Source organism: Sardina pilchardus, chromosome 8, assembly GCF_963854185.1.
Source record: "Sardina pilchardus chromosome 8, fSarPil1.1, whole genome shotgun sequence".
Taxonomy (NCBI): domain Eukaryota; kingdom Metazoa; phylum Chordata; class Actinopteri; order Clupeiformes; family Clupeidae; genus Sardina; species Sardina pilchardus.
In genome coordinates, this window is record NC_085001.1 from 31,812,563 (window position 1) to 31,884,651 (window position 72,089).

Below are 72,089 nucleotides of genomic sequence, written 5' to 3' on the forward strand. Positions count from 1 at the left end.
CCTGACTGACTCCTCTGCTACCCTGAAACTGAGAAAAAGGGCTCGTCAGGTCCACCTGTAGGGCAGGTGAAGAACATGTCGGCTGACACAGACTGTTGATAACTCTAATGTAACTCTTAGCTCTCTGTTGGGAAGTCATGGTGAAAAATGATACTGCTCTGACCAGGGGTGGTCTTAAAGGGATATTCCGCCATTTTTGGAAATACGCTCATTTTCCACCTCCCCTCGAGCAAAACAATCGATATTTACCTTGTTCCCGTTCATCCAGCCATTCTGTGAGTCTGGCGATACAACTTTTAGCTTCAGCCTAGCATAGATCATTGAATCGGATTAGACCATTAGCTTCTTGCCTGCTAGCTTCATGTTTAAAAGTGTCTAAGATTTCTGGTAATTTTCCCATTTAAAACGTGTCTCCTCTCAAGTTAGAAAGTGCAATAAGACCAACTGAAAATGAAACCTGGCGTTTTTCTATGCTGATTTGACATGGAACTACATTCTCATCTGGCGTAATAATCAAGGCAACTTGCAAACTACTGGCACTACTACTGCTTGTTGTCTATGGGGACTATTTTCAGATGCTGCGTACGATATCACTGCGCCTATGGTATGTTTGCAAGTTGCCTTGATTATTACGCCAGATGAGAGTGTAGTTCCATGTCAAATCAGCCTAGAAAAACGCTAGGTTTCATTTTCAGTTGGTCTTATTGCACTTTCTAACTTGAGAGGAGACATGTTTTAAATGGGAAAATTACCAGAAATCTTAGTCACTTTTAAAAATGAAGCTAGCAGGCGAGAAGCTAATGGTCTAATCTGATTCAATGATCTATGCTAGGCTGAAGCTAAAAGTTGTATCGCCAGACTCACAGAATGGCTGGATGAACGTGAATAAGGTAAATATCAATTGTTTTGCTCGAGGGGAGATGGAAAATGAGCGTATTTCCAAAAATGGCGGAATATCCCTTTAAGATGTACTTATCTTCCCTAATGCTTAAGAGCCTTTCTTTACATCTGTAGTGCATGGTGTTTGTTTTGGGTTGGCGCCACTCGTTCAACACGCGTGTCCTGCGGGTATCGGCAATGCTGTGGTGCAGACTTACTGCTGCCCACTGCCACCTATGGCATATTCTTCTATAGATGGTGTTCCTTTTGTAGAATTTTGGGTTGTTTTTCTCTTATTGAGTGCTCTGTGTGTACCTGTGTTCCTTGAATTTCCCCTTGGGGATCAAAGTATCTACCTCTGTGTTTCTTGTGTCCTGTCTGTCCTTCATCCCTAGGTACCAGGATGTTGGAAGATGTTTTCAGACTACAGGAGATCTCAAAATACCACAGGTATTTTCTTTTTTGTGTGTTTATATGGAGGTTTTTTTTTTTTTATAGCAAACCTCTTTTAGGGAAGGAGGTGTCTTTGTGCATGGGCGGCGTTGGACCTGGGGACATTAATGGTTAACTGGGTGCATCTGCAACCAGGTGCTGCTATAGGGTCTGTCCTCTCTTTCCCATAGGCACTTTTCTTCTTTCACACAGGCACCTATTTGGATTTTCACATGCAGTTTGTGAATATTCTATATCTCTCTATGTCTCTCTTTTCTTTGTGTACTTCTTTAGTCCCTGGTCATAACTAGCCTCTTCATTTCCTCTTAAATGGTTAGAACAGATTACATCTCATCATTCTCACAGTTGTACTGTAACATGGCCAAATGAATTTGAGTGTCCAGTCAGTAAAGAGGAACAGTCAGGGTCTTCTGGGAGAGCTAGGAAATCTTTAAACACCACTGTTCATTTATTTGTATTTTTTACCAAAACAATTCTCAGATCTGATCTATTGTGTGCCTTATCTTGACTTTTTTGAAAATAACCATGTCTCAATGAATGCTTGCTCTGAATGGGTTCTTCAGTGTTTATTCCTGACCAGCAGGTGGCACACGGAGCTTTGGATGGATAGCATGGCTTGAAAATATTCACTAAATAATTGTCCACAAAACCAGTAATACATTGTAAGGCTTTGGTGCTATTTTTACCATCTAGATTATCTATCTTTCTCTCTGACTTAATGATTTATTTCCTTTCATTTGTTATTGATTGATGGTAGACCTTTTTAGATTGTCACTATTGCTTTCATGTCATAAGAGTTTAGTCACTATAGTGATCTGCTACTGTATGTGAAATGGATGATTGATATCCTGATTGAAAATACCTCCGCGGTGCATCTTGGCAATGCTGATGTGAAACTAGCCACAGCAGGCAGGGAGTGGGAGCCAGAGGAGCGTGTGAGAGCGGGTGAGGTGAAGAGAGACAAAGGGGAAGAGGAGCAGAGAGGCAGAGACAGCGCTACAGAGGGAAAAGGAGAGTAAGAGAGGGGGACAGAAAGGAAGGGAAAGAGAGACAGACAGAGAGAAATAGAGTAGGAGAGAGAGGGAGAGAGACATAGAAAGAGAGAGGAGGGTAAAGTGAGCAAAGTGCCAGGTTCTGAGTGGCGCTCGCATAATTCTCTCTGGACGCATTAAACTTAATTAACTAAAACATCTTACACGCTCTGCTGAATGCCAAGGGCAGAACAATCAGAGACCAGTTGCCAAGCTACTGCTCCCAAACACACACATGCTCCCCTGCATGCAAGCCTTGTGCACAGAATTAAACTGAGCGACCTCCTGAGAACAGCCACTGAGCCCCTGTTACACTGAGGCCTGAGACTCCATGACAATCTCTCTATCCCAGAACAGACCTGGCCCTGATCTGGCGCGGCTCTGAATCAGAACCGACAGATACTATCTATGTGACAATTGGCCTCTGTCTTGTCTGTGTCGGAATCGGACGCTGTGTTGGCTATATTGTAAACGACCTTTCTTAGCCATTTGGGATAAGCCTGCTCATGGCTATCTGTGAGTCATAGCTGCTGGGTTTTGAAAGGATCTGGCTGCTCTGGTGTTCAGGCCCAGATCCTGCCCCGATCCTGGCCAGCTCAGTCCCATTCCATCACCTGCTATGCTGTGGCATTCAGACAGCAGGTGACTGCCACACAGGACGCTGGGAGACGCAGCAGTGAGAATGGAGATGTGTCGCCACAGAAATGGAGAATGGGGTGGAATGTTTCACCACTGCTGACCGTAGCAGAATTATTTTGCGCTGCAGGGGAGAGGTCGTTTTTTTAGCTGGGAGGTGGGGTAGCAGGGGTGGAGGGTTTTGGGTGTGTCACATAAACCAATATTCTACATCTGTCGGCTACTTTCCCAAAAAGACATTCTCCTTTACTGTCTTTGTGCCTCCTTGGCAAAAGCGCAGTTGTGTTTTTGCCAGGAGGCAAACAGCTGTTGTTTTCTGCTCAATTGCTCCTCGTCAGACTTCTTTGACCATCTTCTCTCTCACATTTCTCTCTCTCTTTCTCTCTCTCCTCTCTCTCTCCTATGCCTCTCTATCTCTCTCCTCGTTCTCCTCTCTCTCTCTCCTCTCTCTCTCTCTCCTCTCTCTCTCTCTCTCTCTCTCTCCTCGTTCTCCTCTCTCTCACTGCTAGGATAAGTGCTTACTCACAAACACTCTCAAGAGTTTGTCTTTGTGTGTTCTTCAGGACTTATTATGAGAAAACATGCCAAATCAGTGCTTTCGCTTCATCAATTTGTTTTTCATCTGAATTGAAAATTGAACTTCATTTTGAGAGAGATAATTCTTCTCCTGTGGCTTGCATGGATGAGTCATGTTGAGATGCCATGTCAAGTCTATCCACCAGGGGGAGAGCACAGTCTGAACATGTCTAGGGCTGAGGTGGAGGCCTGATCTCGGACTCCACCAGAGAACTACCAGCTACAGTGTTAAACCTGGTTGTCCAGGAGACAGAATGAAATAAAGATCATGGTCATTGCATGACAAGTGCAAGGAATTTGACCCCTCCCCTCTCTTTCTCTCTATCTTTGTTTCTCTCTATCACACACACACACACACACACACACACACACACACACTGGAATACACCTGACTTTGCATTAAGGAATTTACTTAATTGTGCAGAACTTGTGATCAGGCACGGAATAATTTGCGCTCATTGTCAGATCATTTACACAAACAACAAACAACAACACTGCAGTTGCAAAAACAAGTCATTGATCGCCTCACCACTTTACCACTAGAAACAGTATGAGTGGGAGAAAGAGAAACAGAGAGAACTTTAGTTTTTTAAAATAAAAATAAAAAACTTCTAAAGAGCGACAGGATCCGACTTTATTTCTCTTTCATCTGAGTTTAAGTAGGTGCAGAAAGGCACAAAGCTGAAGTATACAGCATAATTAATGAGCCAGATGTAGATTTAATTGCAGCAGATCCGCATCTGTTCACCTTAGAGTTTCCATAGCAGTCTTACAGTGGCTACCTGCCAATGCTGTCTCTCTCCATCTCCGTGAGGTTATGCATATGTGCTTGCAGTGTGTAATGAGGAGCGTCAGTCTCTGTTTAACCTCTGCTTGTACCTTTCGCTTTTTTTACATTTTCTGTTCATTTTTTCACTCGAAATTACAAGTTATATGCTTATGAGTCACATCGTAGCTGGTTAGCCTATAAGGCATGGTCTAAAACTCTTTATATCCGGATTTTTCCAGAAGTCAATGGGAGAAATGAATGAGAAATTTTCTTCCGGACAAGCACCTCTCTCGGAGGAGGAGCGGGACTGTGGAGCTCTATTGCGGTCAGTCAATCAGAGTTGCCGAACTATGGCAATGCAAGAGGACCAAAGTTTATTATCCTGAAAATAATAATATATACTGAAAGGGGAAAATAAGCATGATAAATGTCAAGTATGGCGTGTTGTGTGAGAATGGGTCAAATTGCGTGACTGTCATGCTCAAAGCGTGAGACTTGGCAGCCCTGCTTACTGTTTAGATTTTGAGCGCGCTCATTGACGAGGAAGGGCATTTTGCTGTACGGTCGGGAACACCCACTGGCGTGCTTCTTCTGGCCAACTTGGAGTTTTCACCTCTGTGTGTAAACGCAAATGTTTTTTGACCGGTATCGTTAAAGGTGTGAAAGCAGTGAAGACAAAAATGCCCTGCGTCGTCATGTAAACGGGGTGTTAGTCTGACTTTTTTCTAATTTGTAGTAAAACTACATTATTAAATGTTCTTTTTACCTATATGGAGCCAACACCGATGTTTTCAAGGTTCAAACTTCAAACTTGTCTTTTTTTACCTTTGAATTTTTTTTTTTTAAATAGTTGTTTACACTGAATTATAATAAAAAAGTCATTTCATTACATCCACCATACTCTCATATAATTATTGTGGAAGACCTCTAGAATATAACCATGTGCCACATTTGCATAGATGTTTTTAGTTAGATGGAAAAACTTAAAAATCTCAAGGTATAGCTGACTGCCTCAAAGTGCCTGTAAAGGCCCCAGCCCGGACCTCCAAGTGTTAAAAAGTATCCAAAAGGTCGTTTGAGCACAACTTGGCTTTTATGTTTTGGAAATCAAAAGTATAATCAATGAATTTATATGACTTGAGTAGAAGTTGAACATTGTGCTAATAAACCATACATCTAAATAATTTTTGCAAACAGATTTGATTGATTTCTGATATTAAATCATGAGTCGTATTGATTTGATGGCTTGCACTAGGCTACTCTCATTTTTGCTTTTGCTGAGACGCAAAAAGAGACAACTATAAGAGAATCTGAAAACTCAAATAGTGAGATGTGAGAGACAGAACCACGAATTCTCATCAAGACATAACTGAGATGGTGCTTTCAAGTAAGGATATCAAATTGAGACATATTTGAAAGCAGCACAATATGTCTCATTTTTCTCTTAGCTGAGATCAAGAACAGAGACAGCTGTGAGAGAATTTAGAGAACTCACACAATGCTCTCCTTGAACTCACACAATGCTCTCCTTGAGACTTATTTCTCAGGAGAGACATTTGAGAAGAATGAGAAAACCACTTTGGTCTTGATTGGTGCTCATTTATGTCTAGGAGATGTAAATGTGACATAAACGAGATCTCATCTTCAATTTTGCTTTGCTATGGGTTACACAAACTCATCTCATAAACGAGATGGTAGGCTAATCCTTTAGTTGTGCAAGCTAAGTCTGAAATATCAGTAAAGAAGCTAGTTGCTACTGCCATTAACGTCAATGATACCGTGCCTCTGCTCAGGTGAATACTGCAAATTGTGTCGCGACTACCACGCGCAAGTATACATGGTTACAACGTTCCCCGTGACGTCAACATGTCGCATGACAAGTCGGGTGCGTGAACTGTACCGGGGCCTTAAGTCTGCACCGATGCAGACTCACGGAAAGGGCTCGGTAAGTGTGTACTCAAACCCTCTCGCCCATTGTAATTCGACATTGGGACAGCCCTAAGCCCTTACGAATTTCGAGCACGTAAACCTGTGAGGTGCAACAGATTAGCAGAGAGCCAATCAACATGACTCTGATCAAAGATCCTCCGCTTTAACCCTCTCTGTCCCGACTGAGGAAGAGGGTATGAGTTCAGACACCACTCACAACTCTTCAACTACTGAAATTAGCCCTTTTCACGATGATGTCAGACGAAGCGTTGCTGGGTAGCCTATCCTCCGGCATGTCCAGCCGCCAAATACTACAGAAGAAGAAGAAGAAGTATTCATGGGTTTCATCAGGTCCCTTTCCACAGGTGTATACAATCAAGCACCTTGATTATCAATGCAGACTGCATGGTGCTTGATTAATACACCTGTGGAAAGGGACCTCAAGTTACCTGTAACTGGTGAGTGACCAGGATGACCGATTTGCCCTTCAGGGCCTTTTTAACACACTCCTTGAAGATGTGTTTGCCAACATGAGAGTCCAATGCTGACAATGGGTCATCCAGCAGGTAGATGTCCCGGTTTGAGTAGACCGCTCGGGCCAGACTGATCCGCTGCTTCTGACCGCCCGACAGGTTCAGTCCACGCTCACCAATCTGAGCAGAGATACATAAACACACACACACAGAGTGACAAAATATTTTGACCTCAAGGGAGTCTTAAAGGAGCCACACCACTTTTATGACAACGGCACATGAATGTGGTTCTTGATTACCTTCAATTTTGTTGCTGTGGAGGACAGACCAAAATATTCTGTCCAACATTGGTGGTAAGTTTAGAGAAAAAATCTGCGCATTTAAATCGTATCGCAATAATGCCGATAACGGTGATCATTTTGATTTCTATTATATAGGCTATATATACTATAAGAGCTTATACCAACATGGCTGAGGTGAATCATTACCTGCCTTCATTTTCTGAACTACATGCGCACCCTAGTGATGATGTCAAGCATTGCGCTACTATTACACAGAGTTAGGGCCTACAGCAAAAGGAAGTAGGCTGCTAGTCAGACACACATAACAGATCAGATGACAGAGTGCCTCCTTGGAGGTTTAAATATAATCAAGACCAACATGGATTTTTCTTTTTTTTTCTTTTTTAGGACCCATAGATAGCCCATTGATGCCAAAATGTAACGACACAACTGCACAAGAGCCAAGTGACTACCTTAGTGTTAACTCAACAGCCAAATGTTAACCAATTAAGGATAATACTGTACAGGACATGACATGCTGACTGTTTTGATCATAGAGTGGTATGGAGAGATTCAGGCTTTTTTTTTTTTTTTATCATTCTTGAGTAAACTGGGCTCGGTCTGATTCACCCCTACCCTTGCCCAAGTGTAGTCTATGACAAAAGGGTAGATTACAGTGACAGAGCTTAGTTTGTTCCTTACAGGCACCATCCAACACATCCAACATAAAGCAGTTGAGATGAAATGATATTTCAGAATCATGTATGTTGTAAAAATGAATTTCCAAGCCTGCATTATGGAAATATTAAGGAAAACTAGAAGTGCACGTATATGAAACTGGAGAAATTTGAGGTAGGCTTCTGGTACAAAACTAGTATTGACAGATATGCATACATTTATATCTATCAAGTCATCATTACTCTGATAACAAGTAAGTGCTGGTGCTACATTGACCTGTCTGGTTTGTTGTGGACTATGTTGGGGAGTATACGGTGTATAGTGACCCCATTTTGTAATTTTACTAAATTGATGTCTTTAGCTCCCTGAACGCTAAATAAGCGCTGTAAATCAAAACTAGCCAAACACACGCTGCACGTAATGCCTTTTTATTGAGCAAGTTAGGTCTTTCATTTATGTGTTCCTGTTATCAGCACCTGATAATTGGCTGGCACAGGGATTTCTGTTTAGTGACTAAATAAGCACTAAAGCACATGGTGATTTTACATGGTGGTGAACACTCTTGCTGTGTGTGTGTGTGTGTGTGTGTGTGTGTGTGTGTCCACTGGTTTAAGAGACATACTGTAAGAGTTGATTTTGACAAATAACACCTCAACTTGCCTGAGTTCAAAGAAAGAACCTTGTTGGTTGATAGCGTAGCATGTACACAGCTCAGAATTAGAGGCCCGTACACCATGAGGAGCAATAATCTGGCCTGAGTGGATCTGTGCATAAGGACATGCAACCAATTCAGTCAGTTGTTACAAGAGATAGGCTACGGGGACACTAATTTGAATCTGCAATGTGCACTATGTAAACAGTGGTGGCCTCAGAAAAGTTGAACAGGGTTGGCCAGCATTGCAGCCTTTACATACAGTATTTTTGGTGTGGCACCTCCTAGTATACTGAACAGTCAGTGTCCAATGTCAGTGTATAAAACAAGAAAAAAAGTCACACACACATCGGATATATGCAGTTCATACACACACACACACACACACACACACACCCCACATGTGAGTGTATTGCTGGATTACAAAATATTGCCACTTGCAGCTTTATTTCTGATCGATTGCCCACTGAAGTACAGTAAGTAGTGCAGTACAATTTTGAGCAAATGCCTTGAAATTGGTTTATGCAAGCTCACCATGTGGATTTATTGGTATACAGTAGCAGCCGGAGGACACATAATAAAACAGAAATACACAGTAGAGCGAAAGACCTCAATAAAATGTGTGCTTTTTAATTATAACCTCCCAGGTTTAAGGTTTTTTTTTCAGAATTCTTCAAAATAGCCCTGATGTGGTGTAATGTAACACCTAACTCTGTCATTTGTTTAAAGAGTCAAATATAGTCATAAGTGATACTCCAACTTTATAAATGTTATCAGTACATGGTGGCACTACTCTTTGAATTTCAGGACAGATCATCAAACAATTACTGCAGGCTGAAGCTCATGTAGCCTAATAATATATACGTGGTAACAACAGAACTGTGTGTGTGTTTATGTGTGTGTGTGTGTGTGTGTGTGTGTGTGTGTGTGTGTGTGTGTGTGTGTGTACTGTCTTTATTCTCTTTTGTATGGGGCTTCCCCCTTCAACGCAATGTACAACTGAGTTGCAAGTCACACAAACTAGGGCTCGACTGGACCAACACGGAACAAAGATCATTGTGGGTGTGACTGGCAGGTCTACACAAAAATGTTTGGTGAATGATATGATTGACTACACAGGAAAGTTGGACTGTGATCAATGTAGTAATACGGTAATGGTTCCGTGTTTTTTCTTGTCTTTTCAACCAGCCATCATGAAAATATGGATACTCCTCATCGATCTTTTTTTGCTGCATGGGGACATATATGTTGGTAAGAACATGTCTTTTGTGGAATGAAATTATGTATTGTCTGTGTGTTCTCTTATGTTATGTATATCCATGTGATGTATGTCATGTCATGTCATCTGAGTATTTCAATATTGTAATTGTCACATTTGATCATACACCCTGGGAAGAACATCTGCTGCTTTGCAAAAGGTAATAGGGATCTAAATAAAATCAAACAAAACAAACATCCATTAATATATCAGCATCCATTAAACAACCTATCAACATCCATTAAACAAACTGTCTATGAGTACCTACATTAAACTTAATCTACTGCATCTCTGTCTCAGGCTTTAAGCATAATCTGGCTCTCAGACAGATCCTTTCAACTCTCTCTGTCCACAACTGTTTCAAAATTAAAAAATCACTACAATAATTCATTATTAAATAATCTTAGTATTTAAGCTACTCAACTATCAACTAACTGTCAGTTGTCACTTGTCATCAACTATGACACCCGCCAATTGTTTCCTCTGCCCTAAATAAACGTTTGTTTTCACATTTTATGTTAATATATTTTTTGCATTTTCATGCACTGGTAGTTTCCCCGAAATTAACATTTTCTAGTTACTATCATTATCATTACACAAAAAATACCTTTGGTATGTTCAACACTGGATGCATTTTCTTCCTCAGGCTCTCACTCACTGTGGGTTTTCTCAACATTTATCATCGGAGACACGCCTTTCCCAGAGTTCAGTGCAGTGGTGAAGCTGGATGACATCCATCTGTTTTATTATGACTCAGATGTACAGAAATTAATGTACAAACAACATGAATCAGAAGATGAACATGACGACCAGGAAGATGTCGGCGCCATATTTAGAGACCAGCATAAAAACATGAAAGAAAGAGCATTCTTCTTCCAACAACGATACAGCAACACACTAATTGTGACTACCTTTAAAGTGTCATTTTCCTCTGTGCTTTTATTATATCAATTTGCTTAATTTCTAGATTTGGAACATAAATACAGCAGCACCACTAATCAACTCAAGTAACTCTGCTCAGACATAATAGGGTTGAAATAGGTTAAAGCATGGCATGACACCAGATGGCTATATACAAAACATAAGGAGGTTAACAATGGAATTACAGAAACTAGTTTTTGAGATGTAGTTCCGTTCATGTGAACTCATGCTGTCGATTAAGGCAGTTAAAATTCCCATGTGTCTCCAACTGGTAATGGACATTTCTTACTATTCGCAGTGCTCATTTGAAGAGAATGGTAATACTTATTAAACTATATTCTTTATCTCCCCCAAAGGAATACATGTCCAACAGAAATGGTCTGTTTGTGATCTACTTGATAACATTCCGGGTGTACTTCAGTCCCGGTATGCTTTCGATGGAGTGGATACTGGAGGGCTGAACTTCAGTATGCAGCGCAACACTATGCAGTATGACGGTGTATGGGCATCAGGATGGAATGATACAGAAAGAAATATTGTTAAGTTGCTGTGTGCAAAATACTACAGTCCGATCTGCTTTAAAATCCTAAAGAACAGCCTTCACATGAAGAAGTACATGTGAACATAAGTACCAAAGTGCACCAACCCATCAACCGCATTTAAAAAAAAAAATGTAACAGATGGGATTTGGATTTTCTGTTGTCTTTTTCACTTTTTGTTGACCTTGACAAAACAACAGAATCCAGCTGCATTTGTGGGCTACTACTTGTATGTTAGATTAGCCTGACGAGCCAGACCCACATCAAGATGTAGGGTCTGGACACTCACCGTAGACAGGGCTCAATCGGAGGGGTGGGATAAACAGTTGTCTTTCAAATTCCCTCCCCGCAATAGGATAACGCTAAACGAATCATCTTCTTGTTTTCAAGTAGCAGGATGCATAACCTTCCCTCTCCACGCAATAGGATAACGCTAAACGAATCATCTTCTTGTTTTCAAATAACAGGATGCGTTACCGTCGCAACTTCTGGTCGCATGTCAGTCACCATTATGTTAAGCCCACCCACTGACTCTATACACGCTGTGATTGGCCCGCTTTTATTTTCCATTTCTCAGCTCCTTAGCTCTACGGAGCATTGCTAGACTGCCCCGCCAGCCAAATTACATTTGCTGCCGCTAAGGGCGTCTAGATTTCTAGGCTAATGTTAGGTATGAGTGTCCTCTTCTCAAACATCAAAGCGACTTACTACATTTTATCCTGCAGTGACACCTGGAGTCTGGTTTCTCCAGAAGACACTTAGGGGGTATTCACACCTGCCTTGTTTAGTTCGATTAAAACGAACTCAAGTTCGTTTCTTGCTTGGTTCGGACCTTTTTGACTGGTGTGAATACAATCACTCGAACTCTAGTGCGGACCAAACAAGCGGACCGAGACCCAGCTGAGGAGGTGGTCTCGGAGCGGTTCCTATCGAACCCTGGTGCGGTTCGTTTATGGTGTGAAAGCAGACCGACCTCGATCCGACCCAGTTACAGAAATCTACCTTTTTTGGATTTGACGAGCTCCCGTAGTTTTTGCGCATTATGGGAAATGTAGGATAGCTCCGTGACGCACAACAGCTGTAAGCAGCAGTGGGCTAACGCTTTTTTGCCAACAATAATTTGATTTTGCATCTCCTACCCGTTCCGTCTTCCGTAGGCCTGCTGTTAGCATGTTGGACACACATGAGAGCTCTTCTCAGCTGTTTTGTTGCACGTCTTCGTCGTTGCAAAATTACGAGCATGATATAGTTAAACTTGCATCAAACGGTCTTGACGCTCAAGCACTTCTGCAAAGCTGTAACTGTATAAACTATATTGCTAGGATAATAACGAGTACAGTACGCAAACACAGTGTTTACGTGGGCCAACTTTGACTTTGGCTTCCTATTCTTCACCCCACCTACACGTTTACCAGCCAATGGTTGAACGACCTAAGCACATGTGCTTTTGTTTATAAATTCTGGTCCGGTTGCAATTAATCACGGTGTGAAAGCGAACCGCACTAAAAAAGAAAAAAAAGAAAAAAAAATTGGTCCGGACCAAATAAGTGAACTAACGGACCTTCCTGGTGTGAATACGCCCTTACACTCACCTGCTGGTGTTCTGTTGACTTGTATGGCCACTGGTTTCTATCCCCATCACATCATCCTGACCTTGCTCAGAAATGGCAAGCCTGTGTCTGACCACCAGATCACCGGGGGGGAGCTGCTACCTAATCTTCATGGAACCTACCAGATGAGGAAGAGCCTGGTGGTCAGACCAGAGGCACTACGTGAGAACAGGTTGACAATATGCATATATTAAACACTGCTGAGCTATTTTTGATGCAACAAAAATATTGGCATGGTTTGAGACTCTATCCATGAAGAGCTTACCACCATGCCTGGCGTGAGTAATTTCCTGCTTTTATTTTCTGAATTACATGCGCACCCTAGTGCTGATTTCGGGCATTGCGCTTCATGGCCATCCCTAACTCAAAGTGCAGTCCACTGAAAATTGGACTTTGGAAACAAATTGACAAGCGTGATTTATTTTTTGCAGAGAGAATGTTCAGGACTGAGCGGCAGTCATATTTACTGCTTTGCGATAAATCTAGTTATCATTATTCTTTTTTTTAACCACTTAATCCTCGGGTAGAATTTTGGGGTTTTTAAGGGTTTTTTGCACTCCGTCTACATTAAAAGGCACTGTTCCTTCATAGTTTGTCCTATTATCACATACTTGGACTCTTTGGAAAGCTGAAACCCTGTAGAATATGATCCAGTACTCAGAATAGCACTAAAATGTAAAACCAAAATAATACAGAGGCTACAATATTATTTTTTCTACCAGCCGGTTTCAAAATCTGTAAATACATTTCAGTCAAGTCCTCTGAATATCTTATTATCCCCTGGAAACCCAACTGACACTAGTATCAGGTCTTGGGAAGCTGTGTGTAAAATAACATCAAGAAAACATAAACTATACATTTTCTGCAATGTTTTATGTAATGGAATGTCCAGGCGTTTTTGCAAGAAAAAGATCAACAGCATAAACAATAACTAAAAAACTGAAGACAAAATAAATAACTTTTTATATGATCCCCTCCCTCCCCCTCCACACCAACAAACCTCCACACACACACACACACACACACACACACACACACACACACACACACACACACACACACACACACACTTGCACTTATACCTATTCTGAAAACACAAAAAAAACCTTTTCATTTGCACTAACATATAAATAACTATTTGCATGATCCCCTACCTCCCTCCACAACAACACCCAACCCAACCACACCCCAATATCTAACCACACACACACACACACACACACACACACACACACACACACACACACACACACACACACACACACACACACACACACACACACACACACACACACACACACTCTCAACAAAGCAGCTGTGGAGAAGCAGGTGACCGAGCTACCTATTGGGTGACACGCCCACCTTCTTGCACGTGATGTTGATATTTCACGTCTTGTTGACATACCGTCATGCCTTACATCGTGATACCAATTGGGTGAATCCCGTCCCGTGAATCTAGCGACAATAGTTGAATAATGTCCCTAAAATAGCGTTTTCTACAGAGAAAAACTTTAGCGTTTTTAGTTTAGCTTTAGCTTTAGCTTTGTTCAAGGTGGTCTGTAGGCCTACCCTACACCTGCACAACGTACCTATTTTGAATAAAATAATGTTGATATTATATTTCTTTGGAGTACACATAACTACAGAAATGGTGTCTGTAATGAACAATAATCTATGTACTTTTGAAATAACGTGCATATACTTACAATCCAGTTCCCCATTAGAAAGTCCACCAAAGACGCATCTCGTTATTCTCTTCTTACACGCATGGATTGTCTTTCACACGAATTCTCCTCATTGCTCGACCTAGGGTATTACCTTACTACTTCAATATTGTTGTTGTTATGTCAAATATGGGCATTTTCAAGGAGGCTTGTGAAGTCAAGCTTGCAACTCCTTCACATTTAGCTTCAAACCGAGGCAAACTCGCGCTGCGGGTAGCTAGCGAAAAATGACTGGTGGAAAGGTAATACGAAACCCACGTGATTCTGTGGGGATTACATAGGGATAGGCCTAGCAGACATGTAAACATCGTCAAACTCTTTCCTTCATTGGGTAATGAAATGTCTAGGTCCCACCTTTGATGATAGCCATAGACCAGAGTAGCCGTCAATCAAAGATCGCTTGGCCAATTCTGACAGGACATGCTCCAACCCCGTGCCTCGGTTGGAGGGCTCATAAATCAGGAAGTATCTATCGTACAAATACCATAGACAGTAAAAGATATGGACAGAGCTATCACGTAGACGGCAGCAGAGACCGAGGAAGCAAATTTCAACGGTTTTTTTAGGTCTTCTTATTTCGTCATAGGTCTCCTGCGCAGGCTCAGGTGTCGTACATGTGACGTAGGCACGTAGTCTGACCTATGGCGACGCTTTACTCTCGCTGGACGCATGCGCCTTTAACACTTTAGCATTGACTTTCGAAAAACGTTAATTACTCAGCCGATAAGACAGTTACGAGATTATTATGTCAATTTCACAATGTAGTATGTACCCCGACAATATGAAATGTTCATATAAAGGCTTAAAACGCTTCAGCTCTAACGTAATTTGATGTCAAAGTGGCGCTTACGCCCCATAGGATTCAATGGAATGGCCAGCTAGCCACGGTCTTCTCGTTAGCATGGCGGCCGCCATACTGTCTACACTCTCAGAACGTTCGCTGCCCCCTTGACAAATACATCTAAGGGCTCTACGTGACCGGAAGACCCTGACAGACTCAATGAATAGCGTGAATCTAGCGACAATAGTTGAATAGTATCCCTAAAATGGCGATTTCTACGGAGAAAAACTTAGCGTTTTGTTTTTTTCCAAGTACATTGCTTCGTATAAGTTGGTGTGTACACCTGCACAACGTATTTTGAATAAAATAATATTGATATTCTATTTCTTTGGACACTTGTGAACATTGTAAGACCCAACATGCAGCATTTTCTCATTTTGAAGGATAAGAGAAGACGTGAAAGTAAGACCTCACCAAGGGAGGGGGGCTAGTGGATTAGCCACTAGGTGGCTAATTTGATCGGTGACAGACAAGATGATTTCGATCATATAAAGGATTGTGCATATTTATTTCATAAATGGTCCACATATTTTGATTCCTGAGATAGAAAGCGTTTAAATGATATATGATATGACTATGTATGATAAACTTATGGTAACGGAAATTGATAAAATATCATAAAAATATGATGAAATATGAATTAGTGTTATGGAATGTTACGTAAGTGCTCCCACCGGCGGGATGCGATCACTAACTGGTTATTGACCAAAAAACATTTCCTAAACAGCTAGTTCTAGCTATTAGTTCTACAATCATTATGATGCAGTTATGTGTCATAATCCAACAATGCATAAAGTTCTATGGGTGTCATGGTGATCATGGTAACATTTAAAAGGGGATGCCAAGAGCTGCAGAGCTTCATTCTAAAGCAATCAGTCAAAAAGTACAGGTGATTACAGGTGAGTGTAATGTAACACTGTTTTGTTGTGTCAGTATCTTTGAACATATTCAAATAGCTTACATCAGATTATGTTCTTATTACATATGAAAAGATTTAATGATAAACAAAATTCTTAAAGAATGAGACTTTTCTCTCATTATTCTCTTTTTTATTCTCTTCGTTTTTATTCTTTTCTTTTTTTATACATTAATAAGCTGATACTGAATGCTTATGTACAAGCACGATACTCATATTTCAGTTGTTAATTGCATGCACTCTTAAAAGGAATTATGAGTAGTGCAATTCTTGTGCTCAACTTTAAAGAATAAATGAAAAGTAGTCATTAAAAAGGTATAATGTATGTGGGTATGGGGGAGTTTGGTGTGTGTGTGTGTGTGTGTGTGTGTGTGTGTGTGTGTGTGTGAGTTTGTGTTTCTTTGTGTGTGCTGGGGGGTGATGAAATGATGTGTGTGGAGTATTGGTGTGTCTGTGGGGGGGGGGGGTATATTGTGTGTTTAGGTGATGGTTATGATTATATTTGAAATTGTTCGGCATGTTTGTTGATTTATAATGTATGGGTTCACTCATTAACACAGTGTTTTTAAATCTACAGTATCTATCGGGAGACAGGGGAGACGGTGAAAACAATGGAGGAGGAAGACATTGAAACACGTTGAAAGAAAAAGGAAAGCGGAATGAAAGACGGATAAGGGAGATGGAAGGAGAAGGAGAAAAAGAATTCCAGAAAGTTGAGGCAGAAAACATGGTAGAATATACAGAGAAGGTAAAGACAATAGAGATGGAGGTGAAGGAAGAGGAAGAAGGGATGAGAATGCTGGAAGAGAGAGTGAAAGAGCAGCAGAAGATGAGGAGAGAAATGCAGAAAAAAACAAAGGAAGAAAAATTATTGAAGGAGATGGTAGAAGAAGCAATAGAACGGAAGAGAAAGCTGAGAGAGATGGAGAATAGAGCAAAGGAGATAGGAAGAGGACCGAAGAAGGTGGTAGAGAAAATGAGAGAACAGGAGCGAATGCACAGAGAAATGGGGGACACAGAAAGCCACACGTACACGGACTCGGATGATTCTTGGATGGAGGAGGATGAGGATAAGGAAGCATTCAAGAGACAAGAAGAAATAACAAAGCTTAAAGAGAAGATATCTCTGGAGGGCCAAAGGATAGCACAAATACAGAGAGAGGCAAAGGTGAGAGACGAGGAGAGAAAGAAGAGAGAAATTGAACAAAGAGCAAGAGAGGAGGAGAGAAAGAAGAGAGAGACTGAACGAAAAGAACAATTAAGAAATGCGGAAAGGGAAAAGAGAAGATGGGAAGAAGAGGAGCGGCTGAGAAATGAGAGCTGCTGGCGGATAGGAAGGGAAATGTTTGAGGATTTCTATACTTTTTGCGTAGAAACATATTTACTGCGAAGGACGATGAAGAGAGAAGAAAAAATGAGAAAGAAAGCGGAGAAGGAGGAAATATTGAGAGAAAAGGCAAGAGAGAAGAGATACCGTTGAGAGAGGCAGAATAAAAGCAACAGAGCAAGAGAGCAATGGAGGAAGAAAGAAAAGTGACAGACATGGAAGAGTGTTACTAAGAAAATAAAAATAAAATAAAAGTGTTAAAATGAAAACGTACAAAGGCCTGATTTAGTCCGTTTGTCAAAAACTGCATTTACAAATATTAAAGAAAAATGAATGCATGATTAAGATTATTTAAAAATAAAATACAGTACAGAGTACAAATAGTTAGATACAAATATAAAGTATCAATCAGTTTGAGGGTAAACTTTAACATTGCACCTCTTCCTTGGATTTTGTGTCTCCCAACTTGTTTGGTGTAATAATGCAAATTTAAATACGCCAATAAAGCCTTTAGACTTGAGATTTTTGACAGCCTCATCAGATGATCAGCTGCTTTGTTTTGGCACCATGGTCCAGAAATCTTGCAAGGAGATGTGTGACAGAGAGAAGGACCACACAAAGTTCATTGTGTGAAAAAAAAAATCACTTACCTGTTTGGTTATGTGTGCATACACACACACAGACGTAAATTTATTCTGCCACTGTAGTACAACCGCTAGCATAAGGTGTACCTCAGAGGTCAAAGGTTAAACACTAAGGCAGGGATCACATTTACCAGTGACAAGGGGGAAGCCCATTGTTTGCTATGGTTAGGCAGCAGAATAGTTGGAGCGGCATCGTAACACTAGCATTGAAATAGCATTGAACTTGGTTCAACTTTAAAAGCGTAAAATGAGCGATCAATTGTCAATATTGTCAACTTGGGGATCAATAAAGTATCTATCTATCTATCTATCTATCTATCAATAGGCTATAGAATTTAGACTGTTTTGTAACTTATATGGTCAGAGTGTTGCGTTCCGGGGCACATGGGCATGTAGCCCCACTAGACTTTTACAGAGAGAATTAGTTTGAAATGTTTATGGTACAGTGGTATGTTGTTGGTCTCAAAGGCCCGCATCAACCAACCAACTAACTCATAACCACTCATTTGTGAATTGCCCCCCCTTCGCCAGCAAAAAAACCCCAAAATGCAACAATATACTGCTTAAATTGTCCTTATTTACAGTTGAGCTCTTCTGCACCAAACACACACACACACACACACACACACACACACACACACACACATATACACACACACACAAACACACACACACAAACACACACACATATACACACACACACACACACACACACACACACACACACACACACACACACACACACACACACACACACATACATACATACATACACATGCATGTTTGCACAAATACAGTACATGCACGTTTGTACACACACACACATACATACACACACAGAAACACACACACCAAAGTTACAAGAGTAGGACATGGAGACAAATTAATTTTTGTGGAGAGAATGTGCAGGACTGAGTGGCGGTCATATTTTGTACTGCTATGAGGTACATCTAGTTTTGCTGACACTTTTGTCCTCAGTAACTAACACAACTGGGGAAAAAAGACAGACCAGCACTGTCTGAATTTTCTGTATACTATCAGGTGTAACAACTTTTGTATTTTAGGTGTAAAAGGCCCTCTCTTGGGGAGAAATGGGCTCCAAAGTACAATTCACCACCCCATCAACCGCTAAAAAAAAAAAAAAAAAAACCTGGGTAAACTGTAATAGACTGGATTCGCATTCTCTGTTCCCTTTTTGACTTTTTGTTGACCTTGATGGAACATGTCATGACATCAAGGAAATATGTTAAGAAGGACTTAGGAAATTGTGGTATTACAGTTTTACCCAATTTTGCAAACTAGACTGTTTTTATTTATTTATTCATTTATTTTATCAAAATTCACACACAATGCCCCAGCCGTGGCGTGACTGGCCGGGGCACCTGCACTGCACGCTGGCGACCCGGGTTCGATTACCGCACCGTGGTCCTTTCCCGATCCCAACTCAACTCTCTCTCCCACTCGCTTCCTGTCTCTCTCTCCACTGTCCTGTTCAATTAAAGGCATAAAAGCCCCAAAAATATACTTAAAAAAAATAATAAAATAAAAAATGCACACGCAATTCAGAAAGCCAAACACACACACTGCAAAATGCTTCATATATCCTGCAAGCACTGTGGTGACAAAACCTGTCAGCAGTTAAGCTTTGTCCAACCAGCTAACAAAAAGATAACCTGGGCTGGGCAGGCTGAACTTGCTGCGAATAGAGCTGCATGAATTGCAGAGATGCAGATATGTTTGGAAGCCATATTGGTGGGACCCTCTTTATACTGGCCTGCTTCACATAGGCCTAATTGTGAGTATAACAGCAGTATCCACCACTCAGCATGTGCCATATGGTTTGTCCATGATAAAGGCCTACAGTACCATTGGAATTCCTCCTCATGATAAGAATTACTCTTATTGCAACATTAATGATATAAACGAGCTGATGAAACGTTTACACTCACAATCAATGGCAGCTCACAGAACAAGAACAAGTAAGGCAGAAAACAAAAATTCAAACTGTAGGTGAGGAAAAAGAGTTGATTGTTTTACGATAAACAGGATTAGGACACTTTTTGATATGACTTGTGGATAAGGTGGAAAAAAAGTGAAATAGGTAATGTTATAGTCTAGTCACCAATCCCAAGCCATTACAGCGAAGCATACTAGATCTTGTATATATAATATGCATATATTAAACACTGCTGAGCTATGTTTGATGCAACAAAAATATTGGCATGGTTTGAGACTCTATCCATGAAGAGCTTACCAACATGCCTGGCGTGAGTAATTTCCTGTTATTATTTTCTGAATTACATGCGCACCCTACTGCTGATTTCGGGCATTGCGCTATTACACAGAGTTAGGGCCTACAGTTAATGGAAGCAGGCTGCTAGTCAGACACAGATGACGGTTGTTGAGATGGCACATCATGGCCATCCCTAACTCAAAGTGCAGTCCACTGAAAATTGGACTATGGAAACAAATTGACAAGCGAGATTTATTTTTTGCAGAGAGAATGTTCAGGACTGAGCGGCAGTCATATTATTATTATTATTTTTTTAAAACAATATTGACCAAAAACATTTCCTAAACAGCTAATTCTAGCAATTAGTTCTACAATCATTATGATGCAGTTATGTGTCATAATCCAACAATGCATAAAGTTCTATGGGTGTCATGGTGATCATGGTAACATTTAAAAGGGGATGCCAAGAGCTGCAGAGCTTCATTCTACAGCAATCAGTCAAAAAGTACAGGTGATTACAGGTGAGTGTAATGTAACACTGTTTTGTTGTGTCAGTATCTTTGAACATATTCAAATAGCTTACATCAGAGAATGTTCTTATTACATATGAAAAGATTTAATGATAAACAAAATTCTTAAAGAATGAGACTTTTCTCTCATTATTCTCTTTTTTATTCTCTTCGTTTTTATTCTTTTCTTTTTTTCATACATTAATAAGCTGATACTGAATGCTTATGTACAAGCACGATACTCATATTTCAGTTGTTAATTGCATGCACTCTTAAAAGGAATTATGAGTAGTGCAATTCTTGTGCTCAACTTTAAAGAATAAATGAAAAGTAGTCATTAAAAAGGTATAATGTGTGTGGGTATGGGGGAGTTTGGTGTGTGTGTGTGTGTGTGTGTGTGTGTGTGTGGGTGTTTGTTTGTGTGTGTGTGTGTGTGTGTGTGTGTGTGTGTGTGTGTGTGTGAGTTTGTGTTTCTTTGTGTGTGTGCTGGGGGGGTGATGAAATGGTGTGTGTATGTGTGTGGAGTATTGATGTGTCTGTGGGGGGGGGGTGGTATATTGTGTGTTTAGGTGATGGTTATGATTATATTTGAAATTGTTCGGCATGTTGGTTGATTTATAATGTATGGGTTCACTCATTAACACAGTGTTTTTAAATCTACAGTATCTATCAGGAGACAGGGGACACGGTGAAAACAATGGAGGAGGAGGACACGTTGAAAGAAAAAGGAAAGCGGAATGAAAGACGGATAAGGGAGATGGAAGGAGAAGGAGAAAAAGAATTCCAGAAAGTTGAGGCAGAAAACATGGTAGAAGATACAGAGAAGGTAAAGACAATAGAGATGGAGGTGAAGAAAGAGGAAGAAGGGATGAGAATGCTGGAAGAGAGAGTGAAAGAGCAGCAGAAGATGAGGAGAGAAATGCAGAAAAAAACAAAGGAAGAAAAATTATTGAAGGAGATGGTAGAAGAAGCAATAGAACGGAAGAGAAAGCTGAGAGAGATGGAGAATAGAGCAAAGGAGATAGGAAGAGGACCGAAGAAGGTGGTAGAGAAAATGAGAGAACAGGAGCGAATGCACAGAGAAATGGGGGACACAGAAAGCCACACGTACACGGACTCGGACGATTCTTGGATGGAGGAGGATGAGGATAAGGAAGCACTCAAGAGACAAGAAGAAATAACAAAGCTTAAAGAGAAGATATCTCTGGAGGGCCAAAGGATAGCACAAATACAGAGAGAGGCTAAGGTGAGAGACGAGGAGAGAAAGAAGAGAGAAATTGAACAAAGAGCAAGAGAGGAGGAGAGAAAGAAGAGAGAGACTGAACGAAAAGAACAATTAAGAAATGCGGAAAGGGAAAAGAGAAGATGGGAAGAAGAGGAGCGGCTGAGAAATGAGAGCTGCTGGCGGATAGGAAGGGAAATGTTTGAGGATTTCTATACTTTTTGCGTAGAAACATATTTACTGCAAAGGATGATGAAGAGAGAAGAAAAAATGAGAAAGAAAGCGGAGAAGGAGGAAATATTGAGAGAAAAGGCAAGAGAGAAGAGATACCGTTGAGAGAGGCAGAATAAAAGCAACAGAGCAAGAGAGCAATGGAGGAAGAAAGAAAAGTGACAGACATGGAAGAGTGTTACTAGGAAAATAAAAATAAAATAAAAGTGTTAAAATGAAAACGTACAAAGGCCTGATTTAGTCCGTTTGTCAAAAACTGCATTTACAAATATTAAAGAAAAATGAATGCATGATTAAGATTATTTAAAAATAAAATACAGTACAGAGTACAAATAGTTAGATACAAATATAAAGTATCTATCAGTTTGAGGGTAAACTTTAACATTGCACCTCTTCCTTGGATTTTGTGTCTCCCAACTTGTTTGGTGTAATAATGCAAATTTAAATATGCCAATAAAGCCTTTAGACTTGAGATTTTTGACAGCCTCATCAGATGATCAGCTGCTTTGTTTTGGCACCATGGTCCAGAAATCTTGCAAGGAGATGTGTGACAGAGAGAAGGACCACACAAAGTTCATTGTGTGAAAAAAAAAATCACTTACCTGTTTGGTTATGTGTGCATACACACACACAGACGTAAATTTATTCTGCCACTGTAGTACAACCGCTAGCATAAGGTGTACCTCAGAGGTCAAAGGTTAAACACTAAGGCAGGGATCACATTTACCAGTGACAAGGGGGAAGCCCATTGTTTGCTATGGTTAGGCAGCAGAATAGTTGGAGCGGCATCGTAACACTAGCATTGAAATAGCATTGAACTTGGTTCAACTTTAAAAGCGTAAAATGAGCGATCAATTGTCAATATTGTCAACTTGGGGATCAATAAAGTATCTATCTATCTATCTATCTATCTATCAATAGGCTATAGAATTTAGACTGTTTTGTAACTTATATGGTCAGAGTGTTGCGTTCCGGGGCACATGGGCATGTAGCCCCACTAGACTTTTACAGAGAGAATTAGTTTGAAATGTTTATGGTACAGTGGTATGTTGTTGGTCTCAAAGGCCCGCATCAACCAACCAACTAACTCATAACCACTCATTTGTGAATTGCCCCCCCTTCGCCAGCAAAAAAACCCCAAAATGCAACAATATACTGCTTAAATTGTCCTTATTTACAGTTGAGCTCTTCTGCACCAAACACACACACACACACACACACACACACACACACACACACACATATACACACACACACAAACACACACACACAAACACACACACATATACACACACACACACACACACACACACACACACACACACACACACACACACACACACACACACACACATACATACATACATACACATGCATGTTTGCACAAATACAGTACATGCACGTTTGTACACACACACACATACATACACACACAGAAACACACACACCAAAGTTACAAGAGTAGGACATGGAGACAAATTAATTTTTGTGGAGAGAATGTGCAGGACTGAGTGGCGGTCATATTTTGTACTGCTATGAGGTACATCTAGTTTTGCTGACACTTTTGTCCTCAGTAACTAACACAACTGGGGAAAAAAGACAGACCAGCACTGTCTGAATTTTCTGTATACTATCAGGTGTAACAACTTTTGTATTTTAGGTGTAAAAGGCCCTCTCTTGGGGAGAAATGGGCTCCAAAGTACAATTCACCACCCCATCAACCGCTAAAAAAAAAAAAAAAAAAACCTGGGTAAACTGTAATAGACTGGATTCGCATTCTCTGTTCCCTTTTTGACTTTTTGTTGACCTTGATGGAACATGTCATGACATCAAGGAAATATGTTAAGAAGGACTTAGGAAATTGTGGTATTACAGTTTTACCCAATTTTGCAAACTAGACTGTTTTTATTTATTTATTCATTTATTTTATCAAAATTCACACACAATGCCCCAGCCGTGGCGTGACTGGCCGGGGCACCTGCACTGCACGCTGGCGACCCGGGTTCGATTACCGCACCGTGGTCCTTTCCCGATCCCAACTCAACTCTCTCTCCCACTCGCTTCCTGTCTCTCTCTCCACTGTCCTGTTCAATTAAAGGCATAAAAGCCCCAAAAATATACTTAAAAAAAATAATAAAATAAAAAATGCACACGCAATTCAGAAAGCCAAACACACACACTGCAAAATGCTTCATATATCCTGCAAGCACTGTGGTGACAAAACCTGTCAGCAGTTAAGCTTTGTCCAACCAGCTAACAAAAAGATAACCTGGGCTGGGCAGGCTGAACTTGCTGCGAATAGAGCTGCATGAATTGCAGAGATGCAGATATGTTTGGAAGCCATATTGGTGGGACCCTCTTTATACTGGCCTGCTTCACATAGGCCTAATTGTGAGTATAACAGCAGTATCCACCACTCAGCATGTGCCATATGGTTTGTCCATGATAAAGGCCTACAGTACCATTGGAATTCCTCCTCATGATAAGAATTACTCTTATTGCAACATTAATGATATAAACGAGCTGATGAAACGTTTACACTCACAATCAATGGCAGCTCACAGAACAAGAACAAGTAAGGCAGAAAACAAAAATTCAAACTGTAGGTGAGGAAAAAGAGTTGATTGTTTTACGATAAACAGGATTAGGACACTTTTTGATATGACTTGTGGATAAGGTGGAAAAAAAGTGAAATAGGTAATGTTATAGTCTAGTCACCAATCCCAAGCCATTACAGCGAAGCATACTAGATCTTGTATATATAATATGCATATATTAAACACTGCTGAGCTATGTTTGATGCAACAAAAATATTGGCATGGTTTGAGACTCTATCCATGAAGAGCTTACCAACATGCCTGGCGTGAGTAATTTCCTGTTATTATTTTCTGAATTACATGCGCACCCTACTGCTGATTTCGGGCATTGCGCTATTACACAGAGTTAGGGCCTACAGTTAATGGAAGCAGGCTGCTAGTCAGACACAGATGACGGTTGTTGAGATGGCACATCATGGCCATCCCTAACTCAAAGTGCAGTCCACTGAAAATTGGACTATGGAAACAAATTGACAAGCGAGATTTATTTTTTGCAGAGAGAATGTTCAGGACTGAGCGGCAGTCATATTATTATTATTATTTTTTTAAAACAATATTGACCAAAAACATTTCCTAAACAGCTAATTCTAGCAATTAGTTCTACAATCATTATGATGCAGTTATGTGTCATAATCCAACAATGCATAAAGTTCTATGGGTGTCATGGTGATCATGGTAACATTTAAAAGGGGATGCCAAGAGCTGCAGAGCTTCATTCTACAGCAATCAGTCAAAAAGTACAGGTGATTACAGGTGAGTGTAATGTAACACTGTTTTGTTGTGTCAGTATCTTTGAACATATTCAAATAGCTTACATCAGAGAATGTTCTTATTACATATGAAAAGATTTAATGATAAACAAAATTCTTAAAGAATGAGACTTTTCTCTCATTATTCTCTTTTTTATTCTCTTCGTTTTTATTCTTTTCTTTTTTTCATACATTAATAAGCTGATACTGAATGCTTATGTACAAGCACGATACTCATATTTCAGTTGTTAATTGCATGCACTCTTAAAAGGAATTATGAGTAGTGCAATTCTTGTGCTCAACTTTAAAGAATAAATGAAAAGTAGTCATTAAAAAGGTATAATGTGTGTGGGTATGGGGGAGTTTGGTGTGTGTGTGTGTGTGTGTGTGTGTGTGTGTGGGTGTTTGTTTGTGTGTGTGTGTGTGTGTGTGTGTGTGTGTGTGTGTGTGTGTGAGTTTGTGTTTCTTTGTGTGTGTGCTGGGGGGGTGATGAAATGGTGTGTGTATGTGTGTGGAGTATTGATGTGTCTGTGGGGGGGGGGTGGTATATTGTGTGTTTAGGTGATGGTTATGATTATATTTGAAATTGTTCGGCATGTTGGTTGATTTATAATGTATGGGTTCACTCATTAACACAGTGTTTTTAAATCTACAGTATCTATCAGGAGACAGGGGACACGGTGAAAACAATGGAGGAGGAGGACACGTTGAAAGAAAAAGGAAAGCGGAATGAAAGACGGATAAGGGAGATGGAAGGAGAAGGAGAAAAAGAATTCCAGAAAGTTGAGGCAGAAAACATGGTAGAAGATACAGAGAAGGTAAAGACAATAGAGATGGAGGTGAAGAAAGAGGAAGAAGGGATGAGAATGCTGGAAGAGAGAGTGAAAGAGCAGCAGAAGATGAGGAGAGAAATGCAGAAAAAAACAAAGGAAGAAAAATTATTGAAGGAGATGGTAGAAGAAGCAATAGAACGGAAGAGAAAGCTGAGAGAGATGGAGAATAGAGCAAAGGAGATAGGAAGAGGACCGAAGAAGGTGGTAGAGAAAATGAGAGAACAGGAGCGAATGCACAGAGAAATGGGGGACACAGAAAGCCACACGTACACGGACTCGGACGATTCTTGGATGGAGGAGGATGAGGATAAGGAAGCACTCAAGAGACAAGAAGAAATAACAAAGCTTAAAGAGAAGATATCTCTGGAGGGCCAAAGGATAGCACAAATACAGAGAGAGGCTAAGGTGAGAGACGAGGAGAGAAAGAAGAGAGAAATTGAACAAAGAGCAAGAGAGGAGGAGAGAAAGAAGAGAGAGACTGAACGAAAAGAACAATTAAGAAATGCGGAAAGGGAAAAGAGAAGATGGGAAGAAGAGGAGCGGCTGAGAAATGAGAGCTGCTGGCGGATAGGAAGGGAAATGTTTGAGGATTTCTATACTTTTTGCGTAGAAACATATTTACTGCAAAGGATGATGAAGAGAGAAGAAAAAATGAGAAAGAAAGCGGAGAAGGAGGAAATATTGAGAGAAAAGGCAAGAGAGAAGAGATACCGTTGAGAGAGGCAGAATAAAAGCAACAGAGCAAGAGAGCAATGGAGGAAGAAAGAAAAGTGACAGACATGGAAGAGTGTTACTAGGAAAATAAAAATAAAATAAAAGTGTTAAAATGAAAACGTACAAAGGCCTGATTTAGTCCGTTTGTCAAAAACTGCATTTACAAATATTAAAGAAAAATGAATGCATGATTAAGATTATTTAAAAATAAAATACAGTACAGAGTACAAATAGTTAGATACAAATATAAAGTATCTATCAGTTTGAGGGTAAACTTTAACATTGCACCTCTTCCTTGGATTTTGTGTCTCCCAACTTGTTTGGTGTAATAATGCAAATTTAAATATGCCAATAAAGCCTTTAGACTTGAGATTTTTGACAGCCTCATCAGATGATCAGCTGCTTTGTTTTGGCACCATGGTCCAGAAATCTTGCAAGGAGATGTGTGACAGAGAGAAGGACCACACAAAGTTCATTGTGTGAAAAAAAATCACTTACCTGTTTGGTTATGTGTGCACACACACACACAGACGTAAATTTATTCTGCCACTGTAGTACAACCGCTAGCATAAGGTGTACCTCAGAGGTCAAAGGTTAAACACTAAGGCAGGGATCACATTTACCAGTGACAAGGGGGAAGCCCATTGTTTGCTATGGTTAGGCAGCAGAATAGTTGGAGCGGCATCGTAACACATTGAAATAGCATTGAACTTGGTTCAACTTTAAAAGCGTAAAATGAGCGATCAATTGTCAATATTGTCAACTTGGGGATCAATAAAGTATCTATCTATCTATCTATCTATCAATAGGCTATAGAATTTAGACTGTTTTTGTAACTTATATGGTCAGAGTGTTGCGTTCCGGGGCACATGGGCATGTAGCCTCACTAGACTTTTACAGAGAGAATTAGTTTGAAATGTTTATGGTACAGTGGTATGTTGTTGGTCTCAAAGGCCCGCATCAACCAACCAACTAACTCATAACCACTCATTTGTGAATTGACCCCCCTCCGCCAGCAAAAAAAACCCCAAAATGCAACAATATACTGCTTAAATTGCCCTTATTTACAGTTGAGCTCTTCTGCACCAAACACACACACATACACACACACACACACACACACACACGCACACACACACACTGACACACACACATATACACACACACACAAACACACACATATATACACACACACACACACACACACACACACACATACATACATACACATGCATGTTTGCACAAATACAGTACATGCACGTTTGTACACACACACACACACTCTCAAAAATAGGGGTACTGTTGGGGTACATTTTCGTTCTTTCAAGTACAATTTTGACCCTGTACCTTGTATTGGTAATAATAGGTACCATTTCGGGTACATAAATAATGTACCTTTTCACCAAGGGACCATATTGTACCTATGGGTACAAAAAGCCCATGGACTGTCACTCAGAAGTTGATAGGGGAGGAGATTCGGGAGCAACCGTTATTTTTTCGTCTCACTCAAAGTATTGAAAGTAATGGAGGAGCAGTTTTCAGCAGAGGAGCTTGGTGTGGGGAAACGTGCTGTGGTGCTGGCATAATCTTTATGGAACAGGAGGCAACGCTATTCAGAGGTAAGATGTAGTTGCAATTTATCGAAATTCAGTTTGTAAATGTTGAATACTGTTAACGGAATCAAATTGTTCGCTTAAAGGCTAACATATTAGCATTCGCTAGCTACGTAGCCCATGTCATGTTAGCTATATTCAGATATTTTGAAACGGTGTTCAAACGCCTTCAGTAATTCATGAGGTAAGGTATAGTTGCAATTTATCGAAATTCGGGTTTGTAAATATTGAATACTGTTAACTGAGTCAAATTGTTGGCATAATAGGCTGACATTAGCATTCGCTAGCAACGTAGCCTATGTTAGCTATGAATATTTTAAACGGTGTTCAAACGCCCTCGGTAATGCATGACTATCATGATAGATGTTAAGGAAAGGCATTTTGTGTGTGTTTTATCACTGTTTCCCATTTTAATGTGAAGTTAGTGAATACTGTTGAGTCAAATTGGCTTAAAGGCTAACATTAGCACTCGCTAGTAACCTAACCTTATGAACCATATGGACCTTATGAAACGTTCTGCTAGCTGCTAACGTTAATCCCTCTCACACAGATAACCACCAAGGCAGAATGTTGGCGTGTGGAAGTACCTCTACTCAGAGTGATAGAGAAAACTATGGCTCTGCTTTTACTGAAGGAATGGCTACGTAAGTAACACAACTTGGTCGTTTTTCTTAGTGTATTGATAGCCTAGTATTTTTCTTATTGATGTTAAATACACATAGAAATGAAAATAATACAGACAATTTTTAGATTAGTTTGTCCAGGAGAAATTATTGCTTAGGGTCATCTTGTGCTGTTTCATTGTGTCATTTTTTTTTTTATTTATATTAATGTATTGCATATGCCATTTCTCTCTTAAACGCATAGCAGAGCAGGCAGCTTTATGAATATAAGGTGAAAAGGATGTATGGAGAAGTTTTGGGAGAGTCAGACAGTCCACGGAACTTGCATTGACTTAGCAATGATCTATGCCAGGTGAGTGGATTGACATACTGTAGTTGCATACATGTGTATTTTACACAATCTGTCTGAGGCTATTTATTTGTGTGGTTGAAAATATCTAATTCTGAGGTTTGTGTTTACATTTTGCTTCCAACAGACGTACAACCCCTGCTGTCATTGGTGATACCACTGCTTGAAAATATGTCAACGTCCTGTAGATCAAGTAAGGTTCCAGTCGAAGTCCTCCTGAAGAATTTGTTGGATTTCTGCCAGTTTTTGATATTGAACTTTAGTGCCTTTTGAGACTCTTGGCTTTTTAATGGCACGCCTCATTCTACCCAAATGGAAGGATTGGAGTGTGTTTATATTGTATATGTTTATAGGCTTGCTAATATTTGCTTAGGCTTTCACATTGTTTTCTGAGATACTTCTCAATTATGTCATTGTGACTCATTGTATCACACTTCAAGACGCGTATCTTTTACTCAATTAGTGTATGCACTGTGAATCCAAACATGAGAATTCTAAGATTATAGCAACTGCAAAGTTACTGCAAGGACAATGTTAGTTTTGTAAAAACCTTAAGTGACAAGCACAAGATGCGGGGAGCTTTTCTCTTGTAACATTTTAATGCATTTGTAATGGTGACGGTAAGCAGATACTACATTTTCATCTCATATGTTAGTATTAACATGAACTTAAAAGCATGCAAGGTTTTTGTGTGTGAAGTGGTTAACTCAAATATTGGTATAATATAGATCAAGGTTATTAATGTTGATCACCTATGGTGCAAGTTAATCATTTTTTTCCCTCTGCATATAAACACAATGTGGAAGCAAAATATTGAGATCAAACTGTTTTATATTTACACTTACATAAAGAGTTACAACATGTTTTACGTTAAGCATATTGATTAATGTAAGATACTTTGATGTTTTGATATGAATGTGTTTTTAATATGAACATGTTAACTTTTATGTACCTGTATTCATGTGGAGTATTGTGTGTAATATCACAAAGTGATTTTTCTCTCAGAATAAACATTTTAATTTACTTATTGGTTGTGTGAATACATTTCAATTATACCACCTTAAATTTTCACTGGGGTTGTACCCTTAAAGTACAGATTAGTACCTTTTAAGGCTGCTATGCTGTAATGATATACACAGGTACATTTCGGTCATTGCAGGTACACAAGTGTACCTTGATGGGTACAAATGGCTAGGGTACCAAACAGTACCTGCATTAGGGGTACATTATTGTACTTCAAAAGGGTACTGCCCCAGCGACAAGCATTTGTACCGATTTAGGTACACACTGGTACTTCCATTTCTAAGAGTGCACACACAGAAACACACACACCAAAGTCACAAGAGTAGGACATGGAGACAGTTTTACCCAATTTTGCAAACTAGACTGTTTTTATTTATTTATTCATTTATTTTATCAAAATTCACACACAATGCCCCAGCCGTGGCGTGACTGGCTGGGGCACCTGCACTGCACGCTGGCGACCCGGGTTCGATTACCGCACCGTGGTCCTTTCCCGATCCCAACTCAACTCTCTCTCCCACTCGCTTCCTGTCTCTCTCTCTACTGTCCTGTTCAATTAAAGGCATAAAAGCCCCAAAAATATACTTTAAAAAAATAATAAAATAAAAAATGCACACGCAATTCAGAAAGCCAAACACACACACTGCAAAATGCTTCATATATCCTGCAAGCACTGTGGTGACAAAACCTGTCAGCAGTTAAGCTTTGTCCAACCAGCTAACAAAAAGATAACCTGGGCTGGGCAGGCTGAACTTGCTGCGAATAGAGCTGCATGAATTGCAGAGATGCAGATATGTTTGGAAGCCATATTGGTGGGACCCACTTTATACTGGCCTGCTTCACATAGGCCTAATTGTGAGTATAACAGCAGTATCCACCACTCAGCATGTGCCATATGGTTTGTCCATGATAAAGGCCTACAGTACCATTGGAATTCCTCCTCATGATAAGAATTACTCTTATTGCAACATTAATGATATAAACGAGCTGATGAAACGTTTACACTCACAATCAATGGCAGCTCACAGAACAAGAACAAGTAAGGCAGAAAACAAAAATTCAAACTGTAGGTGAGGAAAAAGAGTTGATTGTTTTACGATAAACAGGATTAGGCCACTTTTTGATATGACTTGTGGATAAGGTGGAAAAAAGTGAAATAGGTAATGTTATAGTCTAGTCACCAATCCCAAGCTATTACAGCGAAGCATGCTAGATCTTGTATATATAATATGCATATATCTTAAACACTGCTGAGCTATGTTTGATGCAACAAAAATGTTGTCATGGTTTGAGACTCTATCCATGAAGAGCTTACCACCATGCCTGGCGTGAGTAATTTCCTGCTATTATTTTCTGAATTACATGCGCACCCTAGTGCTGATTTCGGGCATTGCGCTATTACACAGAGTTAGGGCCTACAGCTAATGGAAGCAGGCTGCTAGTCAGACACAGATGACGGTTGTTGAGATGGCACATCATGGCCATCCCTAACTCAAAGTGCAGTCCACTGAAAATTGGACTATGGAAACAAATTGACAAGCGTGATTTATTTTTTGCAGAGAGAATGTTCAGGACTGAGCGGCAGTCATATTTACCGCTTTGCGGTACATCTAGTTATCATTATTTATTTTTTTTAAACAATATTGACCAAAAAACATTTCCTAAACAGCTAGTTCTAGCAATTAGTTCTACAATCATTATGATGCAGTTATGTGTCATAATCCAACAATGCATAAAGTTCTATGGGTGTCATGGTGATCATGGTAACATAAGGGGATGCCAAGAGCTGCAGAGCTTCATTCTACAGCAATCAGTCAAAAAGTACAGGTGATTACAGGTGAGTGTAATGTAACACTGTTTTGTTGTGTCAGTATCTTTGAACATATTCAAATAGCTTACATCAGATTTTGTTCTTATTACATATGAAAAGATTTAATGATAAACAAAATTCTTAAAGAATGAGACTTTTCTCTCATTATTCTCTTTTTTATTCTCTTCGTTTTTATTCTTTTCTTTTTTTATACATTAATAAGCTGATACTGAATGCTTATGTAGGCCTACAAGCACGATACTCATATTTCAGTTGTTAATTGCATGCACTCTTAAAAAGAATTATGAGTAGTGCAATTCTTGTGCTCAACTTTAAAGAATAAATGAAAAGTAGTTATTAAAAAGGTATAATGTGTGAGGGTATGGGGGAGTTTGGTGTGTGTGTGTGTGTGTGTGTGTGTGTGTGTGTGTGTGTGTGTGTGTGTGTGTGAGTTTGTGTTTCTTTGTGTGTGTGCTGGGGGGTGATGAAATGGTGTGTGTATGTGTGTGGAGTATTGGTGTGTCTGTGGGGGGGTGGTATATTGTGTGTTTAGGTGATGGTTATGATTATATTTGAAATTGTTCGGCATGTTGGTTGATTTATAATGTATGGGTTCACTCATTAACAGAGTGTTTTTAAATCTACAGTATCTATCAGGAGACAGGGGAGACGGTGAAAACAATGGAGGAGGAAGACATGTTGAAAGAAAAAGGAAAGCAGAATGAAAGACGGATAAGGGAGATGGACGGAGAAGGAGAAAAAGAATTCCAGAAAGTTGAGGCAGAAAACATGGAAGATACAGAGAAGGTAAAGACAATAGAGATGGAGGTGAAGAAAGAGGAAGAAGGGATGAGAATGCTGGAAGAGAGAGTGAAAGAGCAGCAGAAGATGAGGAGAGAAATGCAGAAAAAAACAAAGGAAGAAAGATTATTGAAGGAGATGGTAGAAGCAATAGAACGGAAGAGAAAGCTGAGAGAGATGGAGAATAGAGCAAAGGAGATAGGAAGAGGACCAAAGAAGATGGTAGAGAAAATGAGAGAACAGGAGCGAATGCACAGAGAAATGGGGGACACAGAAAGCCACACGTACACGGACTCGGACGATTCTTGGATGGAGGAGGATGAGGATAAGGAAGCACTCAAGAGACAAGAAGAAATAACAAAGCTTAAAGAGAAGATATCTCTGGAGGGCCAAAGGATAGCACAAATACAGAGAGAGGCAAAGGTGAGAGACGAGGAGAGAAAGAAGAGAGAAATTGAACAAAGAGCAAGAGAGGAGGAGAGAAAGAAGAGAGAGACTGAACGAAAAGAACAATTAAGAAATGCGGAAAGGGAAAAGAGAAGATGGGAAGAAGAGGAGCGGCTGAGAAATGAGAGCTGCTGGCGGATAGGATGGGAAATGTTTGAGGATTTCTATACTTTTTGCGTAGAAACATATTTACTGCGAAGGATGATGAAGAGAGAGGAAAAAATGAGAAAGAAGGCGGAGAAGGAGGAAATATTGAGAGAAAAGGCAAGAGAGAAGAGATACCGTTGAGAGAGGCAGAATAAAAGCAACAGAGCAAGAGAGCAATGGAGGAAGAAAGAAAAGTGACAGACATGGAAGAATGTTACTAAGAAAATAAAAATAAAATAAAAGTGTTAAAATGAAAACGTACAAAGGCCTGATTTAGTCCGTTTGTCAAAAACTGCATTTACAAATATTAAAGAAAAATGAATGCATGATTAAGATTATTTAAAAAATAAAATACAGTACAGAGTACAAATAGTTAGATACAAATATAAAGTATCAATCAGTTTGAGGGTAAACTTTAACATTGCACCTCTTCCTTGGATTTTGTGTCTTCCAACTTGTTTGGTGTAATAATGCAAATTTAAATACGCCAATAAAGCCTTTAGACTTGAGATTTTTGACAGCCTCATCAGATGATCAGCTGCTTTGTTTTGGCACCATGGTCCAGAAATCTTGCAAGGAGATGTGTGACAGAGAGAAGGACCACACAAAGTTCATTGTGTGAAAAAAAAATCACTTACCTGTTTGGTTGTGTGCACACACACACACAGATGTAAATTTATTCTGCCACTGTAGTACAACCGCTAGCATAAGGTGTACCTCAGAGGTCAAAGGTTAAACACTAAGGCAGGGATCACATTTACCAGTGACAAGGGGGAAGCCCATTGTTTGCTATGGTTAGGCAGCAGAATAGTTGGAGCGGCATCGTAACACTAGCATTGAACTACCATTGAACTTGGTTCAACTTTAAAAGCGTAAAATGAGCGATCAATTGTCAATAGGCTATAGAACTTAGACTGTTTTTGTAACTTATATGGTCAGAGTGTTGCGTTCCGGGGCACATGGGCATGTAGCCCCACTAGACTTTTACAGAGAGAATTAGTTTGAAATGTTTACGGTACAGTGGTATGTTGTTGGTCTCAAGGGCCCGCATCAACCAACTAACTAACTCATAACCACTCATTTCACTCATTGAACCACACACACACACACACACACACACACACACACACACGCATGTTTGCATCTCTCACAGGGTCAGCCAGCCACCTATCTGCACAAACGACTGCATCAGATGTGGCGAGACAGTGAGAGAAGTTTGCCCAATCTTTGTCTGAAAAATATGAAACATTTGAACTCTACCATGTTGAACGTAACCTGTCAGATGTTTAAGGGGCTACAGGCAAAAGTAAAGAACTTCCTCTCTAAGAACCTGCAACTTGTCACCAGAACCAAAGACTGCACAGAAAGTTATGCAAAACAGACAATTAGTAATGCTCTTGTTTGCATTAAAGACCTTCGCATCTCGAGGGATTCACGAAGATCAGAGGATCTCAAAATGGTGCATGACATTTTGAATTTGATGCTGAATAATATTTCAGAGGTAGATGATCAAACAGGTCAAAACGTCACTGAGACGTCCTCAGAGGAAACAGAGAGCAGATCGTCACTGAGTACATGGTCGAAATCCAGTGAAGAGAGCTCCACTGAAGAGAGCTTACTTCGCACAATTACCATTTCTGAGCTGGATGGCAGAGGTAATATAATCAGACCGAAGCACATTCTCAAAAGATGATTTTATATTCCTCTTTTTAGTCAACTTTAGCATGGGTGTGAATACTTACTGAACCCACTGTATCCCTGGACACAATTGCCAGTGTTGTAAAGACAGTCAGTGAGAGACATGGTTTGGAGGAAGAGGCATGTAGTTCCTCTCAGCATGGAGATCTCAATGTAGTTACGGAGAAGATTGAGGAATCCCTCTCCAACTTAACTGCCAGCCCTCTGGACCTGGTTGGTAAGATTTATGATCTCTTCAGGCAGGATAGCAGCAGTGGCCTTCACAAATGTGTTTCAGACACAGTGCTTTTGAAGTTCCGGGATGATGAACGTTTGAAGAAGCAGATTGCCTCTCTACACAGCTATGCAGAGGAGACAGTGAAGCACTTCCTTCTCCCTTGTTTCAAGCTTCCTGCCTCTGGGACCATGGAACAGTCTAGTTCTTTGGCTAGCCTCTTGTCCTGTATTCAAATCTGGAGAGGTACTACTGTAGATGGACAAGACACACACACACACACACCTCCAAGTCTCCATCAGAGGTGCTAACTGGCATTCTGAAGGTACTGACTGATGCAATGGTGAGGGATGTGATGCATAGCTTTTCCTCCCTGGCATCAAAGGTGGATACAGTTTGTGAAAAAGCCAAAACCAGTGCCTCTCAGAAAAAGAGGAGCAAGAAAATCAAAATGGGAATTCTTCAATTCCTACAAAAATGTCCTAAAGTCAAGATCTTTCATAAGGTAAAGATTTGTATAAATTAAACGTGAAATATTTTGGATCTATATGTTGAATTTCTCACAAATCAGTTAAGTTGAAATATCTGACGCATAAAATTGCCTAACTGAATAGGTCTTAATTTGTTTGATTTTATTCTGCTCTTCTTCTTGCTTCCTCATACCCCTTTAATAAAAAATGTAAGACAGGGCTCATCAAAAAGGAGCTTGCCCCTGACAGCAGATTCCATGCTGATATTTTTGCAGGTATGTCTATCTCATATCTTCATTGTTTATAAGCACACAGTTAGTAGTGGAACAGTAGAGATCTTGTGAAACTATAGGGAACCAAGGCACATTTTGTAGAACACAATACTCTCAGGTTCACCTCCAACTCTTGTCTGTTAGAGTCAACTGGTAATGACGTCCAACCTTGTGAGGATGCTACACACCCAGAGCAGGCCACAAAGGAACGGAAACCTCAGAAATCCTCATGCTTCTCAAGACTCATTGCTGCTGTAATGAGGAAGAAGTCTAGAGTCAGTCCAGTGTAACTTGCACAAATATAAGTCTAGAGGAGATCTAGAGTCAGTTCAAAGTACCTGAATATTGCATAAATAAGTCTAGAGGAAGTCTAAAATCAGTCCAGAGTGACAAAACACAACACAACACCCATTACAAATACCCAATACAAATCAAAACATTCTGGCATATTACTTTTATTTTGAATTGCATTGAGCTCAATGAGAATGAAACCAGCTAATAGGCTAACTGAAATAAAAACCATACCAATCTCTTGGTATGGTGAATGGTATAGTGTTGATGTGGGGTTATTTTAATCCCAAGGGGACTTTATCATGGTTATAGTATTTAGCAGATGCTTGTGTCCAAAGCAAGCTACAAATAACAACAATGCAACAGCCATAACCATATTGGCAACCTGATGAAACATAAGACCTCTTAGAAATCATACAGTAGTATAGATTCTTGTCGTAGTACTGTACATCAATGGTCATTCTTATCCATGATTAATACTATTAGTTATTCCTTGTGCTTGTTACTCCATTTGAGATTTTTATTTACCTTCCTGCTCCCATTGGTTTATTGTGGTCTTTACATTATAGGGAGAGGTACTGAATAACGCAAACAAGTTACCAAATGCAAGCAATTATGACGTAAAAGGTTCATTTATTCTGTCAAGGTGGTGCCACCAGGTACTTGTCATAGTGTGACAACTGAACCCAAACTCAAAAGGGCAAATATGGTCCATATGTTTGTGTTTGCACAGTTGTTTTAATTGCTCCATAAATGAGATGATTGCCTGTGTTATAACAACAGCACGGATGGCAGGTCTAAATTGTATCATGCACTGTGATGTGTTGTGTAGTGTTGGGCACCGTGTGTGGTGCTTGTGGCCTGCGCCGTGGATTGCCACTTCTCCAAGACGAGGCTTATTTCCACTGTCAGAGGCTGCACTGGGGTAGGTGTGCGATCATCTGCAGGAGGCTCTGCATCTCCGTCTTTATGAGCCTTCCCTTTCCCTGCAGAATACACACACACACACACACACACACACACACACACACACACACACTCTCTCTCTCAATGATTTCAATAATGTTCATGAAATGTATGCACATAACAAACTGCCACTGTTGAAACGGTTTGCAAATACAGAACGCTGTAAGTTCTATTTGTTCTATTCAGAGTGTCACTCGCAGAGAGCGCACACAGGGCAGTTTTTAAACTGTAGAGCATCTTTGCACTTTCACTGCACTAGACTGAATTTACAAATACACCCATGGGGCCCCTGCCAGATGTAGCCAGTAGGAGATGGGTAGACAATGAAACACATGGTGAGTTGTCTTGTCATTTCATAATGACAAAATCATCATGTATTAGGCTCATATGTTTTCACCTTTGGCATCTCCTTGTTTGACTTTCTTCTCCTCTTTCCTCTTCTCTTCTTTTCCCTTCTTTCCTTGTTCCTATACGGAAGGAGGATATCATTGGCACATTGACTGAGGTCATGTATTCAAACATGGAAATGGAAATGCATTCCAGCGCGTACAAATATGCACAACAATGTTAAGAAACTGACAAAAATTGTTTGCGTGTACAACCAAGTCTCTGCAGTGATTTAGGGGACTTAATGTGGAATGAGAAGGAGTGGCCCATCCTCAAGTGGCACAGGCCTGGTATGACACACTCTCGTGGGTCTCAAAGGCCCTTGGGTCTTCCTCATGTGGAACATCTAATGCTCACAGATGCAGTGAGCAGCTGACACTGATAAGTGCTGTGTTGAACCAAAGCAAGAGCGTTCAATTTGGCAAAGTAGAAGCACAGAGAGAAAGAGAGAAAGTGCGTGTTTATAGGGCTTGTTGTGTGGAAAGCTATCTTGGCTACCTGTTCCAAAGCAATTAAGCAATTAAGTGGCCTTGCATTGCCACTGTTACAGTAAATGGAATTTCTGAGTCCTCAAGTCATCATTTCTGCTGAAGTTTATGAATGAAACATGTTTCTAGATCCCACCACTCAGATGGATAGGTACTGTAGCTTCCAGGCTACCAAACACTTTTTACCAACTCAATTAGGCTACTGTACAATATACAAACCTTATTAAGTACTATAGGCTTAAACCAAATGTATATCTGACATAATGTGCGACATCAACATCAGGCAGCACCAGTTAACCATATCTGAGTTATTTGATTGGCTACAAATTTGACTCAGTACAGATCGGTAACGGCACAAGCATTCTTTGAGGCTGGGTAAAGCCTATTCAGCTTTTCTTGTAAGTTATGGCCTAATTTCCTCAGTGTGCTAAACAAAACAAAACATGTAAAAATGCTTGCACTGTACACACATAACAAAAAAAGATACAAGGGTTTTGTTCAGGGCTGACACCTTGAGCAGCAGGTTTTGTAGGTGGTTGAGTTTAAGTGGAGGGGTGGACCTACTGTAGCCTGGCTAGAGCCACCACTTCTCAATGAGACCTGGTCTGGGAACCAAACGTTCATTTTCTCGCGCCACTGATGTCTATCAAATGCGTCTGTGCATAGCTCATCATCGTCTTGCTTTCCCCCCTGTTCTGTGTTGTCCCCTATCTGAGGCAAAAATGAGGGCGGTAGTTTCCAGGCTGCCTTAGCAGCGTGAATCAAATCGCGCAAAACGCAGCTTGGGAACACCCAGGCTAGGGTGGACCTTTTTGCACCAGAGATTTTAATCCGTTCAGTATATACGCTTTTGATCCCGTGAGGAAAATTCAGTCTCTGCATTTATTCCAATCCGTGAATTAGTGAACACGCACACAGTGAGGTGAAGCACACACTAACCCGGGGCGGTGAGCTGCCTGCTAAACAGCGGCGCTTGGGGAGCAGTGAGGGGGTAGGTGCCTTGCTCAAGGGCACTTCAGCTGTGGATGAGAGCGTGGGAGAGCAGTGCTCAACAGCAGTGTTAAGGCCATCGCCCACCAGAAGCGTACGCGGCGCGCCGCGCCACGAAAAAACTTAGAATTCCATTGTTTTCAATGGAGCATCGCCCACTGGAAACGTCTGCCGCGCAGCAGCCGCACAGAGATAGAAAACTATTCTAAAATCCTGCGCGGCAAGCCCAGACCGCCGAACACCGCTGAACGCCGTTTCTGGTGGGCGTTGGGCTTTACAGGCCCTCACCTGTTGCTGCTGTGTCTGACAGGTTGCCTCTAGGACCCCAAGATCACACAACAGGTGGACACTGTCCTGACCCAACACCAGGTTTCGGAGGTCCAGGTGGGTGGAACCCAGAGACTGGTAAACTGGAGGCTCCTGCACAAGCTCCAATAAAGACTCCTTCTTTTTTTTCTTCTTCTTATCCTGGCAGACAACAGAATGAACAAAGAAGATGCATTACTTTCAGTCTCCAGTGGATTTTCATGTGTTTCATTTTCATCAAAAAGGGATTCACAATAAATCACATGCACTAACAAATAAATGTTTTACATATCATGTAAAGACTATTTTTCTTGTGTTGGCAGGTAGCTGGATGAGAAACAGGATAATGTATAGAATGCCAGTCAAATAAGTCCCTTGAGGGCAACCCAAGACCCTTACACTGCACATCAGGGTCCGGTTCACCCTGTCGGAACTTATTTTCCTGATAATGCGTTCTATTCATTACATACGCTAAAAATCTAATTTAAGGAGGAGATGTATGTCTACATTTATTTGTTTGATGGCTTGAAACAATACGTCTACAAAACCAGTGACTATAGGGACTAACTGTGGGGACACAGGAGAAGACGCCTGTCTTGGTCTTGTTAACATAAAGTGTAGTAGGATGGTATTGCCAGACACATACAGGACTGGACTCGTTGGAGAAGATGGATTGTCACTGATTGTGTTCATGAGGGACTGGGCTTGTCAGGTAAGAGGTTGGTTTCACAGTCCATTGCATAAATTTGGTAGTTCACATGGTGGGCTAATTAATGACCTCTTTTGCTGATCCTTTTTTGTCCGTTGCTGATTTGGCCCCTGGTGTCTCAGAGGAGGATGCTGGCCATGAAGTGACCTGCAGAAGAAACATGAAGATAATAAACAGGCAGATGATAACAAACGCCACAATTAAATGGTAATAAACACATGGAAAGAGACAGATCATGTGAAGTTTCTTCTTCTTTCTTCTTCTTGTTTCGGTGAGAAGCCGGCAAGTAGGTGGTTAGTCAACAACCAAACAAACACAGTTTAAAGCTAGTCTTTTTAATTACAGAATTGTTCACATTTATTGCCACCACTGGTAAAGATGAGTAAAAAGAGCCATCAAAAAATCATCTAAAATAACTACCCTACTGTACCTGTACACTAAAAGCCTTTGTGTCATATATTTCTCCAGCCATTCATAACAGCTACCATTTTTACATTATACTATTTGCAATTGATCTCTGTAGACTTCTATGAATATGAATCAGGACTGATGTTGATAACACAACAACAGCCAATAATCTGCACTTAAATGCAGATAGTTTACGCAACAAGATCAAGCTGTTGATAATGGCACAGTAAAGACAGACAAAGGACCAATACATCTGGTAGAGTGGCGCTGGATTCCAGTGCAAGGCTGATGTAGTTCTAATGGAACCACATTTGACCAATTTAAGCTTTAAGTTTTACGCTTTATTTCTTATTCGCCTCACTTCTAGTAGTTTCATTCTTTAGCGCACAGTCACCTCTGATTTTCACTTTTTTTCTTTCATCCAGTATCATTGTGTATCATTTCTTGTTCTGTGATCTGTGCACTAAGCACAGAATGAGGTTTCTGTATCTACTGCCTACCTTCTCCTCCTCTACGCTCAACCACAGGCCTTGCAGGAGGAAGTTCTTCAGGGTGGACAGATCTCTGATCCGGTGTGTGTCTGAGTGCTTCAAATCCATGGCCTCTGCCCACGAGTGAACAATACTGCTGTACTTCATCACTGGCAATGCTACGAGAAGGGGACAAATGGATTGAGTGAGGGAGAGAGGGAGAGAGGGAGAGAGAGAGAGAGAGAGGGGTAGGAAATTACTGTGCCAATGTAACCAATGTTTACTGTTTGTACAGAGCAACAAAGCCTCATATGGAATTAATGAGGTGTAGACCAAGGAGGATCAAACCCTGGACAAAACCACGGTGTTGCAAACTACTACTAATGACAAAATGACTTTAATCAGGTCTTAGGCGCCTCTGTGTGGCTCCATGTGGCTCTAACACTAGAGTAACTCCAGAGTTATTGCAATGCAGTCTTGAGTGAAAGTTTGGGTCTGTGTCGGACGTATCTGTATTTGTTTATGTTTGTGCGCATGCCTGTGTGTGCACATGCCTGTGTGTGTGTGTGTGTGTGTGTGTGTGTGTGTGTGTGTGTGTGTGGAGTTCTCACAATCCTTTGATTCATCTCTAGTCCCCGACATCAAAAGAGCATCTGCGCTGACGGCTGCCTGAGTGATATCCACCCCTTGATGCACCTCTTCTCCCTGAGAGCTGTTGGCAGTTTCTTGGTCCTTTAAGTCCAGTTGTGCCAAAATTGAGCCTTGTCTCTGGATACATAATAAAGACAGTCAGAAATGAATAATGAATATTACACTTCACAAAACTGCCATGTAAAAATGACACAACTAATTCCTCTCCATATGGCAACAAGCTAATTATGTTGGAATATATACCCTGACAGCAGGTGGCTCAACGAGTCATGAGTTGAGCCACCTGCTCCATCAGTATTATCACACAGAATGTAGCAGCTACAAAACATTACGGCAGGAAGTGGCTTTTCAAGTCTATCTCTCTTTCTCTCTCACACATGCTTGCACGCACTCAAATTATGTATAAAGCTGTTTGTTGCCTGACTCTCAACACATCATTGTCATGCTGCTGTCAAATCATTGATTTACTCACTCCAGTGGAAACACTGGTATAAGTGTCTTTTATAAGTGCTGAGTTTTTCTAAAATGTATAGTATATGTCATGTCTGTGTTGTTTGTGTTTTCTGAATGGTCCCCTGAGTCTGGCACTAAAGACGATGATCATGCTAATGACGATGATGATGATGATGATGATGATTATATGTGTGCTTAATGGTTGTGTCTGTGTGCGGAGTTAGAGACCTGGTCTGTGAGGAACTGGTAGGTGACGAGGTAGTTGTAGCTGACCAAGGGGAAGTCAGCAGAGGCACTGCTCTGAGGGACGGGAGGCTGAGGAACACCTCGGATCACTCCAAAAGACACATTCACAACAGCCTCATCTAACACCAGATCTGAGGACAGGAAGAGAGGACATGTCAAGGACACACGCAACAACACACACGCACGCACGCACGCACATACACACCTAAACAGACGAACAACAAACAGACAGGCCAAAAGCTACATGGACAGATGGACCAACACACAGAGAACCTTTGAGCGTTGCCAGCCCTTTGAAGCGATGGCGGTCTTGAGGGCCAACACGAGTGCCATCCAGGTACAAGAGGCGAGGCAGGCGGTCAATCATGAGGCCTGGGTAACCAGGGCTCAGCACTAGTGGGTTTCCCTCCAGAACAAGTGTCCGCAGGCACGGCAAGGTTGACACGGCCTCCAACATGGCACCAAGCCTCTCAAACCCACACCAGCTCAGGTCAAGCGATACCAGCTGTGGCCTAGAGGGGGCACAGAGTCGTAGGTCAATGCCACAGACCAGACCAGGGGCCTCGTGAGAATGTGCGGTCCTCCACGCAAACTTCATGTCTGGCCTACGCACATTTTCAGTTTCGTCAGTTGGCGACACGTAGAGGCAATGCAGCGCAACAACATTAGTTGATCACGAATCAAGGCCTTTATTTGCATAGCATATTGTGAAATGTGGGCTATTAAAAATAACACTTCAAAGTAGGCTTATGTTTCTAGATAAATGGGCACAGAACATGCGTAAATACTAGCAACAGCCTATATCTGCAATTAAAACTGTAGTCTTATCAGAGGATATCAAGAATTAGGCAATGTGAAACATATAGAGATATAGTGCATTTACAGTAGCTCCATGATTATTCACTGGCTTATCAAACATTTCAGATTTAACATTAAGAGCTTTAATTCCTTCCTCGAAATCTGCGATGAACGGGGTCGGCTTCACGCACATGTCCATGCTTAAAACATTTTCCGGGTGTTTTCACATATTTCCGATAGTTTACAGTAAAACAAAACACAATGGGACAAGATGATCCGCGTGAATAGCTGTAGCTTGCCTAATATGTGCGAATTGAATAATTTTCCTGACTGACTGCATACTTCGACTTTCCTCGTGTAAGCATTCACATTATTGTTGTCACACTTGTGCAAAATACAGGAATATGATCCAGAAATCGTTGTGGCAAAGCCTGGATAAACTTCTACTATGGATGCGCGATGCGTGGTCTCTTACTCGGGCACGAGTGATTTAATGACCTTTTAATTAATGCAGTCATTTTGTAATGCTTCAAATAGCCACCAAACCGCGTTATGTGAACCTTGTCACCTAATTGCAGACTGACCAATGAATCTGCCATGGCCTCTGACCCTAGTAGAGACTGCCATGCCACTACTGTTTAAAAAAAAAAAAAAAAAAAATGTTTTTATTAATTACAGATGATAAAGACGTAAGTTTCTTTGCCATTTTGTCGGATAAGAGCACTTCTACCTCGCAATCGCTGGTAATAAACTTTTAAAACATTTTTGATTTGATTATTGCATTTTGTAGCAGGTTTGAGAACGGATGGATCCACAAATGAGTTTTAACTTTTTTTTTTTTAGTATATTTTTTTGGCTTTTTATGCCTTTAATGAAAGGGACAGTGGAGAATCGACAGGAAGTGAATGGGAGAGAGAGCAGGGATGGGAGCCGGAAAGGACCACGGGGCGGGAATCGAACCCGGGTCGCCAGCGTACGATGCAGGTGCCCCAGCCAGTCGAGCCACAGCTGGGCCGAGTTTTAACTTTTATTAATATTGTGGGATAAGCCCATAAAATGAGTGTGATTGAGGGAGGAGAGAGGGTGGAGTATAATGCTCGTGCATGTGCATGAATTTTTTTGTGTGCAATGTTTTAGTAGGAATTCCACGCAAGTCTTTGTACATGAGGCCCCAGAGGTACAGAAGCAATGGCAAAAAAAAAAAAAAAATGTTAGTGCTACACTGATGACCTAGAAACTGCTTAGCATATGGTATTCTAAATAGGACTGTTTAATCTGTAACCTCTGTCTTTAACTGTCATTTTAAGTTGTGTTGTTGCCATACACAAACTGAACATTTTCCCATTACAATCTATTTCAAAGCGTTATATAATGTGTTTAAAAATAAATGTGTTTCACTACATTTTCCAAGTCATTTGTATTAATTTTGTATCTGTATTTATTTTGTATGTGCATTAATTAATTTAATCTAGTGAACAACACTGACCAGAAAGAGCTGGAAATGTACTGGAGGTCTTCAGTGGAACCCAAAGGATTTCTACCCAGACCAAGGTGCTGTAGGCAAGGCAGATGGTGTTCACGTACTCCCCTAAGGCTGCAGATCTCATTGGCATACAACTCTAGCACCTTAAGCAGAAAGATTCAAACAGAGCACAAATAAGGGTGGGGATGAGCTAAAAGGAAATGTATCTTTACTTTATCTCATGTTTGCATAATGTTTAGAACAGTGGCATACACATAAACTTGCATGATTGAGTGTGTGTGCTTGCTTCACCTGAAGTGTCAAGGGGATATGTTTTAGTGGGATGTCAGAAATGCAGTTGACACTAAGCACTAGCTGTTCCAGTTTGCTGAAATGCAGAAGCCCTTCATCTATGAGTGAGACCTGCCAAACACACACACACACACACACACACACACACACACACACAGATGAAATAACCTTGACCCTATTCCAGAGTCATACTGAAAGTGACTAATAGAGAATATTTTCCATGTGACATGGACATGACACAGACCTTTGAACTTCACACATATCCTGAGACCAACTAGTTCTACCAATAAATATTTCAAAAGTCTATCATAATGTGATGTGCTTTGGGACTAGCTTCACAAATCAGAGTTGTTGCTCCAGTTGTTTCTCAGCACTTTCACAGTGTGACTAGTAGACTACTGCCACTGTCTCAGCCTGAGGGACTACAGCAGCAATGTCTTTCTCTGCTGGTGTCATGACATGGTGAAATTCACTACAGTGATGTTATGAGCGGAATGACTAACTACATCAGACCATCAGATAAGAGGGGGAGGGCACAAAACTATGCTGACAAGTGAGAGTGGGTGGTTTCCATAATATCATCAAGCTCTCCCCTACTAGTCATTTTACCGTTTAACAGAGGGCCTCTTTCTAGCAATACTACTTCATAGAATGCGTTTCTTATGCCTGCAATATGTCATGTATTGCCTTCCTCTCGCATTAAAGCAGAACAATGCACTCATGGTCAACTCTGAGCTTTGAAAGTAAGGGCTACATAACGTTACATGGCACATTTTGACTACTGTATGTAGCACATAACACTACATAGCACATTTGACTATGTAGCACATAACGTTACATGACACATTTTGACTGTATTAAACACATTAATCTATGAGAAACCTCTGCGCTGTGTGCACTACCAAGTGGGGGTGCATTTTGAGTTAAAGAAAAAAATTTCAATATATTATACACCATCAAATATTTCTGCAAATAATATAAAGATTGATAAATTGATCAGTGATCTTAATGATCTATTTTACAACGGGAAAAAACGTCATGTTATCACTTTGTTCTGTGAGTAGTTTGCCAGTTCTGAGCTTAGATAGGATCTAGCACACTTAGTTCTATCCTGAGTGGAAACAGTGTGTTGTACTGTAGGTGTGACTCTGCAGTGGTGATGTGTGAGAAGCCAAGGGAAAAATGAAAGGGCTCAGAAGAGGCCGGTGGGAATGGAGATTTAAGAGTTGATCTAATTCAATGTTTTTTTTCAATGTCTTTCATGTGAGAACAAGGAAACATGTATCTGTCTTCTTGGTCTTCAAAATATTTCTGTGGCATTTCCCCACCAACCCTACTATAACAATCATACGATTTGATTTTTCACTCACCCTTTGACCTACCACACGTATGGATGTGAGAAAGGTATACACAAAGTCGTCACTCAGACACTCAGATTTCCGCACACAATGCTCCCGAAGGGCTGCTACTTGGTCACTCCATGATCCCTCATACTTCCATGGTGACCGTGAGCAGGTAAGAAGGTCGATTAGCGAGCCCAGTTCCTCTGTGTTGGCCTCTTTGTTAGATGTCTCATGTGTGTCATCTGTCCGCTGTCACACATTCAAACAAAAAAAAACTAATTTGGCAGCAGTCCACACTTCCTGCAGCAGTCAAATACAACCCAAAATACAACCCCAGAAAAAGTTGTGATGTGTAAAATGCAAATAAAAACAGAATGTGATAAGTCTCATAAACCCATATTTGGCAGCAAAAAGGACATACATTAGACAACCGGGTTGGCTAAGTCTAGTAACTATTATATTAAGAAGTGATTTTTATTATAACAAATCTGTAGCGGTCCTGTTACAATATCGAATGTCGAAAATGAAAATTTTGATTATTTTATGGAATAAATCGGCCCTCTCCTCTTTAGGCCAGCTGAGTCCATGATTTCCAAAAAGAATAGCAAAGTTTGATTAGTCAGTCCACAGGACCTTTTTCCATGTTACCTCCATCCAATTCAAACACGCCCAGGCCCAGATAAGACGGTGGTACTTTCTGTATCATGTCTCAGTAACATTTCGGCTGCAGTTTTTGGACTGAGTATCAAACTGTGCACATACTGTAGGTCTGGCTTTGATGTAGTGCCATGTGAGGACCAAAGCCATCCGATTGTTTTTTCAGCTCCTTCCCTCGTTTGCAAAGATTTCTCTGGATTCTCTGAATGTTTTAATAATATGATGTCCTATAGATGATGAACTTCCCCAAATACTATCCTGGCTCCGCCCTCCAACATATTTCCACTCAATTGTCATTTCCCTTCACTATGTCATCTGGGTCTGCGGTCTATTGCAGTATATTCTGCCTCTTTGGGAAGCTCTTTTTCATACCGATCATGTTGCCAGTTACCCTAATTAGTTGTGAAACATTCTTTCTTTTGTTTTCTTTATCATTACACAACCTTTCCAGCATTTTATTACCCCCGTCCTAACGTTTTGGACTTTGCTGGTATGAAATTCAAACTTAAAATGTATTTTAAAATAAAGAAATAATAATAAAATAATAATGAAATAGTAAAGTTCTACTTTTATTCACATTTTACAAAACGTCTCAACTTTTTCTGATTTGGGGTGGTACAGTACTAACCAATACAGGGTAGTGTGTTCTCTCTCTCTCTCTGTGTGTGTGTGTGTGTGTGTGTTGGGGGTGGAGCAAGATAGACTATCCCCAGTTTGATAGGGACCAAACATGACCAACGTCAGTACGGACATGATTCCATTATACAAAGTTTATCTTCAACAACGAGGGTCAAAATCAGTCAGAGAGCATTTAGGTTTTGCATTGGTTGAACGGCAGGACCATTTTAATTGGACGGCCTGTTTGTGTGAGTCAGGCCAAATGTCAGTCCATTTCCATATTTACTAGCAATTTACTTCCAGGAATGCAAGCTGTGCTACGTATGAGTTCTAGGTTAGAGCCAAGCATAGCGATTCCCTTATGCAGTACTGTACAGTACAACAGAGGAGGGAATCACAGAGTATTTAATCGCGATACTTTGGCCATGATAAAGACAATATCATGATACAGTGATTATGCAATACTCAATATATTGCAAAAGATCCAACACACACTATATAAACCGCTCACAAACAGTAAGGAAACTTGACTTTGGTCCATTATATCTCCACTTTAATAAAACCAATCACTAAAGTGTTTTATGTCATTTTCATCGTTTATTAGTCACCTTTACAATGAGGTACAGCTTGTAAGCATTGGGCTCCCATGGAATGAGCAACACAAGCAAACGTGTAAGTAGTGCCAATGAAAAATGTGCCAAAATGGCCTGTTATGCTGTTGGAATTCACCTTTGTTACTTCAAGCATTGATGATTGCACTCTCCCACAGAAATGAGGAAAACAAAACATGTTAGGCATACATTCTTCATTCTACATTCTATACTCAGTGTCAGGGTCCTCAGTAGCGTGTAGAGGATCCATATGCAGCTTGGCACCTTCTTCTCATGCTGGTCACCAACCTGGCTACATTCTGCTGTGGGATGGCATTCCATTCCTCGATAAGGATCTGTTAAGTCAGCCAACCTGGTTCTGTTGGTGACTCTGGCACGTACAGCACGCCCAAGCTGATCCCACAAGTGTTCAATTGGGTTGAGGTCTGGACTCACGTCATGGCAGGCCATTCTATACTCTCCACTCCCAAATTCTGGAGGTACTCTCTGATGATCCCAGCTCAATGGGGGCGAGCGTCGTCATCCTGGAGGATGGCATTTGGTCCCATATTCTGGAGATATGGAATTGCCACTGGCTCCAGAATCTCATCCCGGTATCTAAACTCACCTGGTAGCACTTGAAGCCTAAAACGAGATGTCTGGCAGCAGAACCCTATTACTGGCCATTTTGGTACATTTTTGGATGTCACTACTCAGACATTTGGCTGTATTGCTCATTCCATGATTGCCCTATGCTTACAAGCTATACCTCATTGTAAAGGTGTCAAATCAACGATAAAAATGATATGAAACACTTTACTGGTTGGTATTACTAAAGGGGGGATATAATCAAGATATAGTCAAGTTTACTTTTTGTGAGCGGTTTATATATTTTAGATAAATGATACAACACTTGTTCTAATGTCATTGTTGTTGTAATGTCATGTAAGTTACCATAACTTTGATTAAAAGAAGGTGCTCGCTGAAGTGATGTTCACTGATAACATCCCAGATTAAACTAAGAAATCAAAACTGAAATCTAACTGAATATGTGGCAGACGCACATCACAGAAGATGGACCTCAGGCAGGGGTGTAGTTTTAAAATAAGAGGTGGGCAAACTATGAATTCTGTAATCACAGTAAGGTGGACTGCACCATGCGGAATCTTTTTTTTTTTTTTCCAGAAAATGTTTGATGATGGTTGAGGTTATTGTCCAATGTTTGTAACCACACCAGTGGTATTAAATGGTTCCTACAGTGTTGATAGGTGTAGGCTACATATTGTGAATGTGGATAATACAATGTGATTTTTGAATGTTGAAAGTTGCAATTGGTGAATGATTTCTTTTCAGAGGTGGATAAACGACTTCTGAAATGTTCAGAGGTGAACTGTGTTTATTGCGTTTAGCCTCCACTCCCTGGTCTTAGGTGTCTGTGCCGAAGTGTGTAAGTCACAGTGATATTTCCTTCCTTCAACTGCTCATGAATAAAATAGCCTACTTGGGACAAGTAAACTTTGAATTAAATTGACTGAGTGCGCTGAGCCTCAACAATAGTAGGCTAATGACAAAAATAGAAAAAGACATGATGAAGCATGTTGAAATTGAGCATAGGCTACAAGTGAATTAACTGAAATTACACAACAAAAGCAATAGTTTGATCATGGCCCATGATGTTCTGATCATGGCTAGCCACGTCCTGTGTTGACATGTCCATACATATTTTAACACGCATATTAACTAAAATCCGTCTTTGGGTGCAACACCCAACCGGGGCCGTGCCGTGTAGACAAGGTAGCCTAGTCCATGGCATATATTCCAAGTAGGCCTATGGTATAGTGACAAACCTGGGCAAGTGATAACCCCCCCTAGGCTACTAGAAGAGCTGACTTCATTCGCCTAACAAAAAAATGTCATTGGACTCTTGTTGTAGGAGGTTACCACTTAGGCCTACTCTGAGTTAATGTAGCCTACCCAATTTACCCACTATACCCACTATAGGCCTAGTTAGAATACCCCCCGGCCTAAACGAGAACATTAAGGGCTAGCCTAAGCTTCGCGACACATTTGAGATAGGCTACTATCTGAGAACTACGTAGGAGGATAGCCTAATTAGGCCAATCATGTGATCACAAGAAAAACATGTAGGCTAGTGGGCGCAAGACACGATTCGAAGGCTAAACAAACCAATTGTGCAATTAGCTATTTTATTTTGCGTGTCAGTTTTCAGGGCGTATACGGGCTCGTAGGCTACTTATTGCAATGACACCGAGTTAAACTTAGGCTCGCAGCTAGGCATGACACCACCACACCTGCCCGAAGAAGAAACGGCAAAATCCTCACTGATATCCACACAACCAGCCCTCCACAACACTAATCAGTCACTCTCACCAAATCTTACCCAGCTCCCTTTGCCGCAGGGAAAGTCTCTCAGGCACAAACTCTTCATTTCATTCTCAATTACTGTAGACAAGGCACAGATGGGTTTCATTGTCACTGGTCACAAATGGGTAAGAAAAGAAGAGGGTATTCTTTCCAGTGGGGATGCCCACTACGTTCGCCCATCAGTCACTTCCTGGAATTAGGCTACGTTCTCCTGGGTTGCCAAGCAACAGGTGTACACATTCCAGGAAGTGACTGATGGGCGAACTACCACCCTGATTTGAAAAGATCTGATGTTCTTTATAGATCAGTGGGGCGAACGTAGTGGGCAACCCCATAGATATAAAGCTTTATAATATCTATGGGCAATCCCACTGGAAAGAATAGCCTACCCGCTCTCCTCCTCTTCTTTGAGCACAGTTTCAGACCAAAGATTCTAAAGCGCTACGCCCTATGATCTTTGTCAGACAGGCTGCTCAGATTTTAGAGCGGAGCCCTCCAACAATTTAGCAAAGATCCTCACTTCAGCGACCCTCTCTTAATGTAGGTCTAGCTAGCCTTCACGAGACTATGTAAAAAGAGATGTATGGATGGCTGCGAAAATAATACTAGCCTAGGCTATGTCTAATAGGCTAATAGACGATGATAATAATAATAATTAATAGCCTAGGTCTAATGAATGATAGGCTAATAATAATAACAATAATAGCCTATTATAATAATAATAATAATAATAATAATAATAATAAACGATCTGGAACTAATCTGAGAATAGCCTAAGAGGAAGAAATCTGCACTTTAGGCCTATGAATTTTGTCTGGTCTTCCTCTGCGATTAGGCTAGGCCTATATATATATATATATATATATATATATATATATATATATATATATATATATATATATATATATATATATATATATAGGCTATATATATATTAGACATTTGCAATGTCACTCAGTGGCGATTCTAGAGATTTGTAACAAGGGTGGCCCTAGTGGGGCACTGTGGTTAATTCAAGGGTGGCATCTAGATAAACAGAAACTAGCACATAAATTAGCACATATGCATGAGTAAAACCATGCACTAAGCACCATACTCATAAATCGAAGGACAAAGACCATACTCTAACATCAAATGTCTTTGTAATTGGATAAAATGTCAAATACAGTTTTCAGCTCATTTTCAGCTCTGAACAAAACCCATTCAGAAATTAGGCCATTTGAGCAAAAGTGGAAGTGTGAAATGTTTTTTTGCCAGTGGTTCTTAACTGGTCTGGTTTTGGAACCCATAATTTCACATGTTCATAGAGTTGTGACCAACGATATATATATTTAGCATTCAGGCCAACGAATATGGTGAGGTAGCCTACATAAGACACGCAAAGTGCCTGGCCTACTTGTTTGGAAATTAAATGCAGATGTTTGGCATTACATTTGTGAAGTCTTTAACTGCTGATACTTTTCAAAGTACTCGACAGGTTTGTCTTTGACAGGGGTGCGTTGTTTCCATGTGCCATTTTAGTTCGGATGGTTTTATGCTCTCATGTGCACCCCACACTGTCTTATTTTGTCAATTTAAGTGAATCATATTCTATCTTACTTCAAGTATTAAGGGTTGCAGCCAACTTGCATTTCACATGATATCTTAAAATGATGCATACTTTTATAAAATTAGCTCCCTAACATTATATCTAACATGACCTGTCACATGACCTTGTCTTTGTCCTTGCCATGGCAATGACTGATATAGGCTACGAATAAAGTTTATCAAAAATAACGGGCCAATGATAGATCTGATCAGGTATTTTAAATTGGCAATTTTTAATTTCTTTTTAGCCACAATCTCTACGACGCATCACTCAGATCATACCACAACCCACTTTTGGGTTCCGACCCACCAGTTAAACACTGGCCTAATATGTAAACTTTCCACAATGTCAATATTACATTAGGGCAGTAGACTATTTACAATACAACATAACAATACAACAGTGGCTGAGTAGGTAGAATAGGCAAATGATTCCACAATCGTAATACTGGGTTTTGTGTGTGTGTGTAATACGATAAATGGGCACTGGCAGATGCGATAGGTAAACATATGTTTTCCTGTTAGCACAAGCAGTAGCTTGTAGGCCTATTGTAGACTCACATGCTAAAAACAATAAGCCATGTAGCCTATAACTGCAAGCATGTTTGCTAGATTACTTATATTTCTGAACCCTGACATTTCAAACTTTTGAATGTTAATGGCGAATCATAGACTAGGATTTTGGGGTGGCACCTGGGGTGGCCAATTGAATCTCAAGGGTGGCCTGTGCCACCCGGAGCCACCCCTCTGGCTACGCCCCTGATGTCACTGAAAGTACATGCAGCCTACAATAATAATAATAATAACAATAATAATAATAATAATAATGATAAAAATAATATCTACAGTGTGCAGATATTCTTCTTCTACTGTAGCTTATCTCTCTGACACGTTTTTTTTTTTGTGCACACCACTCCACAAATATAATTGAGGGCCCCATTCAAGATACATCACATACGGCAACATAACCCTTGTTGACTGAGGGCCCTATTCCCTATTCAGATATCACACAGACCTACACAAACTGTGATTCTGTAAGGAGAGTTAGCCTAATTAGATACAGTCCCCTCCATAATTGGAACACATGCTAAATAGTTGACTATAAAGAGGAATATAAAATCATCTTTTGGAAACTGATTTTAATGCCTTAAATAAAACATGAGGAAATCCAACCTTTAAGGACATAAATTTTCTTTGTGAATGAATAATGTATCCTAAATAAAGAAATGTTTTCCTTAAAATAGCCTATAGGGGTATTGGAACGCCTATGTTAACCCTATTGTTAAAATTCCCATAGAGGCTAGCAGATTTTTTATTTTTTTATTTAAGGCATTAAGATCAATTTCCAAAAGGTGATTTTATATTCCTCTTTATAGTCAACTTTAGCATGTGTTCCAATACTTATGGAGGGGACTGTAGATAAGGGCCCAATACCAAAGTCCGGACGCACAGACTTTGCTGCGCGTCCTCCCAAAATTCGAAAAGGGTGTAGGGCTGTCCAATGTTGCATTTCATAGGGCGTGAGAATTTGAACCCACACTTACTGAGCCCTTTCTATGAGTCTGCATCAGTTCAGAATTCACCAAAGGGAATTACCCACAGTTCAAAGCATTGTGACGTTCACCACAGAGACCATAGGGAAATCCGGAAATTGCAAAGGTAAACAACAGCATGACACACGACCACATAAGAGAACATTTAGAATTTGTTATTAAAAATTGCCAAGATAACATGTGATTTCGTGAAGTGTTGTCCCAATCCCATTTATACCTATCTGAGCCCATGTGACCTCAAACACACACACACACACACACTCACTCACTAAGCACCAGGTTCAGTTTAGGCCAGAGTGAGGGATTCAGATTTAATGCTGGCTGCTACAGGAAGCCAATGAAGCCAACCGCTGAAAACACACTAAACCCCAACCAAAGAGGGTCTAACAAAACAGTCAATGTGTTCTTTATCTTTTCATCACTCTAATGACTCTCTAAAAGTTTATGATATGGCTATATATGATACTATATATGATAGATTTGAGCAGGCTACCAAATGTAAGACAGCACAGTGCAAAAAGAAATAAGTAAACAATAACAACAAAACAATTTTTCCTTTCATCATAAGCACTCTGAGAAATGTAAAAAGACAAAACCATAATGAGCACATATTTTTATAAAGATTTTGGAAAATCACTTCAACCTAATTTTTTCAAGAGTGTGGCACGGAGGGGGTGCCCCTTGTTTAATCTTCTAACAAACTTCAGGGACAATTACTCATCTTGGGGCAACACAGGGCATGTGGATAAGGAGGTTATGCATTTTGTTCTGTGGAAAGGGGACCTCCAATTTCATAAGCCAACTGATGAGCTTTTCTTTCATACGTCATATGTTTTCCAACTTGGCATTTCCTTTCTTTCGTGTGGTTAAAATTTATGATTTTATTGATAAGTCATTATCATGACATGTGCCACTGTATCCAGATAAATACAAGAAAAATGCACAGCTACTCACACATTGTTGAAGCTCTCAATCTTCAAAAAGTCATGGCAAAGACATCAGGTAATGTAAATCTAATGGCACCAAGACTGTCTCTTATTACCTCTGGCCAGGTGGTAATGTTCACATGTTTGTTTGTTGATTTGGTTACACAAGGAAGGATTATGCAAAAACTACCACTATTACTATTTTCATGGAACTTGGTGGAGCAGTGTAGCATGTGTCAAGGAAGAATCCATTCAGGTTCGGAGTAGATCCGGTTCTGGGAATTTCGTTTTACTTCCTATGGCGGGATCTCTGAGTGTCCTTCTGTATACTTCACACACATATTAATTATTAGCCTATTATCTGTATTTTAAGAGTTATTTTCCTTTTATTTAGTTTTCCGAGTAATTTCAGTGGAACTGTATTGGGTTATTGTTAGATGATTTATCTTTACCCACTCAAAACAACACAAGTCCATTTTTGTTGATATTAGCTGAAATATACAATTAAATAACATTACTTTAAATGTTTTCAAAAACGGATTTATAGTGTTTTGGAATAATATTATTATGCTAGTTTGGATGCACTGTATGTGCTTTAACACTCTCTCATTCCTAACATTCCTTTTCACACACTGCATAGACAGACAGCAAGAGAGAGAGAGAGAGAGAGAGAGAGAGAGAGAAAGAGAACACATTGCTTTAGGCATTGAGAGCACTTTTAATGTGGTTGAGGCTAAACATTATGGGAGATAAGCTAGACATTTCTGTGAGAGGCACACATTTGATTGCATGATAACGTGAATCTCTGCTCTCCTCCACAGCTTGGTTGTACCTCTCAGTGGCCATTTCCCTCCTCAGCAGTTGCTTCGCAGCATCTATAAAACATAAAAAAGAACAAGAAAAACAACAACAATTGAAGTTTTTGATAAATATAACCAAGTCAGCACTTGCTGCATATGTAAGATCTCTCAACTGATGTGCTATGAATTACTTATGCAAATATTTATACTAAAGATTTACATATCTTATTTTAAAGGGAGATTGAGTTTAAGCAATTTGCCCTTATATTGTTTCTTTGTTGGTTTGCTTTTCAGAAAAGAGCTATGAATCCCGTTACCACCAGAAAAGACTGTGAGCCTAAATGTGAAAACAATGAAGCCTGTACCATTCATGCAACACTAGGCCAAATTGAAGAGCACTTGAAGAAAATACATAATTCAGATGGAAACATTACCATGGTAATTAAGGGCCTGCGAGAAGATCTTCAGTCCTCAGCATTTTTTAAGTGTGACAACCAGACACTGGTACCCACAGTACCTACTGGAGATTTTGCCTTAAACCAGCTGGGTTGGTGTGAGCTCAGTCGGATGCTGAAGTGGCTAGAACAGTGTCCCCTTGTGCTAAAGAACACAAATGACTCTGCCTCTGCCTTGACTGAATCCTAACTTACTGCAAAAGTATTTATGTATTAGTTATTCATTCATTCACCCATGCACCTATTTATTTATCTACCTATATATGTGTACCTATTTATTTATTTATTTATTCATCCATCCATCCATCCATCCAATTATTTATTATTTAATTTAATTAATTTGTGAATTTGAGTGTTTTTCCTCTGTAGTTGCACACTAATAAATTGAAATAGCTCAGCATGACAAAAGACAGTGTTTTGTTGGTGTTGTAGTTATACCGTTAGTCTTCATTGAGAATAAACTAAACCCTTGACAGGTTACGGTGAAGGAGAGGGAGATTGTGTGTAAGATTGAAGGATGCATCCAAGGGCTACTGCTTTATCATGCTGCTTCATCTTATGCTTCTATGCTCTACACTCAAAGCAACTGATAGTCAAATCACTCATCAACATCCTACATCCTGCACACTGTGTGTGTGTGTGTGTGTGTGTGTTTGGGGGGGGGGGGGGGGGGGGGGGGCAGGGGGGGAGGACACCAAACCACAAAAAGTAAATAGTCCTCATGCAAACTCAATTCAATTCCAACGTTGTTCCGTATGTATTCTAACGGACTGGTGAGCGATTTATTTAATTGACTTTGAATGCACAGTCCAACAGCTTTTTTTGTCAAAAAACATTTACTAGTGCAACCAGACAGTTTTTGTAACTTGTAAACCTTGTCAACATCACCTCAGTTTTAGTCAGAGTAAAAAAGACTGCCTAACTTTAACAGAGTAATGACTGTAGCTGTGCAGTAATTATTCTGTGAAAGTTAGGAATAGGGGCCATCCCTGAGCTGGGCTTGGCCCCTTAGTTCCAGTGAAAGGAACTCTGCACTTCAGCATTAACCAAGAGATTTTGGACAATTCCATGCTCCCATAAAGGTCCATAAAGGCAAGGATGACAGAGTTTGATGTGGATGAACTTGACTGGCCTGCCTACCTCAACCCAATAGAACACCTTTGGGATGATTTAGAGTGGAGACAGAGAGTCTCCTCGTCCAATATCAGTGTATGACATCACAAATGAGCCTCTGGAAGAATGGTCAAAAATTCCCATGAACACTCCTAAACATTGTGGAAAGCCTTCCCAGAAGAGACGATGCTGTTGGGCCGACGCCATATTAAACCCATATATGGATTAAGAATGGGATGCCACTTAAAGGGATACTCTGCCATTTTAGGAAATAAGCTCATTTTCCACCTCCCCTTAAGCAAAACAATTGATATTTACCTTTTCCCCGTTCATCCAGACATTCTGTGAGTATGGCGATACAACTTTTAGCTTCAGCCTATAGCATAGATCATTGAATCGAATTGGACCATTAGCATCTCTCCTGCTAGCATCATGCTTAAAGGAACACTTCACCGTTTTTTCATATTAAATTACATTATTCCCTTAACTAAGACGAGTTGATACATACCTCTCACGTTTCAATGTGTGTGCTCACTGGCTCTGGCGCGCGGCGCAACTTTGAAAGCACTTAGCTAGACCAATGCATTCATTAGGATCCAAACAGAGATGAAGCTAGAAGCGACCAAACATCTCCATGTTTTCCCTATTAAAATACAGTTACATGAGTAGTCACACAACCAAGTATGGTGAGACAAAATAGAACGTGGTGCAATTCTAAGCAGGTAAAAGGGATAATTATATTGTGTGGCGGAATAACATTGGGAGCACTTAGAGTCTGCGCAGTAATATCCTCACTCTAAAGTGAAACTGAAAGTGCAAGAGTGAGGATATTACTGCGCCACACAATATAGTTATCCCTCTTACCTGCTTGAAAATGCACCACGTTTTATTTTGTCAGTTAGAAAGTGCAATAAGACCAACTGAAAATGAAACCTGCCGTTTTTCTTGGCTGATTTGACATGAAACTATACTCTCATCTGGCGTAATAATGAAGGAAAGTTGCAAACGTACCATGGGCGCAGTGATATCACACACTACCACTGCTTGTTGCCTATGGGGACTATTTTCAGATGCTGCGTGATATCACTGTGCCCATGGTACGTTTGCAACTTTCCTTGATTATCAAACAATCCTCCAGTTTGGCCCATTTTTACACATGGATGTCAAACAAGGCCAGTGATTATTAAGCCATCTGCAGAATATGCAGACGTTATTTTGTTTTTCCATGTTCCATGTTCTAGAATATTTAAGAGTAAACAGGCAACACTGACTTGAGTTACAATTAAAAGCACACTTTCACTTTTTAACATCAGTGAGGATCTGAGCTGGACACACCATATTGGTGTGATCACAAAGACAGCAAGACAGCGGCTCTTCTTTCTGCGACGTCTGCGGAAATTTGGCATGGACCACAAGATATTGACTGACTTTTACCGCTGTACAGTAGGGAGTGTATTGACTGGTGGCATAACAACATGGTATGGTAACAGCACTGCCCAGGATCGAAAATCGCTACAAAGAGTTCAGATCAGCACAGCGTATTACAAGGACTGAGTTACCATCCATCAAGGACATCTACAGTCAGCGATGCAGAAGAAAGGCCAAGTGTATAGTTTCTGACCCCAGTCATCCCAGCCACCATCTCTTCACCCTCCTGCCTTCAGGCCGATGATACAAGAGCCTAAGGACCCGTACCAGCAGATACAAGAACAGTTTCTACCCTTAAGTCATCAGGATGCTGAACCGTCCTGGGAAACCCCCTTAAGATGGCACTTTTCTTCTTATTTATTTTTTCTTTCTAATTTATTTCTAGACACTCGAGCACAATGGATCTCATTAGTTATACATTTTTTTTATGAGTATATGACAATAAACTTGAACTTGAACTTATACAAGAGGGTCACATTCCTTCATACAGTGGTTATAATGAGTAATGTGAAGAACATGATCTGTGATAGTGAATGTACTAGTCACATAATTGGCCACACAATTTCATCGAATAAACAATGTGAAAATGGTGCACGCATCTCAAGGAAGTGCAGGTCAAAATGTCAGAAAGGGAGCTACAGTGTGCAGATCTTCCTATACGTTTGTTTTACAAAGCAGTCATCTGTCATTTTCTGTCTCATGGCATCTCAAAGACCTTAAGGAGAACATCTGTATCTTGTCAACTATAAGTCTCAGGGAACAAGTGCAACCTCCTGTTTCACACTGGTCCATTGAAATGTAGCTGCTGTAACTGATCTAAGAGGCCCAAGGAAGTGCAGCCTGCTTCTGATATGACATGTTAAGCCTAACGTCTAGTGGTAGTCAATAAATGAGTAAATCGTGATGAAAACACAAGTACTAGTGGTAATGTGGGTTAGTGTCTACAGTATGTGTACACTTCTCTAACTAACAGCATTCATTATTTTGTTTCAAACCACATCCATTTCATCAAAACGGCTGTCCATTGGTCCACACAGAGGTGCTAAGGACAGAGAGATGACCTGACCTGAGAGGCCTACAGATTACACCACAGCTTCCTGTGGCATGACACCTCAAAGACCACAGGATGACCTAGGACAGGACAGCCATTTTTCACTTGAAGAGTAGTGTGTTTTTCCGTGAAGAAGGACCATTATGGTTTAAATTTAAAAAAAAAAAAAACATTTAAGTATTGCAGGGAAATGTGGTCTCCAAGCCTCATATTTCTTTTTTTTCTAGACGCTATGCCTTTAAACTCATAATACTCCTATTTTTGTTTATTGCCTATTTTACAATTATTTCCTTACTGATTTCATCTATGTTTTATCATATTTTAGAATTGTATTACCTTTTATTTTTGATTATCTTTTATTCATTTATTTGACATTACTTGCTGCCTGTCCTGTTTCGATATCACCAGTTTTATAAGACTTGAAAAAATGGCATGAACATGAAACTATTAATAAAATGAAATTAATACATTAATTTGTTTCAGCATCTCTCAGTCAGAGTGTAGGCCTTCTTTTCACCCACTCACCCAGAGACACATACTCTTTTCTCTCATTTTGAATCATTTTGAAATTGCTAATAGATCACAAGTCACACAGCAAGTCTATTAACTGGAATCTGTGGTGATGATGTAGGTGTTGTAAGATCGAGACAGATGTTACTCCCACAGTCTTCCACAGAAGAAAATAATTTTCCATGTCATATTATGTATGTACTGTACGTGCATATACAGCTCTGGAAAAAACGAATGACCCCTGTACAGTTGCTGAGTGACATTCAAATGAGTTGATGTGATGTGTGTGGGTGTGTATATAAATACATTATATAGCCTATATAAATTATTATTTGTGTTGCAGACACAAACACAAATCATTGCCTGTTTCTGTCTGCGGGTTTCCTGTTTGCCATTCTAGCACAGGGTGTCTTATTTGATAGATCTGCAACTATGTGGCTACAGTGTTTCTAAGTTCAAGATTTTCATATGAAGGAGGGCACAACCATGCCTTATGCTCGTGATAGCTCTTTGGTTATGCACAACCTCTCCTAATTCATCAAAACCAAGACAAAAATGGTTTCCATTATGTCACCTTTCATGGATCTCTTCCATTAGCTATTGGTGCTGCAAACACATCAAAAGCCCTTACCGTCTTCTTCTGTTTGTCAACTTATGAAGACGATGACAAACCCCATGACACCAGTCATGATTGGCTTCAATGATTTTGGAAATCTGCTTGAATGGAAAAGAGTCCAGCTTCAAAAGACTCTCCATGTTATCTAGTCTTATAATAATTATTCAGTGGCATGAATTATACTCAGGTATTAACTATAGAACAACATATTGCTTGTGGTATGAATTGATAGGACAGTTGTGTGCTGCTATCAAAACATTTGGTCTATGGAGTGTGTAAGTTTTTTGCATGCAAAAATGTTGAACTGTAGAATATTACAGATTCCCTTTCCTTGTCATATTTTAAGCCTGAAGTTTCAAGACATAATTATGACACATTGTGAACAGGATGAGTCTGAGAGCATCAATGTGCTAACCAATGTGGTGTCGCTGTGAAGTGAAAGGAGTGGAGATAGACAGAAGTGATAATGCAACTAGGAACAGAGAAACATCCTGTGTGGCCCCTCTGTTCACAACAAATTCACACAGCATGAAGCCTTAACATCAAAAAGCATACATGGCTACAGAACAATATTATGGTCTGGCATTTATTACAGAATCCATGACATGAACCATTTTCAGGCATACTTGACACCATGGAAGTTGGTGTCACCGTAAAAGTCCATGTTTGCATCTACATCATAATGAAATTATTCAAAACACCAAATAAGTAATTAGCATACTAAATAATGTGCACCATCAAAAACCCAAACACCACCTTGGATATGTTAACGTATATTTTTTTTCTGTCTCCATTCCCCCTGAGATATTCTTGGAATAGACTGCATATTAGCAAACATCTATGCATTTAAGTTCAATGATTGCATAAGGTGTGACCTGGGGACTTTTTTGAGCCTCACACTGATGGGCAGGTCTATGATCCTGTGCTGATAATGTAACACAGCAGCAGTGTCAAGATTCTTAGTAATGATAACTCTAGACATAAGTATGATACTCATCCTTCAACCCAAGCACCAGTCATTTGTCTCACTGCTCAGCTTGAGAGACTGCAGACATCTGAGCCATGCAGCGTACTTCAGGTAATTACATTTTATGAGTATTATATGGACTGAAATAAACTAAACGTGTTTAGTGAAATCAGCATTTCAGAGTGTTAGGCCTTTTGAAGTGTTTCAGCAAAATCAAAATATAGTTTAATACTTTCCTGGTGATCAGTTTCTTGGTCAGTTTATTTGCATCTGATTAAAACAACATTATGCAGCAATGTACCACTTTTTAGGAATGTTTTTACATATATTACAGTAATTTCCAGCATATAAGCCGCATTGTGTATAAGCCGCAGGACAGTGTTTTATGCAAGTTAAAAGAAACAAAACCATATTAACAGCCCCCCTGTATTAACCTAGAAATTTTGCAAAATCAATGTGCCGCAACTAATAGTCGGGAAATTACGGTATTTGATTGACTTCTTTTTACTATTATTCATTTTGCCTATTTATTTTAATTTGTTGTCATCAGCAACTCCCAGGAAATTAGTTTCTATGGAGTACAGTTTGGGCTAAAATATTCAACTTTGCAAACATGCAAACTTCTTGAAGTAGTCAAACATTAGCATCAGCAGCGTCCCGTCTGCTGTATGCATCTTCTGCAGTTGCAGCATTTAGAATAGAGTAATGCAACACTGGACACTGCTTTATATTTGTCAGCTGCACCGCATACCATCAGCGTACTGTACACAGTTTAATTTAACCAGGTGGACATCCCGGGTTCAGAAAGTAAAAGTCCTGCAAGTACTGGATCCAACCATGTGGTAAACCAGCTCATCCTAATTAGCAGCCAGGTAGACCAGATAATTAGTGATATCACCTGTGTTAAGCTTAAGAATATATGGCAGGACTTCTGGACCCAGGATGTCCACCTCTGCATTTAACATCTGCTATTCCTGTTAACAAAGGCAGGTGTGACCTTTTTCCTCTCTAACCATACAGTGTTCTCCACCAACCCCTCTTTGCAGGTTGGCTGCGGTGTGCTTTGGTTTTAGGGCTGGTGTGGGATGGTGTGTGGTGCATTAAACCTCATACCATCTGCAATGGACCTTATCCTGATACTGAGCCTTGCTGTCCATCAACCAGGCTCCAGAATGTTCACCATAACAAATCACTCCAGAGCCTGCATCACCATTCCAAACATCTGTATGAGGACTATGTAAGTTACGCTTGCCAAGATGCCTACCAATGAAGGTGCAGATAATAGATATGATATTTGCGTAAATGCTGAATGGGTTTGGTGTACAGTATACTGTAAGCATCCAAGGAAACTAGATAGGGGCATGCTCGAAATAGAGAATATAAAAGAGACTGATACACTATATTTTAAATAGAAAATGGATGTGTGCTGCTCCTTCCCTTTAGCCTGGCAAGCCAAACTACACAGAAATGTATAGTCTGGGGTCGGACCATTCACAGAGTTGAAACCTGTGGGTGGGATGAACAGTTGTCTTTCAAACTGCCTCTGCACGTAATAGGCCAGCATTTGTGACCAATCGTAGCCGGTCGGCAAAACGGCAAATACACCCTTCTTTAAAACGAATGACTTGAGTGCTTCTTTCTGCTCAAACTTCAAAGAAAAGCCCAAGTCTAACTCTTCCAAAGCCGATTCAAACGAGCGCGCTTCGTTAGCCTCATCCATCTTTTGTTTTTCTCTTGTGCGATACGGTCTCAAACCCAACTCGTCGTACGAAGACGCATGGTCCAGCCCCCTGGCGTCTTATCGGAAGCCGAAGGTGAGCTAAGGCGGGCTCAAGGACTCCGTACACAGATAGAGCGTTCTGATTGGCTAGGCTGAACTCGAGCCTAGCGCAGGCTTGTCCTCAACGGTGCGACCCTAGACCATCCCGCTAGGCAAAAATATTTTTGGCCGCTAGGGTGCGTCTAGATTTCTAGGCTACCTTCCCTTGCCTTCATGACAAAAGTGCAGCACATCATTGACTAATACTAATATGTACAGACATTGCAGAAGGTATTCTTGGTCCTCTGACACGATCATCTGTATCCAGATTCTAAAATTTGGTTTCACTTTCATTGAGATTGTGAGATAGGCGTGAGGGCCTGTAGTTGCCTGATTGCTCTTGTTCAGTTTGGACATTAAAGGGATTATCCGGAGTATAATGCACTAGATCAATTTATGGATGATTGGGAGTACATACGTTGAGTTGACATCAAATCATGTCATTCGGATGTGTTTTACCGTTTTTAGCCAAAACTTGTTAGCCTGGAAGTGACCCGGGCACTCTCTATCCGACCACATAAAGACCTGGGGATACTTCGGTTTGGCTTAAGGGACCCTCTACTCACTACCACGTAAGTGTAATGTTGTTTGGAACAGTAGAAGAGGAATAAAAATAGTGTTTTGTAGCGGCGAAAGGACATGCCCGGTTCACTTCCAGGCTAACGAGTTTTGGCTAAAAACGGTAAAATCGAACTTTCTCAAAGCAAATCCGAATTACATGATTTGATGTCAACTCATCGTATGTAGGCCTACTCCCAATCATCCGTAAATTGATCTAGAGTGCATTTTACTCCGGATAATCCCTTTAAGCTTGCCCAATATGGGCATTTATTTTTTGGATACTTATCCCCTGCCCTCATTCCTAGCTGTTGGGTGACATTACTCAGGAGTGTGATATTTTATAGATTGTGATATATGACAAATTAGGATATTTGAATATAATGATGTCAAAGCAGGAACATACAAAATGTAAATGTTGGTATTGATACTTATGATTGTATTCCAATTTGAAGGAAAAGAAGGTGATGGGCGGGATGAGCGGGAAATGCAACGATTACCACAAGGTCCTAGATGAGGTTTGCTTCCCGGTTAAGTCAACAAAATGTGATGCCAAGCACTCTGCTTGTGTTATCGTGGAGGCTCTGAAGCTGGCTGAAAAGTGGATGTGCGACCAAGGGCACTACTCAGTGGTGTGCTGTATGATTAGTGTGCAGAATGAATTCGCAAGAAATTTGATTCACGGGAATTGTACCAATATTACATTGAATTCTACTAATGCCACTGGAGATTTCCAAAAGAAGTGCACTGGGCTGAAAATCCTGGCCACATTAAAGAAATGGCTGCACGATTATTTACAAAAACAGTCTGAATCCTCATTCATCTCCCATAATTCTGTCCTTTGAGAGGCTGCTTCACAAGTAATTTGAATGAGTCATGTTAAACCACTTATAGGCTATAAATGTTCATGACTGTCTGACATTATTGCTCAATTTAGCCAATCAATATACTGTATAACATAATGGATTGACATATTAATAAAGATTAGAATGTGAGAATGTTGTCAAATAAACTTGTTATAAAAATATTACTGTTCTGACTATTCCATACTTGGGGGGAGGACCACATCCTTAGAGGAAGAAACATTAATTCACTAAAATATTGAGTTTAATAAGCATTACAATCATCATCATCATCATCATCAGTAGTATAGCCTAGTAGTAGTAGTAGTAGTAGTAGTAGTAGCCAAGTGGTAGTGGTGGTAGGCTAGTAGCACTGGTAGTAGTCATAACGATGAGTCTAAAGAGATACTATTTTTATGCAAGGGTGGTGTAGTACGAGTCAAAAAGACGTCTTAAAGGGCCATTGTAAAACTTCAATCAAATCATTTCTTCGCCGATTTCTCACTTTTGTAGTTATATTTTTCTCTACAGAGCGCTATAGGGTGAATTTCATACCCATCTCTTTGGTCTTTTCGCTGGCTCGGCCATGATGCCTTCTTATACTAGCCGGCATGGCTAACCAGTGCTTGAGGGGAGCGTGTACATCCAGAGAATTTTGTGTTTCTTGCTTGCTTCTTTTACAGTCTATGGTTCTCGCTCATTCTCATTTCTCATGACACTTCCTGATTCAGACACTGCCGGGACACTAGTGCAGATCTTGCATTGCTGGTTTTCCGCTAGGAGATGGTGGGGGAGCAGGGAAAGCCACCATTCAGGTCATTTAACCATCATAATGATTTCTAAATTGTTTGATTAAGTTGAAATGTTGCAGGTTGTCTTAACAAGGACCTGAAATCCAGCATCATGCAAGAGCAAGATGTTACTGTACATCTTCATCCCTCAATTACACAACGAATAAACTCTTACATGAACATAAAGCGATGTACACTTCCCAGATAGGCAGCTAAAGGGTAAAAATGACTTGTCGCCCTCAAGTGGTTCATGTAATTCACTGCAAAAGCTATTAATTATGCACTGACAACATGTCACTATCAGACCAACATGGACACTCAAAGGAAGTTTCCCCATGATGAAACTGCAAAAGCAAACAAACTGAATAATTTCTATTTACCCAATAAGCCCCGAGAGGCCGTGGGTTATACAGTATAATCGAACAGCTAAGGGGCGTTGTTAGGCACGACGCGAAGCGGAGTACAACTCTTATGTTCCTCCCCCACTACCACCAAACACCCATCAAGTTTGTGCTTGTTAGCGACTGTGCACAAACTCTGATTGAGAGTCAGATCTGCCAGTGATCATACCCTGCCCTTATTGGACCAGAACAACTGGGAGCAATGAGTTTTGCAAATAACAGACTCTAGGTGGAGGTAGAGACACAAAAAAACTGGCTGATTTATGTTGTTCTGTCGGAGCATACTGCCGGTTTCAGTGAATATGATCAAAAACATCTGGCCTGAGGCACCTTAAGGGCTGTGGCACCAACCATATAGCGCAGGTAAGATCGGTGTGCTATCTCAGCTTAATGTCAAAATACGGTCCAATTAGGATTGCAGATTCTTTCTGGAATCGAGTTTCTAGCAATTATTTCATTGATTAATCGAGTAATCGGATAAAAAAAAATTGTTATTAAGTGTAATTTCTTTTGCATAACAAATGTCATGCTGTAGTCATTTCAAAGTAAATTAATCTGTTTTAAAGATTTGTGCCTCTGCAGCATGTTTCATTATACTAAATATAATATAATACTAATATAATAGTACTATAGTACTACCAAATAAAGAATGAGTGCAATACTGCATTTCCTGCATGAGAACGGGCATACCACATCAGCATAGCAACGACGATTCAACATTCAACATCTGAGCCGAAAGCATCCAGTTGTTAACACCAGCTCACCAAGCATAACCGACACAAAACTTGCAGTGAGAGTCAGTGACGACAAACTGAAGAAATGGGAGAAATACATCAAAATTGATCATGTGTCACAATGCACAAAATCGCACTTTCTGTTGGATTAATGTAATGTACATATAAAAGTTGTTTGTCTTGGGGAGTTACATGCACCAACAAAATGTTATGTGTGTAGGTGAAACTATGGCAACAAATTATAACGACTCTTCCAAAAATAATAGGACCTTGTGCCTCCGGTGCTTGGGCCCTATGACAAGCACGTACTCGTGAACAGGATGAGTCTGAGAGCATCAATGTGTTAATCAATGTGGTGTCACCATGGGGTGAAAGGAGATAGAGAGAAGCGATAATGCAACTAGGAACAGAGAAACATCCTGTGTGGCCCCTCTGTTAACAACAAATTCACACAGTATGAACTATGAAGCCTTAAAGGACCGTATGACAGAAATGTACATGTATTTCAATTAATCATAAACTAGTAGTCCGGCCAAGATATTATCCTTTAAAAGTGAAGTTGCAGCCCTCAACTGATGTTGATGTTGTTATGTTGTGTTTTGGTCTGATGCGCCGCCCTACACTTATCTACTAATCACAAAGTCAGTAGTGTTTCGGCATCCGGGTTGCCAGCTCTGCTAGTTACCACAGCTGCAGCTACTGTACAAACGTGTCAGATAAAAAGTCTAACGTTATGAAACCTAAAAGACCTTGAATCTGAAATACGTCCGAAATAAAACAAGGATTTGTATAGGAGAGGAGACGGCTGAAAACGGAAAAGAATTTGAAGACAGGCGTCAATGTTGTTAATTTGCTCCTGGACATGTAAGATTAATCAGTTTGGCTACTTACTTCTACTTAATGTAAATGGACATTTCAAATATGCATGACAGTCAAACAAAGCTATGCATGTTCGTGCAAAGCAACGTTATGTTAGAGGAGGTAGGTCATCAATTTGAAAAGGTAGGCTAAGGAATTATTTGGGAAAAAAAAAACGGTGAGTAGTCATTGCTAACATTAGCACTTGCATTTGAATGCTGTAGCAGCCTGTGTTCCTGCTTGATCTTGCAGCCTAGCTGGCAACCACGACTCAGAGGGGAGGGGGAGGGGATACACCGCTCTACAGTATTTTGAAAGTAATTGCAGTACTAGTTTTGGCCAAAATCCTACATACGGTTCCTTTAACATCAAAAAACATACGTGGCTACAAAACAATATTATGGTCTGGCATATATTACAGAATTCATGACTTGACCCATGTCCAGGCATACTTTATACTGTGGAAGTTGTTTAGTGTCATTGAGTAAAAGTCTATGTTTGCATTTGCACCACAATACAATCATTCAAAACAATAAAGAAGTAATTAAAAACACAAAATAATGTGCACTGAAAAAGCAGAAACACCAATTTTCATATTTCCACATTTATTTGTTCTGTCTCCCTCCACCCCTGAGATATTCTTGGAATATGATGCATTTAAGTTGATGATGATTCATTGGTGTGACCTGGGGACTTTTTGTGAGCCTCACATTTTGGGCATGCAGGTCTGTGATCCTGCGCTGATAATGCTACACAACAGCAGTGTCAAGACATAAGTATGATACTCACTGATAATCATTTTTCATAATTCACTTATACAGACCTCTTGGAGTAATTGCAGTTTGGTCAAAAGATCTGATAGATAGATAGATAGATAGATAGATAGATAGATAGATAGATAGATACTTTATTGATCCCCAAGGGGAAATTCAAGAATGTGACGTATACAGATACTTTCAGTGATCAGACATGGGACACTATCACTATGTCTTCTAAAAACCCAAATCATCAGATGATTCATTGGAAACTGTAGCACACACAGTATATCTGACACCATTGAAACGATTTCATACTGTATGCGCCTCTCTACTTCTCCTAATTGCAAATGGCCGGGTTTCCCAAAATCGTTAAGAAGCTCTTAAGTCCTAAGAACTTCTTAGGAGCGTTCTTAGAACATTCTTACAACGCTCCTAAGAAGTTCTTAGCACTTAAGAGCTTCTTAACAATTTTGGGAAACCTGGCCAATGTATGTTCAGACGGGGTACCAGGGACTTTTCTACATTTTTTCTGGGATTGCTCAGACCTGGTGTTATTCTGGCAACGGCTAGCTAATGACATAAATCCTGATAGATGCAGATGTTTTAACACCTAGCTTGTTTTTTTCTGGACGACTTTTCAAACCTCTCATTGACACTCTTTCAAAGAAACCTGCTTCTGGCCACCTTTACAGCAACTAAGAAACTGTAAGTTAGTCGCTGGCACCCCCCACATTCTATGACTAGACGGCTATGGGCTCTCAGTTTACTTGATATTATTTCCATGGAGCTTTCAACTGGCCGCATACATGGTGCAGGTGCTGGTCGTAAACTTTGATGAGGTGGAATTCAGCTTTTGATCAGGTTAAAACATGTGTTGTTGATACCCATATCTAATAGGGTTTATTATTATTGTTATATATATTGTAATTTATTTTATTTGTTTATTTTTCACTTTTGTTATTTTTAATTACTATTTGTAACATATTCTACATCTTATTTTTCTCTTGGGCAACAATATGTACATTTATGCAATTGCATATTTCTTGCATATTGATAAACACTTCTGTTTACATAATCCTAATTCAATCAGATGTTTACCACAGGGCTTGTTCTTGGGTGGGAGTGGTGGGTGGGAGGGGTTCTATGCCTTTGTATATGATGTAACTGATTTCTGCATTATTACAAAATAAAAACAATTGATCACAAAAAATACTTCAATACTGTTTGATATTTGAAAATATTACCATGATTTGCATGGGTTTAAACAACATTATGCATCATTGTGTGATCAGTGTTTTAAAATCTACTCCTAATTTGCGAGTATCTGTACTTCACTTGAGTATCAATATGTTCGGACTTTCACTCCACTACATTTCAAAGACAAATGCTGTAATTTTGACTCCAGTACTTTTCAAATATTATGAGCATGATTAAGTTTAAGCATATCTCAAGTGATCATTTAAATGCAATAATGTGATAAACCATATTGACATGTTTTTTTTTTTCAATAGTTCAACTATGGTAATGATGGTGACAGATTCTCCATCATCCTCCATGATCATGGTGAAGTTGGAATGAAATTAGACAATAACCTGACATTCATCACATAGCTAGATCTTTATTAAATTATTAAAGAGTAAAATAATATAAGGAACTAAAGGTCTCTGCAAACTGCAAATATTTCCTCCAAAACTGCAGGACGGAGGAGGGAGGCCGTCTGCAAATAGAGCTTTGGAATGCAGCCTAAATTGATGCGCCGACGGAGATTCAAGAAACCGTCCTTAAAAAGCAGAGAATGTCCAAACTTTGAAAAGAAGACAAGGTTCAATGTGTCCACTGCAAAGCAGAACTAGCATACCACAACTGCACCTCAACAGCGATTCAACATCTGAGCCAAAAGCGTCCAGTTGTTAACACCATCTCACCAAGCATAGCCGACACAAACCTGGAAACTTTAAACTAATTCATGTAAGTGCATTACACACACATTCTCTCTCTCTCTCTTTCTCTCTCGCAATGAGTCAGTGACAACAGACTGAATCATCTGGAAAAAGTATGTAAAAATGTATCATGTGTCACAACGTGCAAAATCCTAAATATCTCCCTTCCTGTTGGGTTAATGATGATGGGTAAGTTGTAATGAAACTTTGAATTTAATAAGCATCTATGCATTACTTTCTGTTATATTAGTTAATAAATTCTTAAGTTAAAACATGTGCTCTCCTCTGTTCTGTGACAATACGTTCTGGACCAGGCTGTGAAATGTGAAATGAAATGAAATGAAAAGTGAAATGTTGCTTCCCTTTATAGGCCTATCATGAACTAGTGAATCCAACATGTTTAGAAAGGCTTTACGCAAAATTGGTATTTAAAGGTTCGGTATGGAATTCACAAAACGGCCAGCAGATTTTGAAAATACACTACTCAAACAGTCCAACCCTTTTTACCCCAACTCCACCCACATGGACGCGCATTCATGCACGAGGTACGAGCGAGAATTCAGATGCGGGAGAGCGAGCCAAGCTAGGCACTTGACAGGGGCAGAGCTGTTAGATTGACAAACAAGCTGTGAAAATGTTTCGAGCCCTGGCCGTTCCACAGATGATTGACGTGTTTAATTTCCATTTCAGTGCTTCGAACTCAGTGGCTATAAGTGGGTTAGGAATAGGATTTCAAGTGATTTTGCAAAAATGGCCAAAAAAACGAATTTCATACCCTACCTTTTAATTCAGCTCCTTACAACAGCATACATGTAGGCCTTAGTGTGCTTTGTCTTAGCTATATTTGCTAGATCTCTGTAACTATGTCTTCATTCATTGCTGAGTCCTGTGGTGACATAAGGTCAAATATCTAACAAGCTGAATTGAAACTGTGGTTTTTGTTTTAATTTGCTCATTATTTTAGGCCAATTTCTACTTAACGGTGCTCATGAAAATGTAGTGGAGTAAAAGTGCACATGTAATTTAAAGACGTAGTGTAGTGGAGTAAAAGTACACATGCAGACGTAGTAGCGTAAAAGGTCAAAAGGTCCTTGTTACAGACGAATGTCTGCCATCAGGAGTTTAGAGGAAGTTATCTGGTCACAGACAGAACTAGCCAA

The 72,089-nt window shown here is 40.2% G+C and overlaps 3 protein-coding genes across 6 annotated transcripts; 2 read left to right on the forward strand and 1 right to left on the reverse strand.

Annotated features, from left to right (window-relative positions):
• Positions 1-20,869: 20,869 nt before the first annotated feature.
• On the forward strand, positions 20,870-22,485 carry LOC134089243 (golgin subfamily A member 6-like protein 22). Its single transcript, XM_062543631.1, has 2 exons — positions 20,870-20,891; positions 21,543-22,485. Exon 2 carries the CDS (start codon positions 21,577-21,579, stop codon positions 22,435-22,437), a length of 861 nt encoding a protein of 286 aa, XP_062399615.1. The 5' UTR covers positions 20,870-20,891; positions 21,543-21,576; the 3' UTR covers positions 22,438-22,485.
• Positions 22,486-25,660: 3,175 nt separating this feature from the next.
• LOC134089244 (golgin subfamily A member 6-like protein 22) lies at positions 25,661-27,276 on the forward strand. The gene is made up of 2 exons (XM_062543633.1): positions 25,661-25,682; positions 26,334-27,276. The coding sequence occupies exon 2, from the start codon at positions 26,368-26,370 to the stop codon at positions 27,226-27,228; it is 861 nt and encodes a 286-aa protein (XP_062399617.1). The 5' UTR covers positions 25,661-25,682; positions 26,334-26,367; the 3' UTR covers positions 27,229-27,276.
• Positions 27,277-37,142: 9,866 nt separating this feature from the next.
• Positions 37,143-51,398, reverse strand: LOC134089245 (leucine-rich repeat-containing protein 43-like). 4 transcript variants are annotated; one of them, XM_062543635.1, is made up of 12 exons: positions 51,239-51,398; positions 47,012-47,221; positions 45,630-45,740; positions 45,342-45,481; positions 43,331-43,569; positions 43,040-43,188; positions 42,319-42,475; positions 41,738-41,886; positions 40,899-40,976; positions 40,103-40,282; positions 38,347-38,416; positions 37,143-37,969 (listed from the first exon to the last, which is right to left on the reverse strand). In XM_062543635.1, exons 1-12 carry the CDS (start codon positions 51,326-51,328, stop codon positions 37,791-37,793), a joined length of 1,752 nt encoding a protein of 583 aa, XP_062399619.1. In that variant the 5' UTR covers positions 51,329-51,398; the 3' UTR covers positions 37,143-37,790. The 4 variants fall into 4 exon arrangements, with proteins under 4 accessions (XP_062399619.1, XP_062399618.1, XP_062399620.1 ...); XM_062543634.1 differs by having other exon boundaries at positions 47,000-47,221; XM_062543636.1 differs by lacking the exon at positions 51,239-51,398 and adding an exon at positions 47,735-47,821 and having other exon boundaries at positions 47,000-47,221.
• Between the last annotated feature and the right edge of the window lie 20,691 nt (positions 51,399-72,089).

Bases quoted from the DNA above. Each gene is read 5' to 3' on its own strand.
- LOC134089243 (XM_062543631.1), top strand. From the start codon at position 21,577: ATGGAGGAGGAGGACACGTTGAAAGAAAAAGGAAAGCGGAATGAAAGA.
- LOC134089244 (XM_062543633.1), top strand. From the start codon at position 26,368: ATGGAGGAGGAGGACACGTTGAAAGAAAAAGGAAAGCGGAATGAAAGA.
- LOC134089245 (XM_062543634.1), bottom strand. From the start codon at position 51,328: ATGAAACCCATCTGTGCCTTGTCTACAGTAATTGAGAATGAAATGAAG. The intron at 45,741-46,999 runs GTGAGTGAAAAA...TGTGTTTGGCAG, and splicing joins TACGTGTGGTAGGTCAAAGG to GTCTCACTCATAGATGAAGG. The intron at 40,977-41,737 runs GTAGGCAGTAGA...TTTCTTCTGCAG, and splicing joins TGAGCGTAGAGGAGGAGAAG to GTCACTTCATGGCCAGCATC.